The sequence below is a fragment of the Mandrillus leucophaeus genome, unplaced genomic scaffold, assembly GCF_000951045.1.
Source record: "Mandrillus leucophaeus isolate KB7577 unplaced genomic scaffold, Mleu.le_1.0 Scaffold16, whole genome shotgun sequence".
Taxonomy (NCBI): domain Eukaryota; kingdom Metazoa; phylum Chordata; class Mammalia; order Primates; family Cercopithecidae; genus Mandrillus; species Mandrillus leucophaeus.
Genome location: NW_012101587.1, coordinates 4878074 through 4950162, shown reverse-complemented (window position 1 = coordinate 4950162; position 72089 = coordinate 4878074). Strand labels below are relative to the sequence as shown.

The following is a 72089-nucleotide window of genomic DNA, read 5'->3' as shown; positions in this document are numbered from 1 at the left end:
AGAAGCATCAATTTATTGTGTGCAAAGGTACTGATTTGAAGAAGCTGGATTTATGATTCCTAATCAAAGACTTCACTCACTAATTCCTTCCTGCTAAAACTGCTAAGTTCCATCCCTGACATCGCTGATGAGTAAGTAGCAGAGGGCCAAGTTTTAATGTCAATTCAGGTGCCAGTCAGCTTTTCCGGGGCTTATAATAATTATTGATGAGTGATTGAATGACAGAGATTGGAAGTAATGGCTTGCTTTGCTTGGCTGGCAAGTACAGAGATAATAAAGAGATGGAAGCCTCCCCTGTCTGACTGCTGGTTTTCATTACATGAAATGTGAAGTGGTCAAGTCTTTCTCTTTGTCTATCTGCCTATTTACTGTTCCAATTGATTTGGTCAGTGTTGAGTGATAGGGAAGGAGATATTTTTTGTTCCCTGAGAGTAGATCAATTTCTTCATTATTGCATTCCTTAAACAAGTGGATGCTAACCTAAGTTCTAACATTTTTTTTCTGCTACAGTTTCTACATTTTCTCCCCTCTCTTTTGTTGATGGTGGGCTTCTGGTGTTTTTTGCAGAGCTCAAGGAGTTGGATGTGAATTGTAAGGTTTTGGCAAAGGCTCTGGGTCCAGCATCTCATCTTTCCTGTGTTTTGGAATGAGTCCAGTAATGACTGCACCAACGTGTCACTGTTGTTTCCCCAGACACTCTCTCTGGAGGCCTCTCTCAGTGGGATCAGTGGCCTTGATGATCCAAATATTTTCGGTCAAGTTCGAGGTCAGGACATTGCTGAAGGAGCTACTACAGTAATGGATAAAGAGGAATACATGAGGATTGCTTTCAGGTCAACGTGAATTTTGTCATATGACAAGTTTGTACTTGACTTTTTATTTTATTTTAGCAATTCTAGGTGGCCCAAGAGCCAGGAAATTGGATACAAGGTTGGGGATTTTCAGATCAATGTCAGTAGACATGCAAGTGGCTGAAGGGAGTTTAAGGTGGTAGAGGAGGCAGCTTTCAAGTAGGTAACCTCAATTTAGGGTCCAACAAAGTCATGAGGCTAATAGTCTGGTTGAGCTGGGAGGGGTTGAGTGATAGGTAAGGACAGAGTTTCTTCTTGTTGGTCAACGCTGGGGGCGAGGGAGAGAGAGAGAGAGGCAGGGTGTGAAAGAGAAAAAGGAAAGAGAGAGCGACACAGAAATATCATAAATTGAAGACAATAATTAAGTCACTTTTTGGTGTTCTCTTTTTTAGTCTAAATTATCCCAAGTGTCTTTTAACCTTTGTTCAAGGAATCTAGCTTCTTCTTAATCATTTTTGTCACTCTTTTCTGCATTCTCTCCAGGTTTCCCCATAAGTTCAGAAGTGTTATCTCATTTCTTTCCACAACATACCCATGAGGTAAGTAGGGTCATTGCCAAGCTCAAATTTACAGATTGGATGAAAGTAAGGCTCATGGTGAGTAGATGATTTACTCAAGGTCAAACTGCATGGAGGCGTCAGGGCCAGAATTAGACTGAGTCCCCAGATTCTGCTCCGTGGACCACGTCTCTCCTGCTCCTTTCTCCTGAGAGGCATAACAATTATTCAATTTCAAAACTCCTTCTAAAGGACTTTCCGTTGGTTTCATTCAGAATTTTGCTTCTAGAAAATAAAGAAAAATGTAAAAAGTGCTTTAGTATGGCTGCGTAATTCTGTTTCCTTTTCCACACACTTACTTAGGCTGTACTTACACACAGCATCACTTTTACACATGCACAAATGCTTTGTAACTCATGTCAGTCAAACGAATGGTTAATTTTAAAATTAGTAAATAGTTCCTGATGAGTTTTGATGGCCATGTGTTTTCACATTGGTTTGGGGGTGTTTAGGCAGTCCTAGAAAAGATACCAAGCCTGAGGTGGTGAGAGATTATGTCTAGTTTTAGACCTGAACCCAGTTCAGGCTAGGAGAACGTCCTGTTTCATTTCCATACTGGATCGTCCCTCCTTCCAAAATTCTTCCTTAAAGACTGCCAATCCAGGAGAAATGTCAATGCAGACACTAGCCAGAAAATTGTCCAGATTTTTTTCCTGTAATGAGATGTTGCTGTCTTGGAAACTGCATGGCAGGTAGCGAGTTGTCATGTCTGCCTCCCATGGGGTTTACAGCAGTGATGTGTTGTCAAAATGGGCTCTGCTAAAGCTAAGTGCCCATGTCCAATATAATCCCTTCTACACAGGTGATACTCAATGAACTGTTAAGAAATCTTTAGTTCACATTCATCTACCGTATTGGAATGGGCAGAAGCCACACACTTTGGAGGTGTTTGAGTGATTCTTTGCCTGTTCTTTCTTTGACTAGTTAATGAATTCACTCAGAGAAGAGAGTCCTCCTGTTTCACCCACCATTGCATCCCTGTCCTCAGTATCATGCCCTGGACATAGTAGAGTCTCAATAAATATTTGCTCAATGGGTTACGTGAGTGACACATTGAATGAGCTCACTCTCATCTTTCCCAGATTTTGAGAGGAAGGAAAACCTGATCTTGTCACATCTCTGCCTAAAATTCTTCAAAGAGGAGAAGAGGAAAATTGTTGCTCCCCTGCCTCAGGTCATGGTCTACAAGATGGGCCACCACCACCGAGTGACTCCTGGGTAAGGATGTAATGGTGCAGTGAGAGGAGAAGAGGAGGGTTCATCCAAAGGCTCACAACAGCAATGTTGCAGCCGGGTGTCGCAGTGAACCTTGAAGGCTGATGGGGCAGAGGAGCTCCGGTTATATTTTGAGAAGAGACCGCATTGTTGAAACATGTCCACATGCCTACTTGGAAGGAAGCAATGGTAACTTAGTGGTATGGCTCTTGGTATCTTTTTGAAAGAATTATGACATATTCAAAACAACTTATGACATTTTAGAGGAATAGAATTATTCCTTTAAACATTACCAATTCCAGTTGCATAAATCATAAATAAACAAAGATTCCAAAGTCAAATTTCAGAAGCCCACACTTTGTGAATGCAACGACAGATTTTCAAAACCTCCTGCAATAAACAATTGCATTTACTCACTAGAGATTGAATGTTAAGTTGTCACCTTCACCTGGTGACAAATGTGATTCCTGAGTGTGTGTGGGGCCATGTTGCATTTACCCAAGTGAAATAAAAGAAGGATGAGCAAGATAAGAAAATCATTTTACAGTCTCCTGTTATTAAAGTCGGCAGTTCCCAGTCTGGGTGATCCAGCCTTTGAAAAAGTGTTCATGCTTAACCTCAGTACCACAGGGTCACGCGTAAGACCCCAGCTGCCTCACAAAAACCCGTGGAGGAAGAGAGTGGCTGCAGGCGATGGGTGGGGGCATGTGCCCTCATCTCCCAGGCTAGGGCTTTTCTCTTCTCTCTCCTGCTCCTCTTTCTAGGAATGAATGATGTCAGAAGACTCCATTATTCCTTTGGCAAAAACTCTCCAGCACTAAAAGTAGAGAAACGAAGGTCTAACATTCAGACTTTGCATAGATTTCTGTGTTTGTTTTGAATGGTAGTTCCTGGGTCCATGCGTCAGGATATGGTATTTATCCTCTCGTCTCAATTTCTGTGATTGAAAATGGGATTGATAAATTTCCCTCTTAGCTCAAAGGGGACATTATACACATTAATGAGTAGAACAGGCTTAAATCTTCTTTATGTTCTATGGACAACTATGCAAATATGCAGAGTTTTTCTTTTCTTTTTTTCCTGTGGATTTCAGCCATATTTCTTCTTAAGGAAAAGAAAAATCCATTGTTAAAAATCACCGTTGCTCTAGATGCCTCCTGCTAATGTGCTTCTGGAGGAACAGTTTTCAAATGAGAAGTAACGGGAGCCGCTCTGATTGAAACAAACTGGTGTTGATTGCGGATCAGCCATCTGTAAAGGAGGCCACCTCGGGAAGGGTGTGAACTAATGAAAAGATGGGCCTGATTTGGGAGCGTGATGGGCTTCGTGCCACCGGCCCCTGTGAGTGGCATGAGATTATAGCAGTGCGAGGAGAGGTAGATTGAGAATAAGTAACTTCTGTCTTAAAGATTAAATGGCAAATTTGCTATTAAATGTGAAAGACATAAAATGGAATTATTGCTTTGAGGACATTAGCTGTGGCCGTACTCACTCACAGACAGTGCGATGACCTGTCCTCCTGTCAACAATGCACCCATCCCAGCATGCCGTTTACAGGCCTGGAGAACAGAGTGGTGAACCCTGGGAGTGGCCCACACAGCACCTTCTTTGCAAGGCACTTCCTATGGCCTCCCTTCATCCAGTGACCTTCCAGACTGGTGAATGTTATTGATGAAGTTGTTACGTAGCCCAGAAAGCCAATTGATAATTCTTAGGGATGTTGGTGATCAGAGGGTGGCCTGGGAGAGGACAATGAGAGGCTTCCACTGACTGCTGACCTGGAGAAGTGGTCCTGGAGTTCCAGGAATCCAGGCTTATGTGATTATAACAAAGGCAGAACCAGAGGTGAATTTTAACAATGCACCCAATTGCCAGGGCATTTGGAATCAGTGAAGCACGATCCCGGAAACAGACCGGCACGGTGGAAGGCGTTCACACTGCACCTCAGTGCCTGAGAGTAGGCACCCCACAAATATTCATTGAAAAAATAAAACTTCAATATACGGTCAAATGTAGGGTCTGTATTGCCCTGCCTGGCTCTCGACACAGCTTCTTCTCTTGCGTAGTCTGTTTGCATGCACCAGCTATAAATACACATTTTCTTTGGTCCCCGTGCCCTGTATTTGAGACTGTGAATGTTTGAACTTTTTGTCTGACTTACGTTCCTGATATCTGGTAATTTTCTCGGAAGTTAGAAAATCTAAAGAAGAAAATTCTAGCATTTCTCTGGTTCTACTTTTCAGCTCAATCTGGATGTAAACTCTAGTTGTTGGCTTGTGCTACATTGTTCGTTGCCGTAAGCCAAAGGATGGCTTATGCCACGGCCATAGGGTTCCCCACAGATTGTCAAAAAGCCCTGAGGCTTTTTGGGGTCACACTTGGACAGCCTGGTTTCTCTGTCTACCCTTCCAGCCACGATGGAGTTTGCATCCTTCCCTTCTGGTGTAATTGCTGCCTGCAGCCCACCTTGCTCAGACCTCATTGTCTTTATGGGGCTGTTGGAAGCTTAGTCTATTTGCATTGATTCCAGCCCACAGGAAACACCTGCTTAGCATATTGGAGTTCCATTGGTTTACTAGGAAATATTGATGAATGGGTGAATGAATGAATGAATATGAAAACTAGTAGCAGTCCCTTACGACCTGTCCTCGACCAGTCTTAAACCCCTCTTGGCACCAGAATTCTGCACTCAGGAAAGCTGTATGTGACTGCAGGGAATAGGGAAGGAGCTGCTAGATCTTTCAATCATCCCCGTGCTTGCATGAGCACATTTGCCAGTAGAGAGGCGATGGGCTGTGCGGCGTGGCACTTTATGGTGTAAAGGCTTATGTTCTGCTGTATTGCGTTATTTTATATGCTTATGTGACTTAAGATTATAGGGCACAATCAATGAAATGAAACACAAGTAGTGAAATAAAGGAGATAACACTGTCTTTTAGATTGGATATGCGTCATTAATTCCATTCTTTTTTTTTTTTTTTTCCTTTAAAATTGGCCGGTATGAATTTCCTGCATATGAACTCAGAGGGCTAAAGCCACTGGTTTGTGGCACTTGCATAGTGTGCAGGCCGCTTCCTGGAAATTCCCTTCCCTGCTAAAGCATGGCCTGGATCTGCCACCATGCCCCACAGCATTGGGTTGGAGACTCTCTTGACACGGCCTGGTGGCAATGCCAAATAATATGATAGTTTCGTGATGACGACAATGTCAACAGGGATCAGAGTGAGAGAACCAAGCTCATTTTCACTTTTGACCCAAGAAGGACTCATTCCCAGATTTTCAGATGTGAAACGCTCACGCACTAATTAGCACTGTCTCTTGCCCTCAGCATCAATTTTGAAAGTCACCAGTTCAAACTGAACACCAGAAACTTGGCAACATAATCCAAAGGATATCCAAACAGATTTTAAATTAATCAGCTTATAAATCCAATTTGCTAGCTATAATAAGACTTTATATTTACATGGCACTTTTTTTCTCTTATTGTTCTTACAGCTAATAATGCTGGAATAAATATTGATTAAATACAGTTCAGCATACAATGGACTTGCTATCTTACTAATCCTCAAAGCATTTCTTTTAGAAGGTCACTACGTGTGCTTGGGCTCACACCTTCTCTATCCACCAGTGCCCCTTGCACCACATGAAAAAATTCTTACCTTCCAAAGACTGGATCTGCTGCCCTGTCCCCAAGTTCCTCCCGTGGGTGTTGGTCTGGAGCTGTTCTGAGGATCCTCTTTTACTCACTCTTTTTTGGGTTCCATGATGTCTTTGCTGCCCTATCTCATCACAGTCCTTTATGAGTCACCACGTGTATGTGTGCCCCATTCTGGCCTCTCTGTGCACCCCTGACTTCTGTCTTGACTTTGTCCTGGCTCCCGACGGCATCCCACCTTTTTGCTGGCCGTCAGTCCAGTTTGGAGTCTAGCTCCAGGATTTCCGTCTGTCCTGTAGTTTCAGGTGCTGAGATCTTGGATAAGGTGCTCATCATCTACGGCCCCTGGAAACTTCTAGAGTCTTATAGCCCCTCTCTCTTAATCCATGCCCCAAAGAGCAAGGAGGCCAAACACTGGACTAATGATCCTCCTTCTACTCGGAGTGTTTTTCTGTGGTGGCAATTTTTACAGAGTGATTTGTGGTGATTGGTGAGAGATAAGTCCCCTTTCTACATCTTGCAGTATCTGACACATGGTAGACACTCAATACATATTTGCTAAGTGATGAATTTCCCAGTAACTGAAGGGGGAATGGTGCATATTAAATATTGCATTCATTCGTTCATCATTCTTTCAGCATGTTTACTGAGTATCTACTGTGTCTCAGTCACTGTTCCAGGCAATGATCCCTGCTCTGAAGGAGACTGCCTTCAAGGGAGGGGAAACAGACACTGAAAACAGAGTAACTCAGTGTATTAAGCAGCATAGGAGAAGGTGATAAATATAATGAAAAAGCAAAGGTGAACAGGGTCAGGTGAACGGGCTGTGCCAGGAAGGGCAGAGGGCTTGTCAGCATGTTGAAAAGAACATCCCGGTGGAGAAGTGGCCGTTGACCAACACAGGAAGGAGGAGTGCTGAGGGGACACCTGAAGGAAGGACTGTCCAGACAGGGCAGATAGATAAGAGCCCTGGATGTGGCTTCCCTGAGCTCCTGGGCCAGGGTGTGCAAAGGGAATGGAGCTGGAGGGGAGGTCGGGGAGTCAATGAGGCTGCATCATGGGGAACGAAGGACCCCGTGAGCTGCCACAAGGACTCCAGCTCTTCTTCTCAGTGAGGCCCGGAGCCTCTGAAGGTTTGGGCAGAACAGTGGTGTGACTTGACTGTAAGGGCTGAGTGGGTGCTGGGAGAGCTGGTGGAGGCCTCTGTGACAATGTAAGGGAGGGAAGAGATAGGTTCCAGCCAGGCTCGCAGTCATGGAGAGGGTTAAAGGCTCTGAGAAGTTCTGCAATAAAGAGTCTTGCTTTACCTTATCTCAGTGCTTTCCACCATTTTGGGCACAAATCCCTGTGTTTTGTATAACACACTCTGATGCCCCATGGCTCTCATGTTCTGCAGAACACAGTCTGGGAAACGCTGCTTTAGAGATGTGTGTGTGTGCCAGGTGCTGGGGGTCATCTGCAGCCTCCTCTGTCTCTAGAAATAGGTGTCAGGCTCCACCACTGTTCCCGAGGCCTGCTGTTGGCTTGAGAGGTGCTCTCTTGTGGAAAGGCCCTAGGTCTGAGCAGAGCTGGGTTTGAGTCTTAGGCAAGTAGCTTTTGATCTCGAGGCTCCTGCTGCCCATCTTTCTAATGATTATAAGAACAGCAACAACAATGGTAAAGGCTGCTTAGACCACCGTTGGGAGTGTATTTAAAGCACTTTGCCTTCATCTGGTGCATAGGAAGAGCTCAGATGCTGTCATAGCTACTGCCATCGTGTCAGATGCTATTCTGCCTGCTGAAATCTCAGAACCCTGCTCTCTGTGGGGTTCCCTATCAATGTCCCCTGCTCACAGTCCAGGGACCCTGTTCTTGGATGAGAACCCTTCTGGTCTGCCCCATAGTGGAGAGCGACGGTGTCCTCATTGCTCAGTTATAGGTTGTCCTACCCTCTGCCAGCAGAATGCACCTTCACCTCTGCACCTGGGATAGCCCCCTGGGTACCTGCTCCAGACCCATAGGGGAGCCCAGTTCTGAGTGGACTCCATCCTCTGACCTGGCCTGTGCTCAGCTAAGTGCCTAAATGTTATAGAAATAACACTGTATGTAAACGAAATCAAGTGTGACTTACAAGTGACCTCTGCATTGAGAACGCCAGACTCCCAGCCACTCCTCTTTTCTCGGGGGCATGGAGTCCCACTTCTTTCCACAGCACTCACTTTCTTCTCTGACTAACTTGTGGGCTTAGAAGCACACAGGGTCTTAGTTTTCTCTGGGGTTATTGATGGACCGGAATACTTTCCTGAGCACATAATTTAGTGTGATTCGAGTTTCGTGCTGGATTTCCTGGACGTCACTGCAGCTACCGTGCCAAGAGCCCTCCCTTCCTGTGGCAAAATCACCAGAGACAAGGTCCACAATGTTCCTACTTGGGGCCGCAAAGGGGGCTGTTACAAGAGGACAAGGAAGATGGAAAAATGTCCTCTGTAGCTGGGTGGCTCACGGAATTGCCCATCCTCTCTGATTCCAGTTGTGGAGCTGTTGGGGGTCGCTTTGAAAGCGAAGCTCTTGCATCACGGCTTGTGTACACCTCTCAGGTAGGGTGTTGCATTTGTGCGTTCAGCCGTTTGTCTTCTGGGACTCCGCTCGTTATTCCATAAAACCCATTGTCAGTCAACAGCCATCAATCACACAAAATTCACGCGCACCACGGATCTGTCAGGAAATCAAAAGGCTGTTAGGGTTGTTGTGATTACCCATTCATGAGCCATTTTGACTGGGAATTTCACAGACCTTCCCTCTTGCTACAAAGAAGGGGGAAGTTTAAATCAATCATTTAAACAATCTGCCAGTGAGGTCTCTTTTTGCCACTGAAAACCCCTTTCCCACCCTGTTGCCTGGTCTTTGGCTTCAGCAGTCTTTTGCCTTTTGTGCAGACTGACTGCATCCAGTCACCACCGGGTTTGTTTCCCGAGGTGGGGGATCCACAGCGATGCCTTCGTGTCATTTAGTGTCGTGAGTGTGAGGACGGGACCTACTCCCGTTCACCCTGGGTCCTCCTGTTCCTGCTCTGGGTTCATATTTCAGAGAAAGAGGGAGGAAGGCGTTTGGAGTGGGAGCAGGAGAGCAGGGCCGCCTGGGATGATTCCTGCTCCTGAAAGGGAAAAGTCCCTGGCTCTCCAGGTTGGCGTTTGGGGGTGGCTCCAGCTCTTTCATGGCTGTACACCTTGGAGTTTGCCTCTGAACAGGAGGGTCGCTGTGGGCTGGGCTCCCTCATAATGTGGGTGGGCATCTTCCCTTCATCTGTCTCCCTGCTTGTCCCAACGTGCCTTGCCATCACTGATAAATGAACTGTGGTCCAGCTGATAACCACTTTGCGTGTCGTTCTTTCTTGTCTTTGCGGCAAGCATGCTCACAGAAATCCTGGAACTGCCACATCGAACCTTCTGCGTTCAGGCTGACAAACGTCCCTGGGTTGGAGGAGCTGGCTGCCTGGCACTGCCTTGTGACCCTGTGCCATGCTGCCATACCCAAGGGGGCACAGGCGAGGCAGCCAGGTGCACAGGAGTTGTGATGCCATGTCAGACACTGGAAACGCAACCATTTCCCAACCACGAGCCTTCTTGGCAACTTGTCCAGCTCACCTTGCCTTGGATCTTCTCCTCAGAGAGGGGATCATGTAGAGAGAAAGAACAATTAAATAAATGCAAGCCCGTTAGCCAACCAACTGACCAATGGGCCCAGCTTTCCAAACAACCATGGGCAAAGATGAGATTAGAAAACAAAATATTGTTAGATCAAATGAGCTCAGAAAGAACGGAAGGTCTGACTGCATGAGATAGTTAAGAACTTTGGGAAGCCCCTGTGTCAACCACTAGCTTCTAATAACCCCACATGAATGTAAGACTCCCAGCGTCAAGGGAGGGATGCTCCCCCTGTGCAGCTGTATCCTAGCAATGCTCTCCCTCTCATGGCTGCACGGATATTGATGATAATGAAGCGTGCTGCACGCAGGTGCGCTGTGCTCGTATCTGCTGCCCCTGGACAGCTGCTGTGGTTACGTGATATCTCAGCCAGTGTGGCAGGTGAAGGCATGCACCCTTCCCTGGAGTGACAATGGCACCCTCCTTGCCCCTCCCCCAGCGTGGTCCCCCGTAGACCTCCCGTGACTACTGCAGCCGTTCCTGCTGAGCGCCGAGCATGCCTGCAGCTCTGCAGTGGCCGTGTGCCCGCGGGGGGCTCCAGCCTGCCATCCCATCCAACGATGACTCTCCAGGTGGGGGGAGGGGTCACCAAGGGCACTGCCGCAAATCCTGCGTCCTTGATATCATCTTGACCTACTGAGATGCTACTGCTGTTAGCTAGCTCCAGGATGCAACCCCTAGATACTTGCATGTATTTTAAACTGGAAAAAAACATCAGTCGGAAGGTGACAGCTTCCAGAATCTGGATCTTATGCAGTCACACCTGGAAGGAAGGGGTCTGAGGTCCATAGGACTGCATTCGCCTGCAGTCTGTGGCTGGTGCTTAAAGGAAGGGGCCAGAACTAGGGTTGGAAGGTGGAACATTTGAGGTCGCTCTTCACCCCGGTGATCTTTGCCAATCAACAGAGGCTTTGAGAAAGCAATCATTGCAAAAGCCATTCAGAAGGGAGGCAACTTAAACAAACAAAACAAATGAATTCCAAAGGCAAAGCAGCTAAATATGAGAAGAAAACAGCGTCGGCTAACGTTGGAGATGTATGAGCCTGAGATGTGGCTTGAATCTTACACGGGGTTATAAATACAGATCTTGATGAAAAGCAGAAGTACTTCCCTACGTCCATGTCCATGGTGTTCCTAAACACTTACCTCTGGAATCTGCTGGAATGTCTAAAGCTGCTAGTCACATGGATCTGGCTCAAAGTCGTGATTAGCAGATGCCCGTGAGCCACCTTTGCTAGTGTGAGGGTAAGTGCAAATAGCACCAGGGCCTTCTTTCTCTCTCTCTCTCTCTCTCTCTCTCCCCTTTGGAAATATTTGGGCTAGAAATGGTTTGGGTCTTGGTGCTATCTAATATTAACTGCATAATGCAGTTAATGCAACACAGGCTCTAATTGCTCACATCTGATATTCCATTTTGATACAACCATAGAAATGTCAAGTTTACCCGTGATAAAGAAACAGAACTGTCATTAGTAGTTTTCCAAATAATTTGTCCCTGTGATTTTTAGAAATAAATAACACAGACCTCTCTGTTGCAAAGCCATCCCACTTACCTGTTTTCTTCTCACTTCTCTTTTGTCAATTGTTTTATTTGGGCATTCTCATCCAGTGAATACATTCATCAGCCACTATTTTTGGGTTTCTGTATTGAAAAGCTCATGATTTCAGAGGAAGTGCATTGTGAATTAAAAAAATCTCAATTATTATAATTAAATAGCTGGTGGTGAGAGGCCCTCTTAATGAATGTGAGGAATTTGTAGGAAGGAAAGCTAAATACTCTCTCCTTCCCTGCATCAAAATAGGAAGAGGCTACTCAAGGAATCATGCTGAAGATTAATTTTCAGAGTGGATTGTGGGTAAAGCAGGTAGTGTCACATACTGAGATTGTTGTGGCCAGGCGCAGTGGCTCACCCCTGTAATCCCAGCACTTTGGGAGGCCGAGGCAGGCGGAACACGAGGTCAGGAGATTGAGACCATCCTGGTTAACACGGTGAAACCCCGTCGCTACTAAAAATACAAAAAATTAGCTGGGCGTGGTGGTGGGTGCCTGTAGTCCCAGCTATTCGGGAGGCTGAGGCAGGAGAATGGCGTGAACCCGGGAGGCAGAGCTTGCAGTGAGCGGAGATCACGCCACTGCACTCCAGCCTGGGTGACAGAGCGAGACTCCATCTCAAAAAAAAAAAAAAAAGATTGTTGCAATGTGACCAAGGCGATTGTATACTAATGGTTTCATGTTGAGATTCTTTGACGACGTCAACTACTGAGCAAACCTGAACTGGGGTGTGAGAGTGAGTTGGCACCTGTTGATTGCTTGGGTCAATTTGGCCAACCTGACTGCACTGGGAGCTTCCCTTCCCTGTCTTTCCACATGAGTATTAGCTGGCTCTTCTGAAGAACAACATCTTCTACAGGAGAGGATCAGAGGTGTGCTGGGGGCCAAACCCTCTCGAATATTTGAGCAGGCTCTCAAAATCCATTTGTGGAAGCAGTAAGGATGATCAAGGAATTTAATGAATCTTTAATTGGTCCAAGAGAATTTGTGATGGGACAAGATGAGATTTCCTGCCCTTCTAAATTGTGTTCAATTATCCTGGGAAGAACCTTTTAAATCATGTATAGATCACAAACTTTTCTTATTTAAGAAGGAGTGGAGTAAAACCCCTCTCACTCAGAAGAGAACAATGCCTCTCCAACCTTCACGTGCTCCTCAATTACATGATTAGTGGGTCCGGGGCTTCCTGTTTCAACCAACTCCCAGGCGATGCTACTGGTGCTGATCTGCAGACCACCTCTGAGTAGCAAGGTCTTACAGGAAACACAGGTTTGTTACCTTCGAGAGTATACCTTGAAGGAGGCTGCTGCCGTGTGACCTGGGGAGCCTTGCCTGTGCAGCGCTAAGATTTCACAGAGAATTCATTTGCTTGCTTTCCCTAATGCTCAATTTCAGAATTTGCTGCATGAAAAATCAGTATTTCTGAATGCTTAAAATAGTTTTAAAAAAAAATCTTAATTGACCGGGCACTGTGGCTCATGCCTGTAATCCCAGCACTTCTGGGAGGCCGAGGCAGGCAGATCACTTGAGGTCAGGAGTTCAAGACCAACCTGGTCAACATGGTGAAACCCTGTCTCTAGTAAATATGCAAAAATTAGCCAGACGTGGTGGAGTGCGCCTGTAATCCCAGCTACTCAGGAGGCTGAGGCAGGAATCCCTTGAACCTGGGAGGCGGAGGCTGCAGTGAGCGGAGAGTGTGTCACTGCACGCCAGCCTGGGTGACAGAGTGAGACTCCATCTCGAAAAAAACCCAAAAATCTTAATTAGTGAAACCCCCTTTAAATAAGTACTACTTATGCTGTTTATTTGGGTAGGAAATCCATTTTGCATAGATAATGCCGATGTAAACTCTATCCCAACCCAAAACAAACCTTTTAAAAAACCTGTATTTTTAAAAGACGCCATCTGCCATAGAGTGAGGTTTAAGACCACGTTTGAGTGTTCTGTGTTCCTGTTACCGATCTTTAGTTCCTGAAGGAGCAAACTCTTTCGGAGAGGACACATGCACCTCAGCAGTAATTGCCCTGGAGGGGCCTGAGGATAAGACATTTCTCAACCAGCGCAGAAGGCTCTCCCCTCTTCTCATGCAAGTTGTGAAGTGGAGGAAAAGAGGAATGCATTCTACTTGCACAGTAAAAGGAATGTTTTTCTTCTTGGATGAGTAGGTTCTGTATTTCCAAGGCTGTTTTAACTGAAATATCTCATGGTACTGTACTGGCATTTTCAAATACTGTATTTATTTTCGAAGAAAAAGGAGAAAAGCTAAAATTCTTTCTTTGGATGACTTTATCCCTCCATCAGCTACCAAAATACTTGTAAACACACTTCGAGTCAGTTATTCTTGGGCTACTCTGTCTTCATTGTACATTACATATTGGAGGATTGAATTGAAACCAGTAAAGGTGTTCTAGTGAGGCCAGATGTGATCAGTGATTCAGTTTGGAGAGAAGGCCAAGTTCGCTTCTCTTAACTCCCTCTTCCTTTGTTATTAGTAGTGAGTCTGGAAAGTACACAGAAATAACCACATTAGAGTATATGGGAATGAATACTTCTCTCAATATTTTGTGCTCCATAAACATTAAAACCAGTGATGGATGCTATTAGTCATTTGACCATCTATTTCCATTTATTTGTCTACTCAAGTGAAAAGTTCATCTATGTAGTTTGTGTGACCCTCACTCAGCGTGTGTGTGTGTGTGTGTGTGTGTGTGTGTGTGTCAAAAAACCTCCCTCTGTTTCAAAAGTAAACAACTTCTTGAGCATTTGACCAAGGTAGTTTTATCTGGAAGCTATTCGATATGGAAAGATGCATTCAGCAGTAATTTGAGTATCTACTATATCTTGAGAATGATATTGGGTGTTTCTCAGGATATAGTAGATACTCAATAAATTCCTACTGAATATATCTTTTCATGTCGAATAAGAGGACATGGGCCCATGAAATCATTTCCTAAATAACAAATCCTTCAGGGCATGAAATCTAGTGAGTGGGACAGACAAGTAAACAACTAGCTATATGAAAGGAAAGAATCAAGTAGATGCTGTAATAGAAATGGAGGCAATGTGTTGTGGGTGAGGGGAAGAGATGGAATGCCAATAGTAATAATAACAATACTGGAGAAAGCTTTGAAGAAGGAACTGGGGGACCAGAATTTTGTAAAAATATACTGTATATAAATTTTGGACAGATTGCTAGCAGGAGTTTGACCTATAATGGAAGGTCAAGGGCCTCAAATTCTGGGTTAGACAGTTTGGACTTTATTCTATAGGCAAATGGGAGCCATTGATGTTTGTTGAGAAGGAGAGTGCCTTCCTTTGTGTCTAGTGACAAATGGGAAGTCAGCAGCAAAGCAAAAATTACATACTTATTGTCAGTCTCAAACTGCTATTTCAGCTCCTTTTTGTTAGTAAAAGGAAGAACTGTTGGCCTAGATATTAGTGCATCAATTCCAAGTACCCTTCATTATATTTTCTTTCACAGCAAAATACTTGTGGGAAATCATTACCGCAGAACTAAGCTCACTGGGAAAGGACACAGATATTGGGACAATTCTTGCTGCACTAGTCTCTTCCTAGATTCTTCAGCCAGTGTGGCAGGAATTGTTCATTATTATTATTTTTTGACAATTTAAACTTACAGAAAAGTTGCAGGAATAGTACAAGCAACATCCCTGGACCCATTTCTCAGACACTCCTTCCAAATTTACCAACTGTCCCACTGATGCCCAATGGACCCAGGCCAGGGTCCCAGGCTGCACTCAGTCATCCTGTCTCTAGTGTCCTGCAATCTGTAATGGTTTCCTCAACGTTCATGCCTTTGATACTTTGGAACAGGATAGGCTGCTATTTTTGTAGGTTGTCCCTCAATTTGGATGTGTCTGATGTTTCCGTAGAAGCAGACCCAGGCTGTGCACCTTTGGCTGGAATGTCAGGGAAGGGGGTGCTGTGTCTTTGAGGGCATCCTCTCAGGTGGACAGGCTGCAGACTCGTCCCACTGCTGGTGAAGTCACATTTGCCACGTTCTTCCACTGAAAAGTAACATTGTCTTCCTCAAAAAATTGCCAAGCGTTTTGTGGGGAGATGCTTTGAGAGCATGCGAAAGCTTTTCTTCGACCAACCTCCATATCCCAGTTTTAGCATCCAGAATGGTTCTCACCTGAATTGATTATCATTGTGATGGCTGCCAAATGGCAATTTAAAAATTACATCATTATTACTACATTTATTAGTTGGTTTTTCATTACTAGGAAGAGATTTATCTCTTCTCCACTTATTCATTCATGTATTTATATCCTTATCAACACTATGATTACTATTTTATCCACTGGGTGACAGTCTGCTTACTATCATTATTTATTTTGACTCTCAAATTGTCCCAGCCTTGGCCAAGTAGTAACACTTCAAGCTTACTGCTACATCTTTTTGACATGTCCTTATCATTCTTTGGGCAATTTATTTCCTCCTTCCACAAAAATCAGTTCTAAGCTTATCTTATGTTTTCCTGCCCTGGTTTGATATTAGCCGTTGCTTCAAGGAATCTTTGTTGTTTTAGTGGAAAGTCATATTTAGAAACGAAGGACTGGGCAGCAGATGTACTCATTGGTACTTGTAGTGTTGCTGCTCAGACCTTTAAGGCTAGAAAATGTCTGTCTATAAGTATGAATAAATATGCGTATGTACAATATAGATGTATACATATTCACATTTATATTTCTTCCTATATCTACCTATATATCCTATATCTACCTATCCATCCATCCACCTGTCCCCTCCCTTCCTCTCTCTCTCTCTCTCCCCTCTCTTCATCCACCATTGGCCTATCTATCTATCTATCTATCTATCTATCTATCTATCTATCTATCTATCTATCATCTATCTATCTATTATCTATCTATCTATCTATCTATCTATCTATCTATCATGAATGTACATCAATAACTCTAATTTGAATCTAACAACACAGGTCTCTTATAGCTCTCTCTCTTTTCTTTTCATGTCTGCACCTTCTTTCTCCAACAGTCAGAACACAGGCTCCTATGATGTTTACACACACATGAAACGTTGACATCTGTACTTACTCTCCTGCATGGGGCCAGTCTCCCACCCTGTCTACTGCTTCTTCACCCCCTGCCATTCTCCCAGGGGGCATCCACTGCTGCTGGCCACTGCCTTCCATCTCCTGAGCCAGAAAGGCTCCTGTCTGAAAGTAAAGGAAGAGAGAGGTTGGAGTAGAGAGAGAGAGAAGAAAAGAAGAAAGTCAAGGAGGTAGGTGTCCTGAGAAATTTTAATCTCAATAGCCCCCATTTCCCAAATTAGCAATCAAGGTAAGTGAATATAGCCTCTTTTATGCTACTGTTATTTCTCTCTACTGTGGAAGAATCAGCTGTCTTGTGACAGGTGCTGAAATACTTAATTTCTAAAAGAAGGTTCTCAGTAGAAAGGTAGCCGGTGCTAAGCATAGTTGGTTTATTTGTGTCTGTGCCTGTGAGTGCCTGTGTGTGCCTTGAAACATGGAAGCAGCAGGTGTTTAGACACCACAGCATCACTCTTCACAGAACATATTTCTTTAAATCCAGATTAAATATACAATTTGAAGCCTGACCTTTCTGAGTAATTAAGGATTTCTACTTTATGGTTTTTAGAGACATGGTACGGTAGAGGCAAGATGAAGCTCTTTAATGATTAAGGTAGAGAGTGTGTGGAGCTTTCTTGCTGCCTGGATTTTAAAGGGGCAAACCCTGGGTAGAATTCCATTCCATCCCTTTTGCTGCTGCTGCTGCTGCAGTGATGGTTTTCGTGTCCATGGTCAGAGTGGACCCAGTACTCTCTCCTGCTTACAGGAAGGAGACCATGGAGAGGAGCTCTGAGCAGTGGCTGGATTATAGAGTAAGTGGGAAATAAAGATGATTTGAGGCTCATGCATGGCATCTTGTAATGCACATGAGGATGGAGCAAGGTGCCAGGCGGGGTGGGGGTAAGATGGAATCATCCTTTCCTGGTGGGCACGCTACAGCCCTGACGTGCTTTCCAAAGCTCACTGCCTCCTTGTCTCAGGATGAGTATGACAGGCAATAGTCTTCTCATTTTACCATTTGGAAAATGCCTGGGACTCGAGGCGTAGCAGCTTCGCTGGGGAGAGGATGCACGTTGAATGTTGCCTACAGAGCCAGACTGGGTAAGTGTCGGTGAGCGTGGCCCCAGCCACCTGTATTTCTCGCTCGGTAGCTTAGTTTTTGCATCAGTAAAATCCAATGGTTGGATGAGACCATTGTGAGGGCCTGTCTAGCTTTGACATTCTAGGATTTTAGGTGCTGATGTGGATTCATGCTGATCAGTAGATTCCATCCAGGAGGAGGACTTTGAAAGGGGAGAGATGCAGGTTTACCTCTAAGGTGGAAAGGGAGACGTTGGGAGTGAGCCAGCAGTGATTGTGTGTGTTGAGGTTGCACAAGCATCGACAGCCCCAATTCCTTCAACCCAGTTCTGTTCATCACAAGCCACCTGCCCTTGTCAGACACAGGCCACACTCATTTTTCTAGAAATATGGTGCTGTGCCTGTGCTTCCTGCCTGGGAAATCTGCCACGGTTGCTGCTACCCCCCTTTGGCAGCAACTCCTCATTGCAGAGCCATCAGGGTGCCCTCCACCTGCCACAGCTGTCCTGACAGCTGTCACCCTGGAGAAGGGGCAGCGAGGAGATCCCAGGCGCACAAAGCAGCATTTGAGCAGGTCAAGGTCCGCCCTTGGTGTGTCACTTTGGGCTTCTTTTGCTCTTGACCTATCGGGGGCTATTCTCTCCCTCTCCCATGTAGTGTTCAAATGTTTCTTCACCTCTTCCACACCAAACGAACACAACTCTCTCAGGCCCAGAAATCAATGGGTTGTCCAATCCTGTGACGTGGGGATTGATGTATTCCCTCCGCTATATGTATCTCCCTTTCACATCTGACTGTGGGCTGCAAGGTGAAGCAGTTTTTAAGGAACTAATATCACTGCCTGTACACTTACAAGGCATCCTTATGCTGACAGGAGGCATTTTTTAGGGATGGGGTGGCCCTAGTCGTCTTAGGAGAGACATGGGGACTATGTATCTAACTGTATTCCAAAGTCAGTGGGGATTTGTAGGGCACAAAGTCCAGGATGCTCTAAAGAAGCCACCAATGCTTCACTGGTTGAAACTCCCAACGGCCCCTACAACTCAGGTGGCCACATGATTCTAGAATTCCTTTAACTGGGGATTTCTTCCTCTTGGTGTTCATGAAAGGAGGACATCACATTCAAGGACCTCAGGTACCAAAGCTGGGGCTTAAGGCAGATGATTTAAAGCTGGCATCTGTTAGACCAAAGCCTGTGATTTCAGTGTTTATAATGACAAGGGCCACACTTGGAAAGGAAGCTGTGCATATGCTGGGGGAGACAAGCTCCACTGCCCTCAGCAACTCACAAAGTGCACCCAAGCCTAGTGAACCCATGAGCTCAGACTATGATCTTCATTTTGTATTTTGAATGGCTCTGTTTAAAGGTGAAGCTTAGTAACTCATCTTTCACAAGCTAATGTTCTTCGTAGGCCTAGCATTTCTTTGATCTGAGGATGAATGTACATTTTATCTTGATATTGCCTCCAAATCTCTTTTCTAGAACAGTCATTTAGGAAAACAAGATTTGGTATCTAATAGAAAAATACAGGTTGTAAATGAAGCAAATAAGAGATAGATAATTTAGGACATAGTTGATCTGCCTATAAACTGAAAGAAAAATGCTGAATCAAATGCCAGGTTGTCACAGTTTTGTTTTAAATTCAAATCACATTCTTGAAAAGAGAGATGGTGAAGGCTCCTGGGGTCCCATCTTGGGCTAAGTTGAGTTTCTACAGTTTCTCAAATTCCATTGTAGCATCTCAAGAACTTTTCACACTGAAAGGGATTGCCCTCAAGTCTCTCATGTTTGAATACATTGATCCCTTTTCTGTTGGTGACCCTATTTGGTAGCATATTATTTTAAATATCTATTACTATTAACATAAACTAACAGTTAATCACAAGAGAATTCCTACGGAAATGCATAAGAAAGTCATATGAATGCCAAATGAGTGCATTAATAATTGGTGTTATCACAATGAATACAAAATGATTTCATAATGACTGGGAAGGTAACATCTAATAAAAAAGGACTGCTTTTACTTTTATTCACTTGTCTCAGATTTAAAACTCATTCTTGGCCTCCATTCAGAAACCCGAGAGCTTTTCCCTGAAGGTTTCTCAGGAATCTATATCCTCAATCAAAACCTAAACAGTGTTACTCATGATCAAGTTAAACTTGAGGATAAATATCATTTGATTTCTCTTTACAAAGGGCCCTAGAAACACTAGCTTATTGTCTTTGATGAATTCAATTTTTTATTTATTCACCCAATCAGTCTGTAAACATTCATTGAACATCTATGATGCCCTTGGCATTGTGATAGGTACAAGGACTGCAAAGAGAATAAGAGAGAACCCTTGTCACTGAGAAAAGTCAAATGGAAGGCAATATGCAAAAATATAATTACAATGATATGTTTCATGTGCTATAATAAAGAGAAAAGATGAAGTGTTGGGGGAGGAGAGAAGTAGCTATTACACTGTCAGGGGTTTTGTGGGGAGATATCACAGAGAAGGAGACCTTTGAACTGGTCTTTAGTGCCCGGGTAGGATATTGGTAAGTTGATAATGGGTTGAGAGACGGGTCATTTCTAGTAGAAATCGCAGCAGAAGCAGAAGCAGAGAGGCATGAAATTATACAGCCATGCAACAGCCAAACTCCTGAAACATAAAGTTAAAGGGGAAATGTGGAAAGCATCCAGAGAAAAATGAGGCGTTACATACTGGGGAACAATGATCCGAATGGCAGCTGACTGTTCATTAGAAGCAAGGAGGTTAGAGGACAATAGAATGACTTCTTAACATTGGTAGAAAAAAAAATCTGCTAACCAGAATGGTATATCTAGCAAAGCTACCTGTCAAGATGAAGACGAAATGAAGATATTTCAGATAAATGAAAACTAAGAGAATTTGCTATCAACAGATTTGCATTACAAGGAAGATCATTCTTTATGCTAAAGTAAATGGCAAAAGATGAGAACTCAGATTTTCAGGAAGAAAGGAAGAGTGTAAGAAATGGTAAGTGTGGGTAAAATATATGCAATGCACATTTAAGATACATGTATATATATGTACACATATATGCTATATATACACATTTCTTAATTTCTGTAAGGCATATGGTACTTAAAGTAAAAATTCTACCATTGTATTGTGGTACTTACAATACGGATCGATGGATATTTGTGGAAACAATAGCACAAAGGATGAATAGGGCAATAAATGTAATTATATTGCTGTGAGCTTCCAATGTTTTACTTGCAGCAGTACAATGTCACCTCTACTTAGACGATGATAAGTTAAAGGTGCCCTTGTAATCCCTGGAGCAACCTCTAAAAAATAGTGCAAGAGGGGTAGCTAAAACACCCATGGAAAGATTAAAATGCAATACTACAAATATTTTATTAACCCAACACAAGGCAGAGAAGGAAGAACAGAGGCACCAGAAGAGATGGACAATAGAAATAATAAAACAGACAAAATGGTACATCTATGCTTAACCGTATGAGTAGGGTGGTGAGTCTTCTCGCTGTTACTATTTCGGATAATGGTACACCTATGCTTAACTGTATGAGTAGGGTGGTGAGTCTTCTCGCTGTTACTATTTCTGAATTGCTTCATCATCCCCCAAATGTCTTCCCAGTCCTTTACTCACCTTTGTAACCAATTCGTTGCATTAAATTTCCTATGTTTTAAATAGTAGAGTGGTTTTATTTTTTTTCTGTTTTGAACCTCACTGATATATATCAAATGCTAAGGGATTGTTTAACTGAATAATACTATGATTAGAAAATGGTACATCATGTATCCAGTAAAACTGATGTAGGACAATACAAAATTATCTGAAAAAGCATCCTAGGAACACTATAGCTAACAAAACTGTGTGCTTGTTTGACAGTAACTTCTAGTATTTACCTACATATTAATATTAGTTAATTCTGAAGATTATAAGAAATTTTTGCTCTCATCTTTGAAATTTCTATGTATTGATTTTTTTTATTGAAAATGAATTATGTTTGCAGTTACAAAAATGGAATGAAAAGAAGAAATTGGTAAGGATTGTGATCTAAGACAATTGTAGTAGGGGTGAAGGAGAAATGGTGAGGGTTGTGAGACATTTCCAAAGTAGAATTGAGGTGACTTGTGATCAACTAATCACAAAGACAGAGCACCATGGAATTAAGGGAAATCCAAGGCTTGGAAACAGGATGACACATTCTCAGAGAGGAGGAGGAACAGGAGCTTGAAAAGCAGTGTCAGGTTTTGGCTCATGCTAGCTCCAAACTCAGTGCAGGCCTTCAGAGGCAACCGGACCTAAGGTTCTGACACTTTGAAATGAAGTCAGAACCAGAGACACATATTTCAAAGTTATTAAAATCTAGAAACAGTAATTAAAGCCAAAGGAATTAATGTGTCAACACAAGGAAAGGATGTGGCTTCAGAACAAAAGACCAGAATAGAACCCCTTTATTTCATGGTAAAACGCCAAGATTTGAGGAGTGGGTGGACGAGGAGAATCCATCCCCAAGATATTAAAGTGAAATATTCAGAAAAACCGGAAGAAAGTCAGGAGATACTGATATCCTGGAAGCTAAGGGAAAAATGTTTCAAGAAGTAAGGGATTGTTAGCAATATCAAATGCAATAAAGAGATTGTTTAGTGTGTATATCCTTGGATTTGGCAACTAGGGAATTACTGATTATTTAGTAGAGAGCTATCTCAGCAGTGGTGTTAGCAGAAATTGACTTGTGATGGGGCAAATGAGTTTCCATTTCTTTGCATATAGTTTTCTTTCTACAAGTGAGAAATAAAGGTGGTCCTTATCCTGAGAGAGAGTTGGAGAAGTAGTTTTATGATTGGGTCACTTATGTTTTATTTTTGAGAAGAGTTTTGAGCATGTTTACAGATGGGAGGGAAGGAGACAAATGAAACGGAAAGATTAAAGATATATGTGTGTGTCTATGTGTGTGCATGTGTGGGAAAAGGTTGTGGGGAGAGAGACTGAAAGAGTCAAAAGTAGCCTGGTCAGATTTGGAGAAGTAGAGGCATATCTTTTTCTCTAACAGAAGTGCAAAGATAGGTTGGGTGGGGATAGGGAAATTCTACAAACTCCTTATCTGGTAGTCTGTATTACTTTGTGGAAAGTGGGGAATTATAGCTTCTACTAAGAATGATAGGTGATGTGAGGTAGGATTTAGGAAGTGTCTTTGAAGGGCCATCAAATTTGGAGCTTATAAAGGGGAGATGATCCCTTATTAGCCAAATTTTGTGGTTTCTCTCAAATCATCGGGATCCTAGCGAGATGCTTCCGGCGTTGCCTCTTTTTCTTTTCATCATAAACTGTCAGGACCTTAACAGGAAGACGTGTGCACTTGTATTCACTTTAGTTGTCTCAGTTTTGCCTTCCTGGCGGGTGATTAACAGAGTCACACATGGTAGGTAAGGTGTAGAGGTGGAGGGTTGGGAGTAAAGGAGGAGTGACAACTTATGAGGGGAATGACCTTGGTTGGGCTGGCCATTGGTCATGTTAGCCTTGGAAAATCCACCCTTTTTACTCACCCACTTGTTATTTCTTCATCTACTCACCAAATATTTGTTGCGAATCTCAGTTTCAGGCACTAGAAATAAAATTCTGAACATAAATGGCAAAGTCACTATTCTTGTGAAGTTTAAAATCTCATGGGGGAAGACAGACAAGCATCAACTAACCTCCAAGTACAGACCAACAGCGACATCAGCTACCTGCTGTGAATGGGAAGGCCGGGTGCTCTGCGGAGCACGTGGCCTTTTTTTAGCTCTCAAAAAGAGGGTTTCAGATGTTGCCCAGGACACAGCATCTTTTGGAGTTGCCCGGCTGTGTGTGGATGAAGGAAGGCCTCTGAGGACCTTAGGGGAGGCCCCTATGGCCCCCAGGGATTTTCAGATGACAAGTCTTTCATGTGTCAGGGCACATCCCCAAATCTGCAGAGCACTGAGCCCTTCTGCTCATTCGGCTGGTGGGAAGGCCAGCCTGAACCCTACCTGGTTGATTTCTTTTGAACACTGGGCAGTTGATCTATACTTTCACGCTTTGGCTGTTTCCGGGAAGGAGGAGTTTTAAACATATCCCCAGGATGGGCTTGTGGGTACACCATTGTTTCCTCCAAGAACACTCGGCGGGGTAGGAAAGGGAGGAAAGGGAGAGGTGGGAAATGTACCTAGGCCGTAAGCAGAAAAGGCAGAATATTCATTTCCAAGTTTGGTATAAAGCTCGTGGTTGACAACTTTCAAGAGGTATCATACCGTATGCTGTGCTGTTTTTGAAATGGGACTGAGAAGACTGAAAAGCAATCCTACAAAATGTTACCGTGTTTATCTCAAGGGTGGGATCATCAGGGAGTTTCAGTTTCGTTGTTCTTAATTTCTTGCAAATACTCTATTTTCCTATACTACTGTGGCAAATAGAAGATAAACAGCAGAAGTGATCTCTTCCAGGTGGTGTCTGTTTGGGAGCAGACACGCCCTAAGGAGGTGTTTCCCTGCTGGTAGCTTCTTTGAGGCCAGTTAGTGTGAATCTCAACCACGAAGCCGAGCTCGGAGTGCGGGGACAGCAGCCTCCCTCAGTGAGAGCAGCAGGCGGCAGGGATGGAGAAGGTGCCTGTGTCAGGAGATTCGAGGGGCTTCAGGGAACATCCGAGGGAGAAGGTAGTGAGGCTGAGCCCTGCACACTCTGAAGCCTCCACGTGTGTGGGGTGGCTGCGGGTGGGGGGCAGGCCTTCCAAAACGACACTTTTGTTTTCAATTAAACATTATCTGCACTGTCCATGGGGCAGAGCTGTGATGTCCAGTGTGTGGATGGGGCTTGACTGTGAGAGGCTCAGACACCAAGCCTGCAGATTCCTGACGAAGCTCTGGTTCAAAATTACCAAGGCCTTCCGAGTCAGGCTCCGGAAGTCAGTCAGGCTGCGGAAGTCAAGTTTCGGAAGTCAGTAAGGCCTTGGAAGTCAAGTCCTGAAAATTGTCCTTGAAGTCGTTAGGTGGAGATATTGTGTGTTCTGTGCTCAGATTTGTCATCCTCCTTAAATTCAAAGGAGATAGAAGCTGCAAATACTTGTCAGAGTTTAGGTGTGATCGGAAAGGAATTTTAAGAAACGGTTATTATGTTTCAGACAGCAGCAGCCTCCCTCATGATGCAGGAAGGCAATGTGGGAGGGAAACCCTCTGGGGGCCTAATTCAGCTTGGCAAGTGTGAGAGAGCGCCCGATGAACTCCTCGCAGGTATCTAGAAAAGAGCAGACCCAAACCCAGACAGAATCTTCTTTTCAGGTTGGTGGATGGGGGTGGGGAGGAGTGGGCACATGTGTCCAGTCACAGGCATTCCAGAGATTAAAAATGCAGGAGCAGAGGAGGAAAATTGGAGAGATTTTAAACATCAGGAAATGTCTGCATGGGCTGTTATATAGTCTTTGGAGGAGGTGGAGAGAGTCCCCGCGCGACTCCCTCACAGCTACAAGCCAGCCTCATCATAAAGGGACTTGAGAGTAGCCAAGGGGAGGAGTATTTGCAGGTCCTGCATTGGTCGAGAGAGGCCAGGCGAGCAGGATGCGGCTTGCTTTCTGGGCCTTGCATTTCACAGTGAGGATTTTAACACTAATCCTGGTAAAGCCTGCATATCAGCGGGGAGTCAGGGTAAAACAATCTAAAATGTGGCCCTTCCCATTGAATACCCTGTGACCTTATAGCAATTGAACTATTGGCTGCCATCACTGTAAGTTAATAACCTATTTTATAGAATGGAGCCTACAGACTGTGTTTTAAATAGCTTTGCTTTTTTTTTTTCTCTTTTTTTTTTGAACAACATTCCTGCAGAATTCCCTGGAGTGAGACTCAGGACAATATTAAATCCAATGAATCACGCAGCTTTCAGGAGGGCAGGGCAGCGCGCTGCAGAGGAGCACTGAATGATGGCTCGGCCTGGCGTCCCTGGCGGCAGCAGTGGCCGCACCAGGCCCCGTGTTCTCATTCAACAAAGACTCAGGTTAGTGAGGAAGACGCCTGTGCCAAATCTCTCTTCACTCTTTATCAAGTTTCCGGATGTTGTGTAATTCTTTTTTGCAGCCCTCAGTTCTGCAAGGAGCCTAGTGAATGCTTCCATCAGTGGACTATGCAAGGCATCTGGACAAGCAGTTGCCTCATGGTCTGTATACAATTCGTTGATTTGAAAATTACTCCCCGTGACTGTACCTTGCTCTCAGGTCAGGCTCAACTAACTCCAGGGAGTCTTACGGTCAGCACAGGGTACACAGGCGTGGATGGGTTTATTTTGTGTTGTGCTTGCCTGGGCCTGATCAAAACCTACCCTCCAGCCCCTGGGGAATTCTGCTCTGCTCCTTACCACCTATTGGCTTGCTTATGTGAGAGCCCCGAAGGCCATGCTCCCAAAAGTAGGCCTTGAAGACTGGACTGGCCAAAGGGCCTGGTGCTCCAGAAACTTACTAGAGCACTCGGCTCCATCTGCCTCCTTTGGAGTGGTAAGTTGCTCACAGGACTTATGATTGTGCTGATAGGATGTAGTTAGAATGTCTAGTATGTCTACCTAACTGGATGAGGACCCTGGGGGAAGGAACAGAAGCTTTAAGGCCTTGATGCTCCCAGGATAGTTCAAAGACAGGCAAGGCCAATGGCATTGTCGCGGATTTGTTAGAATTGCACAATCTCTGGCCTCACCCAGAACTATGAATCAGAATCTGCATTTAACTAGGTGATTTCTGAGAAGTGCTGCTTTTTAAAAGTCATCTGAAGTTGGACAGAGTTAAGCATCCCTGCCCCTGATTTGTAGGGTGTGGCTGTAGTGGGGGCATCCTTGCCTCACCCTGGTTTGCCAACTTCCTGTGGAGGGGATACAGCCTACACAGCCCGTTTCTCAAATGCCCATTTCTCCAAACAGTCTCCCAGCTGTGACTCATTTGTGTGTCAGGTCTTCGAGTGATGACTCAGTACTGAGAAGCCCCTTCATGAAGTGTGTCCTTGTGGTCTGATGCTGCCACATGCAGTGCTGGCGGACTGATTTATCAGTGATGTGGGGAGATTAATCCCACTCAACCCTTTGTGGGAAGCACTCAAGCTGGCTTCACAGAGCTTTGTGTTGACAGAGCTGAGTCTCTCCTCTCCAAATGCCTGTCGGGAAGTGCAGGTAGTGCAGATGCAGCCTGGGCGTGTCCTCCTGTGCTTCCATGTCATTGGGGGCCAGTGTGCCCCTTAGTACACTGGCAGTGTAGGAGCCTGGCAGTGAAGGAGCCTGCCATGTTTTGGTTTGTTGCCTTGCCACCTCTGCATGTGTGAAGAGAAGAATAATACAGTGACAAATGAGATGAAAAATGGCTTCCAAGAACTTAATTCAAAGAATGGTAACAGGTCCCCTTCCATAGGCTGGTTTCTTTGTGAACACCATCCATTCATTGTTGACCTCACTGGCTCCATGTGTGATGCAGGGCAATGGGATCTGGACATGACTGTGGGGAGATGAAAGACAAAGGCAGACTGTTCCATTGGTGACAAGAACTCGGGGTGTGTGTGTGTGTGTGTGTGTGTGTGTGTGTGTGTCTGTGTCTGTGTAAGAATAGTCTCCATTGTAGTATTTTTCTCTGCAACACACAGATGGAGGTTGTGGAACGAGTTACACCTCTGTCATTCCTCCACTTTGTTCCAGGGAGCCCAGCCATCTGCACTCCGGTCCTCAGGTGGATTTGCCCTTCGGTTGCTGGGCTGCGCTGTGAGTTCTGAATCCCTGGCTCCCCAGCCGGACTCTTCAGTGCACAGCTGCCACAGGCAACCTGGACGAATCCAGCCAGGCGGGCAGAGCAGGGCTCACCTCGTCAAGGACTTTGCAGCCGCCTTAACTTTGAGTCTCCTTGCTTCTGTCAGGAGGTGCCACAACCTTAGACGTAGCTCTTGTTGGTGTTAATTATTTCCTTTTCATTTCCAGCTGGCACAGAGCTTTAGCACCTCAAGTTGCTCAATTTGATCTCTGCACTCAGGAACAAGGTAATTAAGTCAGCCACAATATAAGAAAACTCATCTGCCTCAACTTGTTGCCCGTCTTCAGACAGTGCTCCATCCTAAATCATTTGATAATGTAAGAGGCTTGGTGCAGTTTTCTACTTGACTGAGGGTTAGTTCATTAGGTCACAATCAGTAATTGATTCTCAGTGTGTCTCTGCTGGTTTTATTACAGTAATGAGGACTGTCGTTTTTTTCATCTCCTCTAATACGTTACCCAAACCATCAGCTTCTCAGTTTGGTGTCAGGATGACTTTGACAGGTTGTTAGCAACTATATAATGTACAGAACATCACAGAAATATCTCAAACTGTGTTGCTGTGTACCACACAGAGCCTTAGGTGGTCCCGAAATAAGTGAAAGCACTTGCAAGGCAAAAGTTCCAGCAGCAATTGAAAATATGACTACAGGCTTGATGTCCTAATGAAGAAGTTCTTTGCACGGCTGGATCTGTTTTGACTCGCAGGGCAGATTTCTCAGGGTTGGGTGGCATCTGCAACTCTCCTCCGGAATATTCCTGAGCAGAAAAAGGAAGAATGCCTCTCAAGAGCAAAGCAGACATTATCATTGCAAAAAGTTGCACGTTCTTCATTCTGTCTGTGGAGCTCCTTTTAAAAAGTGAGCCATAATCTGCTATCTTTAAGCAATCTGATTTCCTCTTAATTTCTTTTTATCCTGAGAATGGGAAATCCATGGTATGAAGGCCATGAGAGAGAAACCTGGTGTCATTTATTGTGTTTCTGCTGTGTTCCTGGATGGCTTCAAATGGAGAAAGCTACAAGAGACAAAGGAGGGAAAAGCATTTTCTTTGTTTTGATGGATATAATCAAAATATTACAATAAAGTCGACCATTTGTTTTTATCCAATGAACACACTTTAAATTTTAATTTTTTCTCCAAGATTTTGGAGTGTTTTGAGGCTGAGGATTCTACTCACCGGAGCAAGTACTGTTTGATGGCAACAGGAATTTTGAGTTCAGAATAGCTAGGAACCCTGGAATAATTCTCTGAGAATGAGACACCAAAGGCCACAAGCACAGTAATGTAGGATGCACTGACTTCTCAAAGCCCTTACTAGCCTTTTATAAAGGATGATAGATAGAAGTTGCATATATGTGAACTCTGAAATAAACTCTATTTGTGAACCTTTTCAAAAAGAAGCAGCACCAAAATAGTAGACCGGTCATAATGTTCTCCTAAAATCCAGAAGCCATGAGACCATTGGGCAACGAACAAAGAGCTCAGGGGTTTGGCCTGACAGCCTCAGGAATGTTTTTTGTTACATGGTGGACACAGCTAAACTTTTTGCTGTCTAACTCACAAATGATGATCCTTGGAAAATGAGACTGTGAGATGTGTCCAAAGTTAGATTCACACGCATTGAGAAAAACATTTCTCCTACCCTGAGATTGCAGAGGAGGGACAGAGGCCTGGAGACAGCTCGGGGTGGCTTGGCCTCACTGACATTGTGGGTGACATCGTTAGCCAGCTCCAGCGCACTGGCATGGCATTCAGAACTGCCAATTCAGCCCATGTTTGCAGCCTGAGATTATGAAAAGCTTTTATCAACACTAAAAATAATATTTAGCAAGCCTCATCGATCCTTCTTTAAATAAAGCACCTATTTTAGGTGAGGTTAGCAATTTTATTCATAGGATTAATTTCATCCCACAAACTGCTGTGCAATGTCTGACAAAAGATCTTTTTATAAATTCAACGTTGGAAAATAAGTCATAATCCCATCTGCTCCCTTCATTTCTCTCTACTCTGTAGAAGGCATGCAGCAATACAAGGTCTCCTGCAGGCTGAGACAGGTAGAACAGATATTAATAAATCACCAGCAAATTTATAGATGAAGGTGACAGTGGCTATAAGAGATCAAATCATTACACTTGTTCTGCTGCTACACACTGAGAGACTAGTTCTTGGCATAGAACATGGACCCCAGAATATCTAAACTTCCAAATGTCCCCCAAAACTTCCTGAGCTTCCAGGATCAACACTGTTCTGACCTCTGGCCTTCAACAGATGAAGCCCAAATTCTCCAAGAGAGGGCAAGTACATGTGAAAACAAACAAGGTTTAGAAAGGTTCTTAATCTCTGTATTCTGAATTTTCACAATAGTTGAGTGTGGGCAACTTTGTTAAAAATAAAGAAAGAAGGAAAGAAAGGAAGGAAGAAAATACTGGTGAATTTAAAGCAGACCCTTAAATAAAACAATCAATTGCTATATAAAACCTAAGCTGAGCAAGATTTCTATTTGCCAGTCCTTAATTAGGTTTTGAAAGAAAGGGAATCCCTCCACCAAGTACTAAGAATATTTTGCTGCCTGCTGCTTTTTCTGGAAGAATCTTCCTGGTTTGCGGAAAGAGTGCTATTCTGACGTTGGATGCTGCTGAGAATCGGGCAACAGTCTTAGTGAGGTGACCATCATCTGGGGAGGTATGAGGTTTGGAAGCATCACTGGGCACTGGGCACACAGGCTTCCATGTCGCTCTGACATGAAACGTTGACCAAATGTCTTGGCCTCCCTGTCCCTTGAGTCACAGTAAAGCTAGTCTCCTGATGACAGTGATGGTTTGCATGTGGGTCCCAGAGGCCAGGTTCTGAGTGCCAAGTCTCGGGAAGACTACCCGTAGGTTTAAAGAACCCCCACTCCTAGGAAAAGACTGGATAGATTTCTCTGATCAGTATCAGTTTTTCGTTCTCCTCGCCTCCCCCAGTCTCGCTGCTGTTCGTTGTACCTTGAATGTCCCTTTGCCTGTATTTTCATTCAAATCTGAACTCTTATTTGAATCCACTGCAATCTTACCTTTCGGTCTCTATATAGCCTTTTGTCTGTGAACTTTTTGGTACAAATGCATCCTCTCCTCTTCTTGGACTTCCTGTGTTCTGATTATAAGACACTCAAAAACATACTGGCAATTGCTGAAGTCCAGGCTCCAGGCCTCCACACTGATGCTCCTGGGCCCCTCTACCTGGGTGTCCCTTGGTCATCCTAAGGATGCTTCCTGAAGAAAGTCTAAGGTGGAATCCAACAGTCCTCCCCCGAGAGATGCTTCCTTTACTCCCCATTTGAGCCTCCAGAGTCCTAGCCTGTGCCAGATGCTCACCTGCCAACCTTTCTGTCTCCACACTAAACCCAGTCCATCTCCAGGCCTTCCCACTGTGAATTCTAAATGTCTTTGATTTTGTCTACTTTTAGTTTCTTCTGACCATCTCCTGTGAAATTACCTACCTGAACCAGCAGTCTCTGGCTTGTGTCTGGAGAAGACACGTAATTATCATCCTGCCTCTAATCTTGCCTCCTTCAGTGATCTCCCATTTTACTGCTGAACTGTTCTTTCCAGAGCAGAGATCCAAAGCCTGTACTTAAACCCTTTAATGATTCCCATTGCTGTCAGGATAAACAGGACACATAAGGCCATCCGTGGTCTGGTATGATCTGCCTCCCTCCAGATCAATTTCTCAGCATCCCCTGCCTCTCTTCTCTACTTCCCCCACCTTGCAATTTTCATTCCAGCCAGACCAAACAGGTTCTATGTCCCAGTCTCTAGAATACGACTGGTCCCTCTTGTCTCAAGATCTCTGTATAAGGGCCATCCTTGCTTGACTTAGGATGTCTTCCTTCTCCTAAGTCTCATGAGTGCAAACACCTTGTCTACTTCAACACGTGATCTGCGTTGCCTAGAACAGGGATGAATAAATTGTAGACACCTCAAATATGTTTAATAAATTAATCAAATAAATGACATGTAGGCTTTCAAATGAGTGCTGTGCCCTTCATAGTATTTACCTTAGAAAACAATATCAAAAACAGAAAACAAAGAACAACTATTTATTTTGCAAAGAAACAAACTCCTGATTTGTACTTGCTTAGGATGATGATGCCCTCTCTCTCTCTCTCTCATACACACAGACACACACACACACACACACACACACACAGAGTCATTATCTAGCATGGCTATCCATGTTGTTTCCCAAGATGAGTTCCAAGTTACTATTGATTATAGAAATAAAATTGATTATCAAAGGAGAAAAATACAATTTTTTTTGTCCCTGAGGACATGTAAAGAATGTGCCTTGGTCACAAAAAATGTTTTCATGTAAATGCAAAGTTACTCCTCTATTTATTGGGCACCTACTACATGCCAGGCACTGTGCTAGGGACTGGAGCTGCCTAAAGAATAAAAAATAACCCCTGCCCCATTGACTGCTGAAGAGATGCCTCAACGTGCCTGCCGGGTTCCTACTTGAGAGGAACCCACTCCACACATCAGAAGAGGAAGGAAGAGGGAGGAGCACTGGGGGAGGGGAAAGATGGGTCAAGGAGAAGAGAGCCCTGCATTACCACTGAGGCCCAGGGGCTTTCTGGAGAACTACAGTGGCTGAGGAGAATGTATTCAGTTGCCTTCCATGTGTTAGGAATGGAAAACCTCCTCCAGCTCATCCACATCATCCAAATCCTCAGCTCTCAGTTAGAATGGAGGATGTTTCTTACTGTTGTTTTGTGTCTGTTTTTGAAGAGAGAATAAGAGGATCGGGGAGATTGGGCATCTGGCGAACACAAACGTGGTGGCCTGATGCTTCACCCTGGGTGGTTTTGGACCCTTTGAACGTACCACATAATTGGCTTTGGTATTTTGTGTTCCTCACTCAGGGATGAGTGACACCAGCAAAAAAAAGGGGGGAAAGTTCATCTTGAATTTTGAATTCTGAGAGCCTAGAATTCAGAGAACACAAAATATTCAGTTTATAAAATGTGTTTGTAAGAATGGCTGACCATCAACAGTCATGCACCCAGTCCTGACAAGATCCAGATTCCCTGGGACTTTCAGACGGGAAAGAGGAGTGCACAGATACTCCCTCTTCTGCTAGTGGATCCTTAACGGAAGAGGCACCGAGCTTTGTCGTCCTTCTCCTGCACCATGAACACCTCGTACGGAGCTAACAAAACACCAGAAAGGATTGGGGAATCTGGGCATAGAGAGACCGCTCTCCCAGGTAAGGCTCCATGGAAGCACCAAGAGCCCACAGTGACAGTGGATGTGGGGATCTCAGGGCAGAGGGGACTTCACAGCTGCCCAGAGCTTCCCATAGCCAAGCAGTGGTCAGCAGTGGTAGAACGATTCTCTGTGTTCTCTGTGTGGAGAGGGGTGAGAGCTTGCAGAGCAGGAGTGGGGCTGACAGGTCCCTGATCCAGTGACTGGCTTCCCAGCCAGAGGGAGAGGTCTCTGCTGCTGGGAGTCTCTGCTGATGCCAGAATGGACAGCCCTGACATGTGACAACATCTGCGGTCCTGGGGAAGATGAGCATCCCGACTTGCCTGGGAGTGTGCTCACACCAACAGGCGGAATGAGCATGTGAGATGATAGTGAAGCTCCTAGCCACACACAAAACAAACGTCCTTACTCACAGAGATCACCGCCACTGAAGACTCTGAGGGTCCTTTCCTTCCGTAGATACACACAGACTGAACTAAAAGTTATATAGGATGCATCTAATCATCCATCAATCATCTGATTATTCATCTATGGTATCTATCATTTGTCTACAGCATTATTCACTTGAGATAGCAAAGACATCTTTTCATCTATGTACAGCTCTGTCTCATTCTCTTTAGTAGCTACGGAACATTCAACTTAATGGCGGCACTACAATTTATTTAACCATTCCCCTATTGATGGAAATTTGGTTGTTTGCAGATTTTAATGAGAAGATGGCATTCCATTTTATGAACTTATCATAATTCATGAAAGCATCTCTTACTGGTAGATATTAGGCTGCAGGCAATGTTTACTGTTACAGTACTCAATCAAAATTCCTGTACACATACCTTTATAATGTTTTTATTTGATTTTTTGTTAGATCCATAAAAGTGAAATGGCATGGCCAAAGGATATGCAAATATATTTTATTAGATAATTCCAAATTGCCCCCAAAATGTTTGTAGCGGTTGGTTGTTCCTGCCAACAATTATGAAACTGCCTATTTTTTCACAGCCTCGACAGCAATCAATGTTAACAATATATGACATGTTAACAGTCAGATTTGGCAGGAACTATTTTGTTGTTATCTACTTCCTTATTCCTTTAATCAATACTGAGGTTGAGCATCTTTTCACAGATTTATTTGCCATGCGCACTTCTTTTTTGCTTATACGTATTCTTTATCCCTTTAGGGTACTGTCTGTCGTTGTCTTTCAATGAGTTGGATTTCTCTGAATATGGGATATTAACAGTCAATTGTAAATGTTTTCCCTCCCTTGTTTGTCACTTATGTTTTAATTTTGTTTAGTCTGATTTTTACTGGGAAAAAGTTTATAAAATTTGGTAACCAAATATGTCATGTTGTCCCCTCTTTCATTTTGTTCACTCTCACTGCAAGGCTACGGCAATGTTCCTCCATATTTTCTTCCTGTGTTCTTTTGGTTTTTATTTTTACATTTAGGTCTTTGATTTAACATATATTTATTTCTGTTGATGATATAAGGTAGGGATCTTCATTTTACTTTTTCCAATGCGTAATCAGTTGTTCTCATTCAACATATTTAAGAAACCATTCTTTTCACTAATTTTAAATGCTGATTTTATCATACGTTAGAGACCCTTGTGTACTTAACTTGGTTTCTGTGCTGCTTTTTTTTGTTCCATTGGTGGATTTGTCTGGTGCCGAACTCTTATATTTTCATCATCCTTGCTGTAAGTTGGGCGGCTTTTCAACCCCTGGAGTTTGTGGGAGGCAGAAACGACATGTTGGTGCTTCTGTTGCACAGAGGACAGAGCACGCCGCTGAACACAGAGCTTCCTTTAGGAGAAAATTTGGATTTTCACACATTCGGGAAGAAATTATTAAACTAATTAGCTAAGACCCAAGGTAATAAAATCACTGCTAATGGGCAGGAAGGCCTCCCCAGAATTTAAATTCTTCCTGGTGCTCCTCCTGTGCATTTACGTGCAGACAGCATCCTCCCAGGGCGGGGAGAAGCAACTCTAGGAGAGCCTTAGTTTACCTTCCAGCTCCTGGGGTACACGGCCTTTCCAGTTACCCTCTCAAGCGAGGGAGCACCTGCCTCAGGAAGGGCAGCTCCCGTTAAATCTTCAGATGTTAAAGGGCAGTGGGAAACGTCACAGTCTCCCAGCAAGAGAGCAGAGAGAACGGGTGGGTGTAAATCTCAGGCAGCTGATCGTTGGAATCCATAAGCCCAACCTTGTAAATAATTCACTTCGGTGCAGGAAATCTGCATATGAGCATGAAATGTCATTTATAACTCATAGGATATTGGCTTGGCTGGGAACAGCTTTCCAGTCGACTCATTAAGTGCTGCTAAGGAAGACAGAACATAGCTGATGTAGAATACACTCCCTCCAGTAAGCCTGTGACTGTACAGACTAGTTAGCAGTACTCATACTGATAATAAAACTCAAGACTATGCCTGCGTAATCACTCAACTCTCCGCAAGCTCAGCGGCTCTCCGGGGTTAGCTTGGCTCTACCTCGTTTCCCAAGGTGCTTCCAGGCCTGCCCTTCGCTGAAACCCAGAGCAGACCAGGAGAAATGTTGGCCGCGGTGCTTTCTCATGAAGTGATGCGTGCTTACTGGCTGCAAAGAGAATATATAATGTTCCAATTAAGAACTTATCGCCCTGAAATTCTGGAATCTCACATAGATGACTTGTGGAGAAACAAGATGGTCTTTGTAATGAGCTCCTTTTCTCTCTTTATTAAATATTGATTGACTATGGAAGAAATTCAATTTCCAAATAGAGTTTAAGTCTTGTTCCTAGGGTATTTGGTAGTGAGATTTTATTTTTTTTTGTTTGCTTGTTTGTTTCAGTTTTTATTTGAGGACTGCGAACATCTCCAGAACAGGAGACATTTGGAAGAGCCCGTGCCTACTGGTATCTGAAACTTGGCTGCTCATGTGAGTGGGTGCTTTATTTTTATTTTTATTTTTCCAAGTGAGGCTGGGTATGTTGAAAACACAAAAAGCCTACAGTGGGAGAAAGAAGGAGTTTTTTACCTGTGGAAAGAAAAATAAAATTAACATGCCTTCCAGTTTAAATATAAGCCTCTGAAAACGTTTCCAGCCAATTGTACACCTATCTGTTGATACATAGAAACATTAGCGAAGCACAACTGGAATCACTCTAGAAATAAACTCAAAGAAGGGCTGAGATTTCTTGGCCTTCTTCCCAAGGGAGTTATTTACTAAAAGAGCAGGAGGGACTCATTATGAAATGGCTTACCTATCACAAGGTCCCATGTCACTGGCTCTCAGAGGCGATTAGAGATTTGCAGGCTCTCGCTGACGAAGTGCTCATCCTGTCTCATGGAGCGACCTCAGATAGAAGGAGGTCGCTGCAGTATACATGGTTCACTCAGTCTATCTATGTGGCTCCGTGCTCTATCATGGATGGATTTTAATTTCCTCTGGCCTAATTTCCTTTTTACAAAGTAATTTGATAGCTACCCAGCATGCATACTCTCCTAGGTGGCTACAGATTGATTGCTTGATGAATGTGCCAGTATTTTTTTTTAACTGCTAAGGTTATCGTTTACCCACTTTCGAAATATGTAGTATTTTTTGATGGCTAAGGTTATTGTTTACCTACTTTTAAAATACGCTGTTTGCCTTTTTCCAGTCTTCAGAAACCCCTTGTATCCTGCGGATTCCTCAGCAACACTGTCACATGGAAGAGAACCAGCAATGTGAACAAACATGAATATGATGTTCATTTTCAGACTGAAAGAGGAAATAATTACAGCTACTATTTACAGTGTCTGGCTTTTCAGGCTTCATGCTACAAGCAGCTAACTCTTTGTCAAAGAATTAATTTTGTTTAAGATAAATAAGTTTATATATTTAAGGTCATGTTTCAGAAGTAAAACCAGAACTATGGTTTTTATCGAGTTATAAAATTAGTTGGGGAAAAGGTAATGAATCTAAAACAACTCTTGAGATCTGCCATGTAGAATTTGAAGTATCAATGTAAATTAAAAGCAGATTCACAGAGAATTCTATGAAACCGAGTTCCCTGTTAACTTGAGGGTGCCAGATTGGATCATTTCTCAGGTTTCTCATGGCTTTTAAATACATAAGTAAAAGCCCAGTGAGTTATCAAAGAGATCTGTGACCAGTGTGACTTCAGTGTTCCACTGTGATTTGAGCATGTACATCACTGACTGGTTTTTTTTTTTTTTTTTGAGACAGAGTCTCGCTTTGTTGCCCAGACTGGAGTGCAGTGGCCGGATCTCAGCTCACTGCGAGCTCCGCCTCCCGGGTTCACGCCATTCTCCTGCCTCAGCCTCCCGAGTAGCTGGGACTACAGACGCCCGCCACCTCGCCCAGCTAGGTTTTTGTATTTTTAGTAGAGACGGGGTTTCACCGTGTTAGCCAGGACGGTCTCAATCTCCTGACCTTGTGATCCGCCCGTCTCGGCCTCCCAAAGTGCTGGGATTACAGGCTTGAGCCACCGCGCCCGGCCCTGACTGGTTTTTTTTAGTGGTCAAAAATACATTTGACAATGTGCCAACAAAATTTTTCTCAAATCATGCCATATATCATTGGTTTATCAGAGGTTACAGTTCATAGCAATAAGTTTTGTGCCTTTTATTCTGAATTTCACAGTCTTTTATGAAAGCATCTTGACTGATAATTGGCTGAAAGACCATAAACAAAATCAATGAAAATAAATCTAGTCAAGGTGATGGCCATTGGAATAACAGGAGCCCTGAAGTTGAGTTTTATTTAGCATTCTTCTTCTTTCTCAGAAAGAAAAAAAAAAATAAACACATAGCAAATTAAATATGTGATCCCCAAACCAACTATATCCAAAAATTCTTGGCTAAAAACCTGTAGATACACTTTCAAGAAGTGGAAAAATGGAAGAAAATGATTTCCTTAAGCTAACAAATGAGAAAATAGTTAATATGGGGCCTCGTCCTTTCTGTGGCTGGTGGCTCTCTCTGGTTGTAGATTGTGTGCACAGGGAAGGACAATGCCTCTTTCATGTTATGAGGGGGCATGAGCCACCGTGGGAAGGAGAGAACTCAGTGTTACCTGCTGTTAACTAGATGAAGCAAAAGTTGTTTTAATTAGATTGGTTCTTCCAGCTCCCTTCCCCCAATCCCAGCATCCACGTACTGGTAAAATAGGGCTAGGCACCATTGAAGAATGTAGAATGGAGCTTCCCAAAAGCTGAAAGTAGTCAAGCTTAGGGTCAGGGTTTGACTGTTGATGGGAGAAACTGGACTAGCCTTGCTGCTGGAGTATTGCATTGAAAGAGAGCAGGTACTTAGCCACCCTTCTGTTTCAAAGCTGGAGCTGCTTGGGTTGTATCATATTTGCATTCTAATAGTCTGCCAGCTAATAGGCCTCTAGCCTTGAAGAAGTCAAGAAGGAAAAGGAGAAAGATAGGACTTCTTAATGCTGCTACAGTCTTTATTCCACTTATAAAGAGGTGGAATTGGTGGATTTAATTATTGTTGAAATATATGTCGTTGCATCTTCACTACGAAATCAGGGTCTCTGTCTCTCTTTTTTTAGATTCAAAGTGGTCTTCAACATACAACATCATTAGAGAGCTACTCTGTGCATCATTTGGAGATAGTAAGGATTTTTAAATAATTAGGTTTGAATAAAATATACTTAGATCTGTACTGCTTGATTAAATGATGTTTTAATGTTGCAAAAGGGCCATCAGGAGGCATTTGCTTGGGTGGAAACCTGGGTGCTTCCTCACTGGGCTGAGGAGTAAGTGACTAAAGAAAGTCACTGGAGTACTGGGTCTCCATTCTTTACTTCTATGCTTGTCCTATGTTTGAAGCCAAGGAGTTGTTTGGGGCTGTTATCCAGGCATTAACACAATAAAACTGAGTTGGAAATGATGGAGCAGAAAGAAATATTGGGAGCTTTCCTGGGCCCTTATTCCAGGAGCCTCCAGTTTGAAGATCCTCGGGCCCTGCCTGGAGATCCGCTGGCCTGCGGATCCACAGGTATTTGTGATATTCCACAAATGCCACCACTGCTAGTAGCGAGAGAGAAGTGCTTCCACAGGAAAATTAGAAGCCAGTGAGCCATTCTTCACGGGAATCCTAAGAGCATGAACAATATTCTCCTAATTAGGATTTCATAATGTGTGAAGTGCATGGAAGCACCTGGACTTCTCTAGAGTCTGAATTTGGAGATTATTTTGTTCTATTTGGGTTGATCATGAAGCAGTTTTCCTGTAAATGTGACTAACTTAAGTAAAACAAATACAAAACCAAAACCAGCTTTAGGTCCCATGAGGAACTTCCAGAAATATCTAAAGTCTGTAGTCACTAAGGAACAAGTGTAATTCCTAATGGCAATGCTTTCTACAGCATTCTGCATAAACCTGGAACCCCAAGACATTAACAGGTTATTTTTAAGAAAGGAGGTTGTATGAATTTGGGAAACACTTGATAAACAAAGTGCACAGTGATGGTATTTGGGGGGCACTGAAACCAAATCTTCACCTCTGTGATTCTGAGCTGCAGGCTCCCCTATGGCTCCTACCATGAGATATGGGTCCGGCTGGCAGGACCTCTGCAGTGGCCATAAGTCAGGAGTGGAGGGAGTGGAGGAGGTGGCGTGTGCAAGGTCTCTGTGATCAGGGAGGGTCAGAAAAGTGAAAGATCTCATCCTAGTGTTTCTCCCACGTGGAGCTCCGTGGGGTCAGGGTGGGGAACATGACAGGAATGTCAGAATAATGTAAGATACCCAGTAACTTTGGGACTAACTGCACAACTTCCATGTGTAGCTTGGGGGAGGCTGCAGGCCTGTGGGAGAAGCCTTTGTTCAGCTCAACTCCATGTCCAGAAGAAAGTAAAATTGTGAGACGAGTGGGACTATTTCACATTTTTACAAACCTCTATAATGCCCAGCTTAATAGAAGGCAACGGGGTTTTCTTATCTGCTTCTGCACTGAGTCTTTCGAAATACCTAACCTCATGCAGGCTCTGGAAAACCCCACTGCACATAATACTAGTGTCTTAGTATTATCATACAAGTAATTTTGAGCCTTAGATCCCTGAAAACACCTCAGGGACTCCCAGATTACACTTTGAAAACCAATATGATGGTGATTGGGGTTGAGACAAAGAGACAACAGAGCCTTCACAACTGGACAGCCAGAGTCTGGACTCCTTGGGGGACCAGCTTGACCCCCAACAGTCCAGACAAAGCCACCCACCCAGCAGGGCCACCAGCCCAGAAGTCAGCATAACAACTGTGTAAGAGAGGCCAGTGGGCATTCATAGGGTGCTTTGGGAGGCTGAGACCCCTTATTCCTGAGACAGGGGGGCATCCTGGAGAGGGATATGGGGAAGCAGGGAGACAGGAATTTGACTCAATGAGCACCTCAAAGACTGTGTCATCTGAGTCACTGAACATCTTTGGCAGGGCTTTGCATCGACTGAATATTTAATCTCCAGTTTGTTTTTGTTTTTTCTTTTTTAATCAAAAGAAACTGAGCTGGCACACTTTGAAAAAGACTGACAGCTCTTCAAATATTAAATAGGGTTATCATACAACATAGCCATTCTGCTCACAGAGATATACCCAAGAGAAGTAAAAACATATGTCCACGAAAACACTTGTACACAAATGTTCAGAGCAACATTACTCTTAATAGTCAAAAGGTGGAAATGACCTGAAAGTTCACCAAGTGATGAATAGATAATCAAAATTTGATAAATCCAGAGAGTGGAATATTAGTCAGCCACAAAAAGGAGTGAAGGCAGACACATGCTGCAACAAAGATGAACTGGAAAACATTATACTTAATGAGAGCCAGTCACAAAAGACCACATGTTGTATGATTCAATTTACCTGACATTTCCAGAATAGGTAAAGTCATAGAAACAGGATGGTGGTTGTCAGGGTCTATAGGGATGGGGAGGAAGGAGTGACTGCTGATGGGCATGAGGTTTCTTTATGGGGTTATCAAAATATTCTAAAATTAGTTATGGTAATGGTTTCACAATTCTGTGAGTATATTAAAAACCACTGAATTGGACACTTAAGGCTACATTTTACAGTATGTAAATTATATCTCTATATGTTATTTAGAAACATTTTGTCCTTAGTTTATCAAAATAGGACTTGAGAATTCAGTAAAAGACTTGAGTTCTCACTAATTGAGCTCAGTAAGTTTTACTGTGAGATCAGATCAGTTATGAAAATTAAAATGCTGTACTAAAAATAATGCTATACTTTTCTTGCAAATCCCCTCCCCCCCCACAAATTAATCAATCTTTTTTCCTACAGGACTTCCCAGAGGTTTTACACGTATGTCATTGTGTCCGGTGAGGGTTCAGTGTTGAAGTGTTTCCAAAACCAGCTGCTCCCTGCACCTCTGCAGTCTCAGAGCATTTGGTGTGGCTCTCTTAGTGTCCTAGAGAAATCAGTTAGAGAGGTTGTCCTTTTCACTTTAAGAGTCAAAAGAGGCTTTACAGATTTATATGGAAGGAGAAACACCTTGGAAATAGAGTTAGGAGATGAATGTGTTTCTATAGAACAGAAACATTTAATTTAAAGGGACCTAAAGAGGGAGGCAACCCCAGTGACCCTTCCTGGGGTGAGGGCTGTGCCAGGTGCGATCACACCACACCCCTCATCTTTCCAGCCAGGCTGTGAGGCCAGCGGGATGTCCTGTGTAGCATAAAGAGGTTTGGAGAAGTCACTTTGCTTATGGGCAAACAGCAAGAAGGTGATGGGATGGGGCTCTGGCCTCAGGGTCGTCTCGTGGTTCTTGTGCCCTTTTCTTTAAACTTTGCAACCAGAAAATATGGAGCCAATAGCACTGTCTCAAGCCCATTTTAGGAAAGAACAGTGAATTAATAAATTACTTGTGCTGTGTACACCTCTGTTTTGATTGGCTCGAGTATTTCTACTGTGATAAGTGAAATTCACCCATCACCTGTAAATTTCAAGTGTACAAGAGACTTAAGTCCAATTTTTTTTTTCTTTTCTTTTTTTTTTTTTTAACTAATGGCCTTAATCAGCAAAGACACTGCCATTTTAGTGACATGTTTTTGGAATGGAGGTAGAACACAGTCAGTCTGTTAGTTGTCATCTGTAGCTGCTTTATCCTTTAGTTCTCAAATCTACCACTCAGGTTAAACTGTTCTTTGCAACGCATTACTTCAAGAAGGTTTGACCATTTTGTCTCTTCTTCATTCAAAAGTACAAAAGAGAAGACCACCCATAGCTGTAATCTGACACTTCTAGCTATTCGGTTATGACTTCTCTGAATGTACAGGTATCATTTCTGATCAACCAAGAAAAACCATGTTATAGTATTAATCCACTGACACTTAAAAACAAGTAGCAAATACAATCAACAAGATTCTTATTAGTGACTACATTTTATTAGGGGTGTCCATGTCAGGACTAAAAATGGAATATTTACTTTTCTTTCCTTGACCTGAAACTTTATGAATTATTTTATGATTACACGTACAATTAGGAGCAATATTATATAGAAATCTGATGAATAACATACGGTTTATTTAATTAATTCAGAGGAGGGAGGATTTCTTTCCTCAGTATATTAACAGTATATTAAGGGGGTGTGTTTAGGATACAGCACTTGGGAGTTTCACACTAATAATGTTCTTGCATGGGGTGGAGGATCAGTCTTCCTTCAATTGAAAGGACTGTTGAAATCCCTAAAAACTTCAGAAGCATCCCAGTGCACTTGTTTTCCTGTCTGCCTGATGCCCGTATCACTCCAAGTCCTGTACATAGTAATGGATTTTTAAAATCATTGTGACAAGGGATGAAATGCATGTCCCTTGTCCTAGTGCCCATATCACGTTGTAGTAGGTGTGTTGTAGTGACAACCACCCCCCAATCTCAGCGGTTTATAACAACGAACATTTCTTTCTTGTTTAAAATATCTCACTACTGTGACACTGTGTGTCTTTTCATTCCAGGACTCAGGCTAAGGAGCAGAGATCTGGGGGAGTAGGCTCTTTTCATGGAAGATGAGAAGTACAAGGGGAAGAACCAAACCACACAATTGCTTTTAAAGCTTCTGCTCAGATATGCTGCACATCACACTGCTCACACTGTTGTGGGAAAAGCAAGCCACAGGCCAAGCCTGGTGGTGGATCAGCTCCCCCAAGTCGCATGGCGATAGGCAAGTGTATCTGCTGTTACTGAGAAAAGAGAGGGGTAAATAGTTGTGACAGATGATACAAATGTGCATACCTCGCCTAACACAACTCTAGTGGAACAGGCTATCTGTTGTGCTGGAACCCACGTGAGCTTTCGGATTTTCATCCTCTGTGCATGAGACAGATTCCACTGGACACCAAGCTTATCCACGCATCCGTCCAGAGATATCTGGACTCACTGAACACCCAGTCACTGTCTGCAAACAGGAGACACTGAGTTTCCAGTAAATAAGAACTCCCAGACGCATGAATACCTAAGAAGAAATTAAATGTGAAGATCTGATCAGAAACATAGTGGAACCAGTGAACACTGGCCAAAATGAAAAAAAAAGTCCCATTTCACTGCCTGGACAATAGTAGGAAGGAATTCCTTACAGTTTCACGCCCTGTATTGACTTTAGAGTCATTAATGAACAGTATCTATGTTGTGTGATCCATGAAGTAGTGAGAATTATTCACACCTGAAACCATTTTCCTACTGGCTACAGAAACGTTACCATGATATGATTTATTATTAAGTGTTGTTTTCCTTGTCAACATTTTATGGTTTAACAGCCCACCTAAGTGTGAATTAGTTATCAACTGGCTTTCTTATTGAAAAGACAGATGAGGCTGCATGAAAATGCTTAGCACATGGGTAGGAAGCAGTGGATGAAAACAGCAGAAGTAGGACCCAGAGGATGAACTCTTTTACTTTCGATTATTCAGATTATATGTAAGTTCCCATGCTGTTGAAATCTCTTCAGCAGCAAGTTAACCTCCAACCTGCGAAAGATGGAAGAAATCAAGACTTGAGGATGGAGGGGACAGGGACGGTCTCTGTATCCATGTGCTCCCTGAGGTGAGGGCCCCTGCCTCTCCCATCTTTGCACTCCTCATGCCTACTGTGTACCTGGTGTAGACCAGCTGCCCTGAGATGTTTGAGGTGCTGTGTTACCATTGCCTCTCCTGAATTCCCACCGAGTGCCTCCTGAGTCATGTCACGTACCCCATCGCAGCCTTCACCCAAGGCCTGGAGACAAACCCAGCACACACAGGTCTAGTATTAATTCATAACCATCATGATGTACCTAAGATTCTACCTACCTGGATGTTGATTGATGAAATTTATGAAGTATTATAAGGACTTCAAATCCACTTATAACTATGACATACAAAATGCACAAAACCAACTTTTAAAGCCTTCTATGATTTGTTTAAGACTGAAGAACTTTAAGACCATTACTTTTTAAAATGTTAAAAAAAAAAAAACAGAAAGAAATGGAAAAAGGAAAAGGAAATAAAGAAGCAGAGGTGGACATCAAGACAGAGGAAGGAGGAGATGCTACCTGCCTGCTCCCATCCATCTCCTCTTCACAGTCAGAACCACTAAGAGGAAACCTGTGCTACAGGAGAAGATGTTGCAGAAATTTTGTCTTAGGACTTTAACCTTTCTGATACATGACTGGGTCATAAACTTTCTTTTCAGAAGCTATCGATCACCCCATCACCTCTGCAAATGGGGTGTCTATCAACGGCATCTGTTGCTGGCACATTGGAAAATGGTTCATGAGTGGTGAAATTTGTTGCAACTTTTGCTTCTGTCCTGTAATGAAGGAAAATAAACTTTCTTCTAGGAGTGCAGTATTGAATTTGCCTGGGTATGTTGAGTTTGTAGCTGTTGCAGGTGCACCTAGGCGTAAAGCATTTGGAGGCATCCTTGCATCTGTGTTAAGAGGCTCTCTGTGTAGGGGAGAGATCATTGACTCATTGGCCTGTATACTGATGTAATGCCCAAGAGGAGGGCCCAGTACCTTTTCTGAAAGGGGCAGCTCTTCCTCAGATTGGGAACTGGAATTGAGAGGTTGTCTTGGTCAGAACTGAGAAAGAATGAGCTCTGGATTGACGTCTCATCTTAAACTCCATAGAATCTGGGTTTGAGAGACAGCACACTCACAGGAGATTGGGGCAAAAGAGTGCTTTGTAGGGCCATAGCTCTGCAGTGATACTTCTCTCTTGGACCCAAAGTTAAAGACCCATAAACTCACGGTGGTAGGTGCTTCCTTCTGCAGCAAATTCCCCTTGAGTGTCCCTCCCTTTTCTGCAGAGTTTTGTTTAAATGTTCCCAGTTATGCTATGGGGAATCGGGGAGGAGCTGTGGACACACACTGGTCCATGTAGGGGCCGCAGCAGTGACCAGTGAGAGGGCTCCTTGAGGACGGCGACTCTGAGGACACAGAGCTTGTGCTGTGAGACCTAGAAACTAAGTTCCCAAGGAGCTTTTCTCTTCTTTGCCAACCTTGAAGATCCAGGTATTATTTTATAAAGCCGGATGGAATCTTCCTGCACATAGAGTTCTCAGGTCCAGGTAGTATTTTATGAAGCCGGATGGAATCTTCCCACACAGAAACCTAGAGTTCTCAGGTTTCTCAGGTTGCTCTCCGGCTCAGTGATGCTGCGTGAGAATGACCATATCTCCACGGCACAAGCTTTGGATCTGATGTCAAGAAGCTTTTGTGAATCCTAAAAACGAACTGCATCTCCCTGAATCGAAATAAATACTACTATATGCACTTGAATGGAAACAAAAACTGGGATTCTTTTTGGGCCCTAAGCAAAATGTAGAAACTCATTTTCCCATCAGACTTTTCCGTAACTTTCCTTTAACCTAATGAGACACTCCATAGGAGTCTAACATTTCTTCACTGAATTCCAAGTGTAGGTTTCCTGGGTTGTCCATTTAATTGTTAAAGTGAGAGAGACTCTGCTGGAAGACAAGCACCACAGAACAGCAAGGGGAAAGCTGAAGGGAGGTTACTTGGGAGTCACCCCAGGAAGAAGCCCTGTGCAGACTGCCATCACCGGCTGGAGAGTGGCCATGAGACATGTGCGGTGGCCTCTGGATGCTTCTGCGCTGCCTCATGGGAATTTTCACAGGTCTTCCTCTGTTTGTAAATGGTGTTCAGTGAGGGGAAAATTAAGTGGTACTTACTACACACACGTTCACCAGATACTTGCTGCGTTATCCCCATACTGTGGATGGCTTTTGACGAGGTGCCTGATGAAGAGAGATGCACAGAGTTGTGAGTCCTGGCCTACAGAAACTCATGATGGGTGCTCCCCAGTGCTGGTGTTGAGTAAATGCCCAGGACAGTATGCACTGTGCTTGACACACAGTATGACTCATAAGATATCTGTTATTATGTGAACAGTGAACATATGCACAGCATACAAATCAGTAACCGAGTGCTGTTCTGATGGTCTTGTCCTGAGCAGTTTTTCCCATCAATTGGAGACAAGACTCATTCTCTAGAAAGAAGAGCAAACAATGGCGGGTCCCACCAAGGCCGTGGACAAGGGAAAGGCAGAAACATGCAGAGGGAGCAGAGACAGAGGAGGCTTGAGACCTGCATGGAGGGACAGGAAGGGAGCTCAGAAGCCCATTTTCTAGCAGATCCCAAGTTGTGAAAGTTGATATGGTGGAGCGCACACGCACAGAGTAACACCTAGAATTCTCAGAGTTGGTGATTTAAAGAAAAAAAAAACACAGACTAAAAATTAATCCTCAGTTTCCCACAGGCCTCAAACTTCCAGCTGCTAAAAGACAGTGGGGTATGGGGGGTGGAAAGAGACCACATCTCGGAGGGACAGCTTTGTCTGTGACAGTTGAGACGGGTGCCAAGGAAGGATGAAGTTTCTCTCTGCCAACTAGACTTAGAGGGGGAAAAACAACCATAATCATGTTTATTTTCCTGATAATCATATGCAAATCAGGTTACAACAATCTATACACATGGTAATTCCTCTTTATGGATAAGTACAACTTAAAAGTTGTGAACAAGAGCAAAAGGATGTAATTTTCTAGTTTTCTAATGAGCTCAGAGTTTATGCCCAGTTACAGTTGAGCTCTGGAATGGTTTTTCTAGCTCTTCCTGTGCTGTAGTTCTGGTAGAGAAGCTATGAGGACCAGAGACAGAGCCAAGGTGGTTTAAATTCTGGCTGCACCAACTGCCCTCCACATGATCTAGCGCAATTGACCCAACCTTTGTAGGCCCCAGTTTCCTTTCCTACAAAATAGGCAGGATAACCAGGAGGTCAAAGTGAAGTGACAAGATGTGAACCTGCTCTGTAAGATGATAAGCACTATTTGCTGGCAAGGGATTGCGGCTTCTTAGCTGTCCTTTAAGTGTGGTTGGGGTTGTCTGTGGATTAAGGAAGGAAAATTGGGTTTTAATTCTAAACAGCCCTATGAATCAGCTGGGGCTGAAGACCTGGGTGAAGGTAATCTATAGTCAGTAGATTTTAGATAGTTAACTTCAAATAATTAGGAACAACACTGAAATATTTGACCATATTTAGTGCATCTGCTGAAAATGTTTTTGAAAATTTAAACCCTGTAGTAGGTTAAACCAGCCTTGGGCTACAGCCTGAAGCATGCGCCAGCGCAACGTGGGCCTGCTAAGACCAGGGGAAGTACCAGGTGATAGAAAACAAAATGAATTAGGTGAGTCTTACCTTCCCCACTCCTCCCTCCTTTTCCTCCCTTCCCTCATCCCAAGTTTAGATGTCCTGTTTCCTATAAACTCTCACATGCCCTGGGTTTTGACTGAAGCGTTTGTGATTAGACGAGGACTTGGATAACTAATGAGAAGCCTCGTGACCCACGCAGCAGAGGAGCAATGGAGAGATCACTCCTGAGTGTGCGTGCTGTGCTCAGCATAGCCGCGCGGCATCCTAACCGTGTGTGGGTGTTTAACAATGCCACTTGGTGATTTTTAGGATGTCATGCCACAGTCTTCTTATGTCAGTTGGGCTCCTCCCACACCTATTATGAGAATGAAAGATCCCGCAGTTTATGGGTTGAGTCGCAGTGGATGATTTGTAGGATTAAGATTAATCAGTGGCCTCTGATTAAAGTCTTAGTAAAATGGACCTGTTCCCTCCATGGGCCTTCGGTATTTAGAGACTTGGTCCAGGTTATCCCGTTAACCCGCTTTATTAGAGAATCTTATTGCTTTATTTATGGGATTGTGAGAGTCCAAAGGTTTTTACTTTCAGCTGCCGCTGCTATTTTGCCCCTAAAAATAGAGTGTAAGCCCTATTTTTTTTTCCCCCGATGGAAGAAAATTTTTTCTTTAATCTGTCATAGAAAAGGAGACTTTTCAAGCCCATAGAAGTGATTTCAACTTCGGACTTGTGAAGAGAGCTGTCAGCATACACCGCATCTGGAATGAAAAGGCAGGATTCCTTCCCTCTGAGGGGTCTGCGGTGTCCCAGTCAGTGCAGAGGACTTCAGGACGTCGGTTCGACACCTCTGAAGGAACAGCCAGCATCATCCCTGGAAATGGAGATTGTTGGTTGGTAGAGGTTATTGCTAAATTCGAAGAGTGTGCATCAGACAGTAAAGCTGGTCCTTTCATGAACCGGGGTTTGGAGACTGCACGTTGCCAGAAAGAACCTGGCTTGCATCCCTTCCCTCTCCGTCACTCCCTGGCTTTCGGAGCCTCTTCATTAGGCTTGCTCATGAAGCGCATTCCTGCCCTCGTGTTCTCTTTCTGGATCTCAGTCCTCCTTGGATTGTCTGGTCCTTACTGTGAGCTTCACGCCTGACTCCGTTTTCTGAGTTCTGCTACCTAGTTCCAGCTCCAAGTCTCAAGTTCCCATGCAGGCCGCAGGCACACACAGACACATGTTCACTGTTGGGAGGACTCTGCCCTGCCTCTGTGGCAGCCGTGCTGTGAGGCTGTTAAGAAGCCATGCACTATGTCAGTAGCATTCTGTTCCCCCAGACTCTCAGACCCTGTGCGCCCCTGTCTGCACCGTGACCCTGTCTGTGGGACCCCGCTTCCGCTGTTTTGTGTCATTGTTCTCTGCTTTTCCTCTTGAACAATGAACTCCCCTGCATCTGTTCTTGACTGTCGTATGATGTCTTCTACGTTCCCTTTCGTGTTTTATTCACTACCTTCAGATTCGTGATCATCTGCCTGCAGACCGCGCGTAGAGCTTCTCCTACCTAGGCAGCCTCAGAGCCGCTGGCACCCCCAGGCGCTCCATTTGCCCGGCAAACCTCCACCTCCACCTTTTTGTGATTTCCCTGCTCCTGTGAACGGTGTCACCAGCCATCTAGTTAGCCGCTGTCATTGTTAGCCATCCCCTTCCTCCCACCCCTGCTGGTTCTGGCTTCATGTACCCTTCCCACCCTGCTTTAATACCCCAGAGTTCTGCGCTAATCTGGACCCTCATGCTGCTGGAGGGCACACATGGGCTGTGATGGTCACTCAGCGGCCCAGCTATCTCCATAGCATGGCCTAACGCCCATGTCTAAATCATGTTACTCTCACGCTCAGCCAACCTCTACCTTCAAGGGGTGCTCGCAGGTTACAAAAGGAAGCCCAAACATATCAAAGTATTGGCTAGGCCCCATATTCCCCGTCCTAATCTACTTGTAGCGCCAAACGTTTCACCTTATACAGCCTCCCTCTGGTCCTGGGGACTGTCCCTTAATGTTTCCCCTTTTGTGTCCTTTGCTTATATGAGTCCTTCTCTCTGGGACAGTCAATTCTCCTGAGCAAATCCCAGCTCAAACACAGTCTCCTTCAAGAAGCCTTTCTTGGTGTCTGAGGAAACTCCTTTTCCTCCAGGCTTCGCCAGCCTGCCCGCTGAGTGGAGTGTCCTGGAGGTACTTGCTGCAGCCTCTAGCTGCCCAGGAGTGATTTGTCTTCTTAGAAACCTCATCTTCCTTTCAACTCTAAGCCCATTGAGTCAAGAACCTTGTCTTCTTAATGTATGTATCTTTCACTTACTGTATGAACTTGCTTTGCTATGGTGAGCCCTGAAAAATGATTGATTTCATCTTGTTGGAAAAAAGACTGCTTGGCTTCCATGAGGGGAGTTTTATATGTATTACATACTCTACAAAAATCCTTATTAAGAGTTTGCTCCTATTTTTAATCAGACTTCAATTTGTGGATTAAAATTCGGAGGTGACATGAAAGAATTTACAAAACATCATTCTTCTTTGGTCATAATTTTTTTGAGTGATATTTTTTCTTAATTCCATGTACATCTATCTCTTTTGGTGTTTTAAGACCTCAAACTGGGGCAAGCCCTTGATAATTTCTTTAAGGAGAAAAGAAAAACACATACATTTGAAAATTCTAGTAGCTAAAATGCTTCCAAAAGTTAAGCTAATAGAATTAGCTCAAGAGAAATTATAATAACCTAAGTCTTCTCCAGTTAAGCATAATTTGCATAATCCCAGAATGGAATATGTCTGAACTTTCAGGAAAAAACGAATAAGATCAGCATTTATTGTTTTATTTTTTCATTGCTTCTGAAAAATTGTATTGGTATTGCTTTGTATGAATAGGTCTCCATGAGTAAATTATGATCAAAATTCAAAGCCATCATAAATTAAATGTGTTTTTTTTTTTTTTTTCCTGCTTTGGTATACAAGACTTTCCATTAAGCTAGCCTCATATAATATACCTTGGATGTGTTCAAGAAAGCCCTGTAAATTATAGTAAGTATTTAAAATGGTAAGTAGACATTGGAAAATGCCACATTAGGATTAATGAATGAAGGGGTTGATACTGAAAATGCACTTGTAAATAAATAACATAAAAAGTAAAGATGACACGTTGTTAGGTTAGAGTTACAAGTAGAGTATGACACTAAATTGCAGGGCGGCAACAGAGTGTTCATGGAACTTCAGTTTCTTTGTAGGAGCGTTTCTAATTTCTGTCTAGCAAAATCTTCCGGGTTTCATCCAGTCTGGGTTCCATCCTGAGGCTTTTCCTGTGCCTTCCTTTCAGATATGGGAAGTGCCTGAGGTTTCCTTCCTTAGCAGTCAGTCCCCTTCCTACCAGCATTTGGAGGACTATTCGCCCAACAGTAGGGGACCAACAGAAGGTGGAGCTGGCTTTGTCGTAGAGATTGCATTTTCTCCCAGTAGCCCAGGACTAAATGCTCTGGGGAAGGAAGAGGACGCAGGAGTCATGTTACTTGTGACAAAATGGAAGCACTAAGCAAGAAATGCACACACAGGGTGGGGTACGCTTTCGATGCATGCACTCATCTGCCTCCAGGAAGGGTTGGGGCAGTGAACTGCGCTTTGAGGAAAACGTAAAAAGAGGACAGTGCATATTTGGACTGTTATTTAAAAATTTGTGTGGCTTTGACAGAATAGAGTGGAGACACTTGGAAAAGTATCTCGGGTATATTTAAAGTTTTGGCACAAAGTTCAGTTAACACTCTCCTTAGGCATATAGACTTGCAGCTATATAAACTCAGCTTTCCTAAATTATCTATACATATATATGAATATGCATATGTTATATGATGAGCGAGATTTCCTTCTGAGATGTTCATTTTTTCTAACACCCAAGTTTGCATAGCCCCAATTATGTGATTTGCAATACCTGTTAGATTTCCCATTTGCTAAAGAAGGTGACTTCAGCTTGAACCACTGGAAATATGCTTTTAGAATTTAGGCAGAGATGCTACGCTCAGGTAAGTGGTAAGAAGAAATTCAAGAATAAAGGCTGGATTCTGTATCATAGAAAGAATAATAATGTAGATGGAAAGTTTACAGTGTCATGTAAAATACTGACAGGAAGCCTGAAGCTCTAAGAAACCATGAGAATTTCTAGATTTAAAAAGATGATTAGAGAGGCTCTGCTTCTGATAATAGTGGAGAAGCTTGCCCCAGAATAACCTTCCCACAGATAACAATTACAAAGTCTGGACAAGATATAAAAACCAACTGTTCAAAAGCATTGGAGAATGATGAAAGGGAGGCAGCAACTGGGGAGGCAACCCTTGAAAGATGGGAATTCACTGGGTACCATTTGCATTTCTTCTCCTTTTTCTCTTGCCTTAAGGTACTCCCAAAACTTCTTGGGTTCTACCATGCTGTGCACCTTATCTGCCAGAGAAGTCACCGGGCATAGTTTGAAGCTGATAGCAGCTCAAAAGTGGAGGGGGAGTTCCAGAATTCAAGAGTACAGAAAGGATAGCAATGAAATCTGTGCAGGCACTTTTTCCTGCCTCTGGGTAACCACCGGCCTGCATGTGCATGGGGAAGCCCCCACATTTCCCTGCGAAAAGAACAGCTGTGAGGCTAGAGACTCAGCAGTGTCCCCTCCTACCCACTGCAGGGAGGACGGTTTGGAGTTTTTCAGTCAAGTTAAATGGCTGCTAGAGCAAAAACTAATATGCTTTAGAAGAACATAACAGAATCCAAAGTCTCTAGAGTATGCATCCACAGTGTGTAGTCTAGTAAGAAATGATTACACATGCACAGGAACCAGAAGATTTTACCCAGAGCCAAGAGAAATGGACATTGATTTGATCTAGATGTTGGATTTAGCAGTCAAGGACTTTTAAAACAACATTTATAAGTATGTTCAAGGACTTAAGGGAAAACGTGGTTATTCTAAGTGGACAGACCAGGAATCTCAGCAGAGAAATAGAAGTTGTAAAAATAAATGGAAATTCTAAAATGGAAAAGTGCAGTGTTGAAATACAAATGATTTCTGGATGGATCAAAGCAGTGATGGAATGAGAAAATTAGCAATAGATCCTAAAAGCAGTGGGTGAGAGTTAAACGAGGAATAGGTCTCAAGTTATGTCCCCGTAAATTACTTGTTAATTACAAACTGAAAAGTAGAACCTTACAGTTCAGAAACCTGGTGAATTTCATTTTAAATAAGTGATCCAAGTTAACATTACTAATATTGGGACAGTGACATCCTGGGCCTCCTCATGTGCTGCAATGGGAAGGATGCGTTTCTGTGTAATTCCTGCCATAGTGCAGAACAGGAATCTAGTCAGGAGGAAACCTCAGCAACCCCCAGTGAAGAGACATCTACAGAGTAAGTGGCCTGTACTTTTCAAAATGTTAAGATGAATAAAGACAGAGGCTGAGCAACAGTTCCAGATGCAAGGAGACGAAGTAGACATGACAAGCAGATGCATGTGGGATCTGGCCTGTTCCTGGGCTGGAGGGGGCAGTTTTAAGGACATCACTGGGGCAGTTGACACAATTTGCATCTAGGCTGTGGATTAGATAATCATATTGTTTCTATGTTAAAATGTTCTGCTGTGGATAGTTGTACCTTGGTCACATAAGAGAAAACCCTTGTTCTTGTTGAATGCACACTCAGGTATTTAGGGGTAAAGGAACCCAATGTTGTCAAATTACTTTCATTTCCATTTCTTTCCCTTTCTGTCTCTGTCTCTCCCTGTCTCTTTCTTTCAACTGATAAAGCAAATGTATAGTAAAATCTAAACTGGTGAATCTGGGTAAATAACAATGAATGGGCTGGGCGCGGTGGCTAACGCCTATAATCCCAGCACTTTGGGAGGCCAGGGCAGGTGGATCACGAGGTCAGGAGTTCAAGACCAGCCTGGTCAATATGGTGAAACCCTGTCTCTACTAAAAATACAAAAGTTAGCCGGGTGTGGTGGTGGGCACCTGTAATCTCAGCTACTCGGGAGGCTGAGGCAGGAGAATCACTTGAACATGGGAGGTGTAGGTTGCAGTGAGTGGAGATTATGCCACTGCACTCCATCCTGGGTGACAGAGAAAGACTCCATCTAAAATAAATAAATAAATAATAACATTGAATGTTTCTTGTGTTGTTGCAAATTTTCTATTAATTTGCATTCATATTAAAATTAAAATGTTATAAATAGGCATAAATAATTGATTTTATTTGAGCTCCTTCATTGCTAAAACCAATGACTTCTGTGTTTGTCTTCTTCTCACCTGCTATTTTGACACAATGAAGTCCTTTCTTGACAATTTGTCTCACTTCAGCTTAGGAATCACCTTATCTTTCAAAATTGTTCTCACATTGTTTGAAAAAAATATCTTTTATTCTTTTGTCGTGTGGATCCTCTCTTAGTCCCCTCCCATCTAGTTAATTTAGAAAATTAACTAGAATGTCCTAAAAAATTTGCGAATGCATGAATTTTGAAGTACCTAAAAATTAATCACAATTTGCTCTGAACCATTCAAAATAAAAATGTTTACATACAAAATTTTTAAAAAGTGAGACATCCATATCATGAATGCTAAATTCTTTCTCTTTGCACTTTCATCTTCCTCCGTTTTTCCCCTTCCATACTTGATTGGCATGTGACTATCTCACTTCTACCAACTGCATCAGGTATTAAGTGGCATTAATTTATTTGAAGAGTGTAAAGTCATTCTGCTAATAAGTAACAAGTACCTCTAGTAGTTGGCACAAATGGTACCAGTAATGAAGATGAACAGTTTGCATCAAAGCTGTTCGCAGACCTTCCTTGACACTGGTGAGCACCTGAGGCTCTGCTGTCCTTTTCTGGATGCTCCTCTGGCCCTGGATCATCGAGGCCACAAGATGAAAGGTATTCACACAGTGAATATGCATTCTGTGTCCTCTTACACATGCTAGGCTCCAGGGATTCAGCAGAGAACACAACGGAAAAATACCTTCATCCTTATGGAATTTCTATTTAATGAGAGAGCCGAACAATAAAAAAAATAAAGAATAGGTTAGCTGGTCCACTATGGGGAACAGTTTGGAGATTCTTTGAAAAACTAAAAATAGAGCTACCATATGATCCAGTGATCCCACTGCTAGGGATCCACCCAAAAGAAAGGAAATCAGTATATTGAAGAGATATCTGCACTCCCATGTTTATTGCAGCACTATTCACAAAAGCCAAGATTTGGAAGTAACCTCAGTGTCCATCAACAGATGAATAAATAAAGATCATGTGGTACATATACACAGTGGAGTACTATTCAGCCATGAAAAAGAATGAGACTCAGTCATTTGCAACAGCATGGATGAAACTGGATGTCATTATGTTAAGTGGAATCAGCCAGGCACAGAAAGACACGCGTCACGAGTCCTCACTTATTTGTGGGAGCTCAAAATCAAAACAAATGAATTCAAGGAGATAGACAGTAGAAGGATGGTTACCGGAGGCTGGAAAGGGTAATAGGGGAGGGGAAGGGGGGAGATGGGGATGGTTAATGGGTACAAAAATATTAGAAAGAATGAGTAAGACATACTATTCAACAGCACAACAGGGTGACTATAGTCAACAATAATGTAATAGTACATTTAAAAATTACTTTAAAAGTATAACTGGATTGTTTGTAACACAAAGGATAAATGCTTGAGGGCATGGATACCCCTGCTTCCATGATGTGATTATTATGCATTGCATGCCAGTATCAGAACATCTCTTGTGCCCCATAAACATGTACACCTCGTATGTACCCACAAAAATTAAACGTTGACTAGGTTAGAGGGTGATGGGTACTCAGGAGAAAAACAAGACCGGAAAGGAGCATAAAAAAACATTGGCAAGGAAGTTGGGTCCATTTGAGAGTGGTCAGGGGAGTGTGACTTTGAAGTTAAAAGTATGAAGGTGAAGAGAAAGGGGCCACATGGAAGGCCAGGTAAGAAACAGAAAGAGCAGAGGTCCCCGAGCAGGAGGCTGCCTGACTTGGTCAAAACCAGCCAGGAGGTGGGTGTGGGGTGGGGTGGAGAGGCGATTGGGGAGACGTGAGTGGAGTAGTGAGCCCTCGAGGGTCATAGAGGTACTCAGTATTTTCTCTGGATGAGATAGGAAGCCAGCGGAGGCGTCTGGAGCAGAGGAATGGCGTGATCTGACACAGGAGAGTAAACGAGAGAGATTCGCGGGAGGAAGCAGGGAGAATGCCACGAAGCCACTGCCAGAATCTGAGCCACAATGTTGGTGGCTTGGACCAGGGTAGGAGAGATCTAAGTGGCGAGAAGTGGTCAGGCTTTGTGTGTACTTTGAAGGAAGAGTAAACAAGATCTGTGGATTGACTCAATGCACGTTGGGAGTGAAAGAGAGGAGCCAATGAGGATAATAAGGTGCTTGGCCTGCCTGAGTAACTGCAAGCCCGAAGTTGGCATTTGCTGCGATAGGGAAGGCTGTGAGGGAGGATACCAGGAGCTCAGCTGGGGAAATGTGAAGCTTGAGAGCCTATTAAATATCCCCATGAGATATCAAGGCCATAGTTTGATTTTTAAGCCTGGAGTTTAGAGTAGGGAATCAGGCTGAAGATACGTGCATGTAAACACTACTTAAAGATACGGGACTGTAGGAGGGTTGAGAGGGCAGGTCTCGCTAGAAAGGAGAAGACTCAGAGATTGAGGTCTGAGCAGGCCAATGGTGGCCATGATGCCCACTTACCAGCAGTGTTCATGGGGACATCCAGGCCAAAGAGTGGGGAGAGCCACAGGGAAAAGGGAGCAGACTTGAATCACTGCCTCTGGCTGAGACAGACTCCAACCTAATTGCAGGCACCTGGAGCTGACTTTTCAAGACTGCTCCTATCACAAAGACTGGAGTCAAAAAACACTGGAATCAAGAATGTTAAATTGATCCCTGGGCACCACACTTGTATTTCTAGATAGAGGTGCCCCCCGAGCAGGTGAAAGCATTAGAGGGAGATGGGAGGGCATTTGAGTTGTCAACAGGGAAGTCCCTGAATCACCTACAGTTCCCAAATAGAGCCTCTCTAGGGGGTTGCCCAGGCAACGCCAGCTGCCAGAGGTGATCCCCTCAGTCACTGAGTCACCCAGTTCAGGGTCCTGCTGAGGGCTCACCCACGTTGAGAGTAATTCAAGAGTTTGCCAGTTTTTCCACATTCTTTTCTTGGGAGTCTGGATGTTGGCTCACAATTTTGGCATGTGAATGTCTGTCTGCAGATGTTCATGTGTCTCCCTTAACCTTCACAGTGAAACAAATACACACGGATGCAAGATGCAATGTGAAGTACTGAACAGGTTAAGCTGAAAATGCTCCCTGACACTCTGGAGGCACAAACACTAACCGTATTTTTCCATCTAAGCAGGTATCTGTGCTGAATTGCTGGGACAAATGCACTGAACATTGCCTTCACCTTCAACGTTGCCTTCATTCTGCCCCTGTTGAACTAGGCTAGCATTAGTCTCACCAGGGAACTGGGAAAATAAGTAACCGGGCAAGAAGGGAAAGTGAAATCCAGGGTTGAACATCCTCGTTTTATTGATGGCATGCATCCCCAAGTGTCCTATTATCCCCTGAGCAGCCTTGTGTACATGTTAAACAGAAGTGACTGTCCTGGGGGTAATGGATGGTCCCCTGGGGCTTTCTCCAGAAGAAAACTGCCCTTATATGGGCATCAGCTTCTCTCAAGAGGGAGGGGACTTTATTCATGTCCCACTGTCAGAAGCCTGGGCTCAAATGAGAACCCAGCTACCCATCCTGGAAAAAAAAAAAATCATGTTTTTTTTTTTTTTTTTGCTTTGCATTTTAGGAATCTCTCCTTGAGCAAAGACCTTGATCAATTCAGAGGCTGGTGAGTTTTCTTGGTTCTTGCTGATGAGGCTAACTCCATTCAGTTCTAAGGCCGGTTAGCTTGGGTCTGTTCTAAGGATGCTGTCAACATTCTTATCCTGTGCGAACACTTTGAACCTTGTGGGTTGTTGGTCACGAATGGTGGCAACCGTTCTTTATGCCGCTTCATGTCACAGGGGAAAATGCGTGTGTCTTGGACTCCAAGGGTGGCAGCATCCCCCCCCAAAGAAAGCAGCCCATTTGTTTTGATGGACGCTCCTCAGGGCTTCCAGGAACGTGTTCTGCTGGAGGAGTAACGGGGATGGTGGCTCTGCTAACACTGACACAGGTCTCACGCCAGGGTCATTTCTAAGGAGCTTACTCACTCTTTCAGATAGGTTATTGCAGATTTGTCTGTCATGAAACCTTTCTACATATTCCTTCCATTTATCCGGAAGATTTATCCATCCAAGAGGCACATCCCTCCATAGTTCTGTGCCTTCTTAGTAATTCAAAAATCAGCCTTGGTAAACGATTTAGTTTGAAATCACCATTCTCCAGAACCTTTAGGGATCTCAGGGTAGGATGAGCCAATGAGTGATAGAACTGATTAGGTAAAAACTGGACTTCCACAGCTCATTACCTGCAAGGAAATGATTGGATACAGGGTGGGAGACTGGTAGGGTGGAGTCCTGCTGAATCCTAGAAGGCTCCCGTAGCTTGCAGCAATCATCTTTTCTCATTTGTTTGTGTCTAATCTCAGGATATGTTCTGGTCTCTGGCTTCTTCATAACCATTGGTCTAAATTCCTTAAAATACAATCTTTTGTCTTCCTTTGGTGTTCAAAAGTGTGAAGCAGATAGCTCTAAAGGAATTCAAGTCACCACCATAAATCTTGAGTGATTTTAGAAAGATATATAATACTCCTAAATGATGACATATTTCCAGAAGATCAGTAAAACATTTCTGAGTGATAAATGGTTGGACAGTTGTGTCTCTGCAGCGAACCTAAGGGGGAACATCAAGCAAGCACAGTATTTTATGAGTATTATTGGTCATATCTTTTGTTTTTAATCTGCCAGAAATGCAACTAAAGAGGTTGGCCACACAGAAAATGGGTCCACTTTATGCCAGGTCTGGCTGGGAAAAGCTCTGGGATTTTTGATTTGCCATCAGAACAAAAGGTTGGTGTGGGACCAGGGTGGCAGGTGTGGCGAGGGAGGGATGGAGGGTTGCAGGGGGGAGTTCAGTGTCTGGAGAGTAGATGACAGCCTTGGTCCCAGCATTTAAAAGCAATTACAGAGCCGTGTGTGTGTGTGTGTGTGTGTGTGTGTGTAGATTTATTCACAAAGTCTGTGCTGTACATTAACTAAATTTGCAGTTTTAATCACGGATAGAAGAAACAAAACATACGCACACGGAGCCACGAAATACCCAAAGCGGCAGGTCATTTTCTGTCAATCCCCAGAGACCTTCGTCTTTGAGTGCTGGTGTGGGGAGGAGGCGGCAGGAGACCGCTGCAGCTGTTAACAAAAGTCAGCCACAATAGAAACACCGTTCTGATAGGTGAGCTGGGAAATGCAATTAGAGCTAGTTAGAATTATGCATTTATTTGGCTTCCTGGGCAGAGTATCAAAAGGCTAGGATAGGAGGGAGACTGCATTGGCTACACTGATGGAACTGAGAAGGAAGGAAGGTTTTCTCCCCTCCGCTGGGATCGAATGGGACGCGCGTGGCTCACTCTTAGCTGGAGGCTGCACCAGCGCATAGCACGTCTGGCAGAGCTATTTTGAGGCATGTGATGCTGCTTTCCACCTTATGTGGACCTTTGGTAACAGCGTCTGAAAATGAGGAGCATTGCAGCCGACGTGCACTCTTTTGAAAGGGCCCGAGGAGTTGCAGAAGCCACCAGAATTAAGAATTGTGTCTGCAAAACCACATTTGTGTGGAATGTTCCTACATTTTCTTTCAGAGAGTTATCTGCTTTTGCAATTCAGTCACCAGCTCTCCCACTGCCGCGATGGCCTCTGCACAAACAAGCCTCACCCTATGAAAAAGTGATCAAAAATAAACCCACAGGGAAGTCGTTGGAAGTAGAACCATATTATACCAAAAATGGAAAAATGATTTTCCTTGAAAACCACATAGGAAAAGCTTCATAAATCATAAAGGTCTAGCAATACACCTCCTGGATTTAAGTATCAGTGCAATTACATTTTGCTGCATGCAACTTTGCTACTCACTTGTTATTTTACACACTCCAACAGAATAATTTCCCGTGGAGAAAACTGAGTCATTGAAATATTCTGCTTTCCCAGAGTGCCAAGGAACACATTAGTGCATGTTTTCAGACATATTCCACAGGAGCCAGTTTGGGGGGCTTCATGTTGGACCCCACAGTAGGGCAATCAATGTGTGGCATGTGTCTTGGTGTATGCAGTGGGTGGGGACGGACCCAGGAGGCTGGCAAGGACGAGTTTCTGAGGATACACATTTAAAATGTCTCAGGAGTCCTAATTTAATATTGTTCAATAACAAATGACCTATTAAGATCTTCCCTGTGAATTCAAAATAACCAACCACCAGGATTTTTCTGCCGCTTCACTCCCATGACTGGTCTCCCACATTTTCCAGTGCCAACTTCAAGTCATCATCTGGCCACTTCAAGGCCCAGAGACCAGCAGAGATCTGGTCATGCGGGTTCTGTTTCGAACTAGCTCCTACTTTCCCAAAGTTAATTTGCTTTAGTTAGATATTAAGAATAATTGAACGGGCACTGTCCCTTTCATGGGAATCGAGGGAACTGGTCTCAAGGCAGAGTTTTTTTTCCAGTGTCCAGTTTCAAGGAAGCTATATCCAGCATGGTGAAGTTTGCTGGATTTATTAAGGAGAATTGTCCTATTCCTGCTTGGGCTGGCTGAGCTGTTATATTGTCTGTTTGAGGTCAAGGGCTGGTTTGCCGTCTAATGTGAATTATGCATTTGCTCCTGATTTCAAAGGTGTAGGAAGAAGGAAGGTCATCCCACATTCCATATCCTACCCTTCAGTGAACTGCAGGAATAGCTCTTACTGTAGAAATTAATAATTGCAGAATTAAACGTGGTTCCCAGGAAAACTAAACCCCACATGCATCAAAGGCTCAGAGGAGTTTTCCTGCAATTTAGTCCAATAGCATACAGGTTTTCTGAGTCTCCATTCAGCTGCTTTGAAACGCTGGTTTTAAAAGTCCCCTGAGTCCTATATCGCACCCGTGATTATAAAAATATTTAAAGCCACAGAAAGAATATATAGCTGTTCAGACACATGTGCTGATTTATTGTATACCACGGTTTGATACAAACTGGAAGGCAAGCTTTCAGGCTGACAAGAGAATCAGAGTAGCAGGATTCAATTCCTATATTACGGTACCAGCCCCAGAACAGGAGCAGCCTAGAGCAAGCCCGTAATAGAGGGTTTCTGAAACCTCCCCCACACAGCCAGGAGACAACATAAAAAGTTACATGACTATTTATGTGACATGGAGTCGTATTGGTAGTGATGTGCCCACATAAATAGTATTGAGAATTTTTGGAATATGGAAATTAAAGAAAAATATTTCAAACCTAAACTGTGTATTATGAAAAATAACAAATCTTCCCAAATGCCATAAAAAAAATAGAGGTGGAAGGAAAGACAAAGGGCTAGAGGTCTAGGAGTGTTCTTTCTGACAAAAATTTAATTTTCTAAAAAATCTCATAATCGTATAAATAGTAAATAAACATTTTATGAAAGGAAGATATCTGGGTTTCTTTTTGTTGTTGTTTTTGTGAATGTCACCCACAATTTTAGTGGTCATGTTGAAATGTTAAACTACAAAGTCTGCATGCTTGTCTCTTAAAGCATTTCCCTACTGCTTCCCTGTGTGGAATCTCGGTCTGTAAAGCTCTCCATGTTCCCGTAGGGTCTGTTTCTTCAGCTCCCCTCATGCCCCTCTGCCTTTGCTCCCAGTCCTTTGGGAGGTTAAAGTGGGCAGATTGCTAGAGCCCAGGAGTTTGAGACCAGCCTGGGCAACATCGTGAAACCTCATCTGCACAAAATACATAAAAGTTAGCCCGGCATGGTGGCAGGCACTTGTAGTCCCAGCTACTCTGGAGGCTGAGGTGGGAGGATCGCTTGAGCCCAGGGAGGTCAAAGCTGCACATCTAGCCTGGGCTTTGTTCTGCTTCTGAAACTTGTCAAGCCTGTTGCAGCTGCAGTCTTGGTGCTTCCTGTCTCTGTCTGGATGTCCTGACCTCAGATTTCCTCATGTCTTTCTTCTTTTCTCCTCCAAACAGCCTCCCCACCCTAGTGCAGTGCCCCAGCCCTTTCCTATTTCACCTTTGGACTTTCCTCATATTAAGAGGTAACCAGCAGGTTCCCTTTTCCACATGACCCCAAATATAATGCCAGTTGCCTTTTACAAATGAGTTTCCTCCCAATAGGAAGACACTGAAGTACACAAGGACAGAGAGAAGGCATGGAGAATTCCTATGGTATTTGAATTATTTTAACAATAACCCAAAGAACAGTGCCAGATACATAGAAAATGTATGATCCATTCATGGATTATGAGTTAATAAATGAATGACATTATACAGTGAATGAATAAACACGTCTACTGCTAGGAATACAAGGCTGTATTATGAGGAGTCCCTAGAAGCTTATTCTAATAATAAGTTTAATAAAAATCAATCATAAATAGCTGCAATTGAATACACAGAGTAGAAAATGACTGTTTCATAAACAATGTAACTGTATCGCGAATGTTCCTGTCGCTATACGTGAAACCTTCAGAAAGCTTGAATTTGTTGACAGTGATCACAAATTGATGTTAAATATATTTATGGGAAGTGTTCAAGTGTAGCAGTTTAATTACTGACACATTATACAGAGTTGGATATTTCCATCAGTAGTATGGTACCTGCTTGGGCAGGAGTGAGAGCAGTATGAAATGAATCCATTGTTAACTACTTAGGAACTGGTACACTTAAATATTTGAATGTCTGGCTACTTTATATAAAGGCTGAGAAGTGATTTTAAAACGTTACAAATAAGTTTCTGGCTGGGCGTGGTGGCTCACTACTGTAACCCCAGCACTTTGGGAGACCAAGGTGAGTGGATCTCTTGAGCCCAAGAGTTTGAGAAAAGCTTGGGCAACGTGGTGAAAACCCATCTATAAACATTATCCAGGTGTGATGGCGTGTGCTTATAATCCTAGCTACTCTGGAGGCTGATGTGGGAGGATCACTTGAGCCCAGGCAGGTCGAGGCTGCAATGAGCCATGACTGAACTCTAGCTTGCATGACAGAGTAAGACCCTGTCTAAACAAACAAAAACAAATAAACACACACACACAAAAAAAAAAGAAAAAGAAAAACAAGTTTCTATTTCAAAAAGCCATCAGCAGATTGTTTTGGAGATGAGGTTATAAAAGTATATTTTAAGCAGTTATGCCACTTATCCTTTTTATCATAATTAGGTTATATAATAAAATACCATATGAATCAAATAAAGTTATTGTTTTTATGAAAAGTAAGTTGAATTCTTTGAAAAGACTTAATAAAGTCAAGTTGATAAATTGCTGATGACTTAATTGTGAACAAGAAAGCTAGTAATGTTTGGGGGGAAAAGCCTGAAAAGTCTAGGATTCTGCACTTAAATTGCTTCCCAATTCCTTTCTTCCTCTTTCTGCTTTAAAAGAATATATAGAAGAAAACACAGTGGATGAACAAGGGATATGGTTTATACAAAAAAAAAAAGAAAATCATTGATGGATCCAGCCTCAAAAAGAAGCGTTCGTCTTTGTTGGTTAAAGAGTATGAATATATATTTATAAGTTTTGATTAAACTTTTAAGCTTTAAAGATGTTTAGGTTACATAGTATTGTAGTAGTTTTCCTCTTTACCCAACTTTCTCTAATGATCTCGTTGTATCTGATAACAAGATTTCTACTGTGTTTTGATAGAGGAACAGACTTGATAAAAAAAATTTTGAGCATGTCTTTTGAGTAAAAATATTTTGTTAACTAGAGCAAAAAACAAAAAAGAGCCAGATTATTTATGTTTTATGCCATTTAGTTATTAAGGCTAATCATTTAAGTTGGCTTGCTTTGACAAGGCCTCCAATGGCAAAGAATAAAATATAATGAATTGGAACAAGTTTTTGTTTTTTTTGGAAAAAAAAAAAAACACTCAAATTGATGTATAATTTCCTAATTAGCATGACTGGATACTAAGTGCTGAGGACAATATCTTCAAAATTGTGAGGAAAGAAAATTGAACTTAAAATATCATACAAGTAAAAACAGTAATTAAGAATGAGAGTATAAAACACCTTCCAATTATAAAAGACTCAAAAAGTTTATTTTATCTTCAAAAGTTACTCCAATAATATTCCCCCCAAAATTGAAAGTGGAGGGGATAGAGAACAGGTGGAAGCTTGGTGAATACATTGAATTCCTCATCTTTCATTACAGGAGTGACTTGATAACTCTAAAATGGACAAATGAGCATTTTATACACTTTTGTATTAGGCATTGCAACCACACCTATGCATTATTTCTATAATGAAATTTAATATGATAAGGAACGTGTTTTAAAGTGCAGCAATATCTTAAAGTTATATGGTGACTTATAGTTTAGAAAGAAATTATACCTACACTATAAAAGTTACTTCCAGCTTTTTCTAACCCATAATTCCAAAAGCTGAATAAAGCAGAAGAGAGAATAAGATTGCTCACAAAAGAACTGAAAACTGTAGAATCTGATTTTAAGATGTTTGCTTTTGTAAATGTTAATATTGGAAAGTGTATCTAATAAGATGTTATTAACAGTTCTTCAAATTTACCTTTCAGCTTACTAACAATTTTAAAGCCAACTTTAAGAAAAAAAAAACCCACAGAATTATGAAAGTTTAGGCACCAAACGTGAATCTTTATTTAAAAAGAATAGACATCACAAAAATTACAATTTTATAACATTTGTGAGACTTGAGGATTATAATTTTGAGTCTCATTTTAAGGTAAGGGAAATACATTTATGGATACAAAATTAAGTAAGAGACCTGGAAAAGGACTCGTGAAAATGAAAATGAGGGCCTCAAAACTTATGCTTCATGAACTTCATGGTTCATGGACCTTGCTCGCATATCCAGGTCATAATTATGGGTGCTGGGCCTGCATCAACGGAGGCAAGTAATGTATCCCTAGAAGCCAATGAACATTCAGAGAGTTAGCAGTAACTTATGCCTGGAAGTGACTGTGAACTACATAAATATATTCCATTAATCCTAAACTAAATAGACCCTCAATTCAAATTCCCTCTGGTTAGATTTCCAAAATGCCTGTGACCACTCAATCACCTGAGAAGCTTGCCACCTGATATGAGGAGGAGAATGTGTCAGAGAGTTCAATATACTTAGTGTTTATTCACCATCCCCCAACCCAATAATTCATATGTTGAAATCCTAATAGCCAAGGTGGTGTTTTAGGAGGTGGAGCCTTTGGGATGTGCTTAGATCATGAAGGTGGGGCCCTCATGAATTGGATTAGTGCCTATGTTAGAGTTCTCCAGAGAAATAGAGCCAATAGGATATATATAGGATATATATCTATATAGAAAGATGAGAGGGGGTTTATTACGGCAATTGTCTCATGTGACTATGGAGGTTGAGAAGCACCATGATAGGCTGTCTGCACGCTCAACAGTCAGGGAAGCCTGTGATCTGGCTCAGTCCAAGTCCTGAAGCCTGAAAACTGGGGAAGCAGACACTGTAACTCTCAGTCTGCAGCCAAAGTCCTGAGAACCTGGGGGCTGCTGGCATAATTTCGAGAGTCCAAAGGCCAGAAAACCTGGAGTTCTGATGTTTAATGGTGGTAGAAGAAGGGTATCTTAGATAGAACTTGCCTTTGTAGACATACCTGGAAATAATGTTTTACCAGTGATCTAGGTATTCCTTAATCTAGTCAAGTTGACACCTGAAATTAACCTTACAGGTATCCTTTTAAAAGATACCCCAAAGAGATATTTCTACCCTTTCACCATTTGAGGTAAGAAGATAGCTGTCTGTGAGGAAGCAAGCCCCCAGCAGGCACCAAATCTGCTAGAGCTTTGATCTTGGACTTTGCAGCCTCCAGAACTGAGAAATAAATGTGTGTGTGTGTTTGAGTGTGTTTAATGGCATTTTTGTAATAGGAAGTAAGACGAACTAAGACAGAGATAAAGTAAAAATAGAAAGAAAAAACGGTCTTAACTGATTGTACTTGGAACAGATCTGTTTTTGGTTATTGTTGCAAGTTTTGCAAATGCGACCTTAAGTGCACATGCGTAGGGCTCCTCCCAAGTCTTAGAAAGATTTGTGCAAGTGAGGCACCCAGAAACTTGTGTCATTAGTTTCACCATAAATCTGCTTTCATAGAAGAAATTAATAAGACATTTACAAATTATTATAAGGGTCTATTTTTATTGTCTATTTTTTCTTGGTTCTGTTTCTAGTATGTCTACTAAATTTTGATTGAATGTTAGACATTATATATAAAAGATTATTGAGGCTGTGGATAATGTCATTTTCCTTCAGAGAGCATTCACTCTATCTTTTTTGGTGGGTAGAGAGTTGGGGAAGTTTATCTTAATCTAATCAGGAACTGAATCAAATGGTGGCAGAAATACCTCCAGAGATAGGAATGGAAATCTTGGGATTTTTCATTAGGGATATTTCTTCCTGGCAGGCTCTGAATTTCAGTTGCTATCTTCTCAGAATCATGAAACTGCTCTACATTCCCCTTTTCCATTCAGCAGTTTTCTGCTTAGCTTCTCAGATCTTTGCCTTACGAAGTTTAAGAATTCAGCAAATGATTAGAAATGAGGAGGAAGTTGCTTGTCTCTAGATGTACATTTTTGCATAGTTTTGACTCTTAGAACCATACTAATGTTTTACATATTCCCCAAATAAATGAGTGAGTGAACATATCAAATTAATCAGAATATAGGAGGAACTCAAAATAGAATACAAACAGTAACATATGGACCCAACTGTACTGTAAATGAGTAAGTAAACAACACTGAAATTAACGGTGAAGAAAATAAACTAACATTAGTAAATTTGGAAAATAGTATTTTTCCTTTATGATATAAAGCTAAAGATAAAAAACTTTACAAAAATACCATTGTTAGTAAATCTTTTTTTTCCACAGGGTATAGGTTAGAAATTCTGTAACTACTTTATGTGCATATTAGGTTTGAACAAATAAGTATATATATTGTAGATGGGGAGAACCAGGCTTATCACAGTGAGGGGGAAAAGGTACAAATAAAGAAATGGGGAGGACTAAAATAAAATGTGTGGTTTTTGATTATGAACTTACGATTTTAAATATTTATACAGGTAGATATAATGTAGTTGTATATATATCATCTACATATATATGTACATATATAATATGTATACATATATTTCGTAGCTCTGTCTGCTAAGAGGAGAAGAAATTACAGCTCAATAGCACTGAGCACACAGAGTCTAGATCTTGCTTTCTAAACACCATCTCCAATAAAAACTACCATGGCTTCTTGGAAAAGTGATTGATTTCAGAAGTGAAGCAGAGGCGTCATGTAAGCCTGGAACACCTTACGGACCAAGAAAATAAGGAAGAGCTTGAAAAATGGTGGAAACATGTCAAAAGGGGCACAGAACTCGTCTGTCAAAGCTCTCAATGGTTAACACTGGAATAATTTGAGCAACAAAATAAAAAATGATATATTAAATTACAATCCACAAAATAAAATAAATATTAATGAGTCTATGCTGATGCAAAAATGAATAATTAATAAGTTGGAGAGAAGTGACAACTGTTCCTTACAGAAGAGTTAAAATTAATACATGTAGAAGTGAGGGAAATAAAAATTACCCTTAGGCAAACCTCAAAGTAATAATTAATGCAGGGAATAACCATTGATGGATACTGAACACTTGGGCAAAAGCTGGAAGAGAAACAGAATATTTGTATATACTCAAAAACTCTTTCCCAAGGTATTCATCAACTACCAAGAGATAAACTATAATCTTGCAGTTGAGAAATATGGCAGACAACACCTTAACCAAGTGGTCAAATCAACACCATCAGTAATGAGAGATATTGACACTATGGCTGGGCGTGGTGGCTCGAGCCTGTAATCCCAGCACTTTGGGAGGCCGTAGTGGAGGGACTGCTTGAGCTTGGGAGTTTGAGGTCAGCCTGGGCAACATGGTGAAACCCCATATCAACAAAACATACAAAAATTAGTCAGAAGCTTGGGAGTTTGAGGTCAGCCTGGGCAACATGGTGAAACCCCATATCAACAAAACATACAAAAATTAGTCAGGCATGGTGGCACACATCTGTGTTCCCAGCTACTTGGCAGGCTGAGGTTGGAGGATGGCTTGAACCTGGGAGGCAGACGTTGCAGTGAGCAGAGACTGCACCACTGCACTCCAGTGAGACCCCATCTCAAAATAAACAAATAAATGAGAGAGAGAGAGAGAGAGAGAAATTGACATTATATATCTCCTGATACAGCATACTGGAAAGAGCACACCACTTCTGTTGAATTCTTGCCAGAAATGTATAACCCCAATCTAATCATAAGCAAACTTTAGATGAATAAAATCAGGAGAGATTCAACAAATTAACTGACTGGGTCTCATCAAATAACTCAAGGTCTTGAAAGATGAGGAAAGACTGAGGAACCATCATAGAGTGGCGCTGTTCAGGGAGTCACAACTCAGTGCAATGTGAATTTCTGGGTGGGTCCAGGAGCAGAAAATGGACATCGGGGAAATTTGTACAAGGTCAGCATTTTAGTTAATTATATTATACCAATGCTAACGTCCTGGTTTTAATAAGAGCACTATGTTCATATAAGTTGTTAATGACAGGGCAATGGTTTTTCAACCAAGAGTAATTTTGCCTTCCAGGGGACATCTGGCAATGAGTGCAGACATTCTGATCTTCATGACTGGGGAGGGTGCTACTAACATCTAGGAAATAGAAGCCAGAGATGCTGCTGGGGGAAGCTGAGTGAAAGGTATATTGAACTATCTGCACTATTTTTGAAACTTTCTGTGAGTCTAAATTATTTCAAAATTAGAAGTTAATACATAAAAATAGAGTTCAGCAAATGCCTTGAGTGGGAATCCTCTGCATTTTGAGCATTTTTCTCTGAGCTTTTATTATTTCAATATCTTGACCTTTTAAGATCCACTTGTGTTAGACGTTCCAAAGTCAATTTTTTCTCTCCAGCATGGTGAAGTGACAACCAAATTCTCTACTGAATGATATGAACCTCAGCTGTAGCCTTCTGCTTGGGTTCTCAGTCTCTTGCTTGGCATCAAGAATTGGCAAATGCAGCCTTCACTTCTTTCGCTGAGTTTCTCTTCTCCCCAAGGTCATGGCTCCTTGAGTCCTGGCAAGTCCAACAAGCATTTTAAAAAAATTAATCGAGATTTCCTATTTGTGTGCAGTGAGACCACTGATCTTCCACAAACTATGCAATCATGACTGAAAGTAGAGTCTCATTGCCATTTTATATAACAGCTTTATTGGTGCATAATTTACATAACATAAAGTTTGCTTGTTTAAGTATACAATTCAATAATTTTTTAGTATATTTACCGAATTATGCAACCATAACTATGATCCAGTTTTAGAACATTTTCTTCACCCCCATGCATTTTAATGCCCTTTTACAGTTAATCTTTGTTTCTGTCATAGCCTCACACAACCACTTACTTATTAATACTTTTTCTGTCTCTAGAGATTTGCCCTTTCTAGACTTTTCATATAAATGCAGTCATACCATATGTGGTCTGTTGTGACTGGGTTCTTTCCCTTAGTATATTTTTGAGGTTCATCTACTTAATAGCATGTGTCAATACTTTTGTTTCTTTTTGTTGCCAAATAGTCTTTATTGTATGGATATACAATATTTTGTTTATGCATTCATCAACTGATAGACATTTGGATTGATTCCACGTTTTGGCTGTGGAGAATGCTGCTATGAACATTGGTGCACAAGTAAGTATTTGTGTGAACATATCTTCTCATTTTCGTTGAGTGAATACCTAGGAGTAGAATTGCTGGATCATAAGAAATCTACTTTTAACTTTTTCAGAAAATGCTAAACTCTTTTGCAAAGTGGCTGAACCATGTTGCATTCCCACCAACAATGTGCAAAAGTATCAATTTCTCCATATTCTCACCCAAACATGGTATTATCTGACTTTTCAATCATAGTGATCTTAGACGGCATGAAATGGTACCTCACTATAGTTTTAATTTATATTGACCTAATGATTAATAATATTGAGCCTCTCTTCATGTGTTTATTGACCATTTTGTTATCTTTTGGGGGGTAAATTTCTACTTGAATATTTTAGCTTTTTTTTTTTTTTTTTTGACAGGACCTCACTTTGTGGCCCAGGCTGGAGTGCAGTGGTGCAATCATAGCTCGCTGCAGTCTTGATCTCCTGGACTCAAGAGATGCCCCCACCTCAGCCTCCAGATTAGCTGAGACTACAAGCAGGCAGTAGCATGCTTGGCTAATTTTTCAAATTTTTTGTAGAGACAAAGTCTCACTATGTTGCCCAGCCTCATCTAGGACTCCTGGGATCAAGCGACCCTTCTGCCTTGATCTCTTAAAGTCTAGGATTAGAAGGCATGAGCCACTGTGCCTAGCCCTTTTGCCTAGTTTTAATTGAACTATTTATCTTCTTAGTAGTAAGTTATGAGATTTTTATATGCTTTTAGATACTCTGGATACAAATCTTTTTTAGAATATATGATTTGCAAATATTTACTCCCAGTCTGTGGCTTGTCTTTTTACTCTATTAATGGTACACATTTGGAAGTGAAAAGATTTTAGTTTTGACTAAGTTCAATTTATCAACTTTTTCCTTTATCACTTGTGCTTTTGTTGTTTATCTAATAAATCTTTGCTTAAACAAGGTCACAAAGATTTACTCCTATGTTTCTTTAAGGAGTTTAAGAGCCTTAGCTCTTACATTTTGAATTAATTTTTGTGTGTGGTGTGAGGCAAGGGTCTACCAAAATCCACCATTTTCCATATAGGTATCCAATTGTTTCAGCATCATTTGTTGAAAATCTTTCCCAATTAGATTGTCCCTGCTTGATTTTTTAAAGTAGGATTTTCACTTCCATTTTATTTTCTAATTTGTTGTCCTGGCATAAAACAGACACCCATTGATATATTATTTTAATTTTTATTTAACCACTTTATTAGATCATCTTAACTTGATTTTTTTATACAGTAAAAATAATCTCCAACTAATGATAATTTCATATATTCCTTTCTAATAATTGTATTCTGCATATATTGTTATCTTATTTCATTGATTTGGGATTCCAGAGTGATACTGGAAAAAACAAACAGATTAATTTGGTCATTCTATCTTATTCTTGACTTCACTGGAGTATCTTTAGTATTTCACCATTTAGCATAAAATATTTGGTGTGAGTTTTGGAAGATATTCCCTGAACTGTTTAGGAAATTTCTTACTAGCCTAATTTGCTATATATTATTAAAAACAGGAAAAGCTATTAAATTCTATTTAGTGCTCTTCCTTTTTTTGCATCTGATGAAATTCTTATGTGAATTTTCTCTTTTTAACACTCAGTATAATAAATCATGTTAACAGACATCCTAGATTTGATTTATTTAGTGTGGAATAAACTCACTTTTTCAGAGTATTGTCTCCTTTCTTTACTTTGTCAGATTCAATATATTAATACTTAGAATTTCTTTAACCGATGTTAATAAGTGAGGTAAAACTATACTTTTCAGTTTTTCCTACATTTATCCGGCTTTGTTTTTAGTACTATGTTTGCTTCACACATTTATTTGGAAGGTTTCCCATATTTTTCTACACTATAAGAGTTAAAATGACAGAAGAAACTATGTATTTTTTTAAGTTGATAAATAATCTGGGCCTGAAGGCTTTTTGTGATAGACATTTGATATGCTTTTAAATTTCTTTTAAAATGATTGATATAATAGGTTTTTCATTGTCTCCGACTTTTTGGAGATAAGTTTGGTAAAGATGCTTCCTAAAAGTCTTTTATTTCATTTGGTTTGTATGTTCTAATGATTGGCATGATACTACGCATGTTATTTGTTAGGATTCTAACATTTTTATGGTTACCTGTTTATTATCCTATTTTCCTATTTTGTTGTTGTAATGTATAGTTATATTCTTTCCCTCAGATTAGTTTATTGTCTATTTTATTAGTCATTCCAAGGAACTTCTGTTTTGCTGTTCATTAATTTCTGGTACTTATTAACTTTTACATCTTCATATTGCTACTCTTTAGCACGTAACACTTGCTTAAAAGAAGTTTGTTGAATGAATAAATGAAATCAAAACACCTTTTCCTTGGGGAATATAGGAACTCAAGAAGGATGTTTTTAAAATGGAGAAAATGGTAGAAGTAGAGAAGCAGAAAAAGTTATGTGTAAGCAATTCTAAATCTCCAGACATCAACCCCCAAGTTAGCTTCATATCTAAACTTTTAATAAACTTTAATAAATAAAATAAATAAACTTTTAATAAATCTTTCCTTTTGCAGAACGGTGCACATTTTTTACCATATAAGAATCAAATGTTGCATCTATTTCGATGTTTACATTGCTCTTGTTTTGAAAAATACCCAATCAAATCATCATTTATAAGTAGCGTTACTTGAAAAGCATTCAAACTTTTGGAGAAATTCCCAAGGAATTTGGAAACAATAAATATTCTGCCGCGGGTAAGGCACATTTGAAATGGAATCAAGCATGATAATGCAACGAAGCTG

General features: G+C 42.3%; 1 protein-coding gene and 1 long non-coding RNA gene across 2 annotated transcripts; both read right to left on the bottom strand.

Annotated features, from left to right (window-relative positions):
- Positions 1-35406: 35406 nt before the first annotated feature.
- Positions 35407-45054, bottom strand: SMIM21 (small integral membrane protein 21). Its single transcript, XM_011975881.1, is given in 5 exon segments — positions 35407-35714; positions 36307-36363; positions 36365-36411; positions 36414-36437; positions 44926-45054. Coding segments are annotated over 4 exon segments (255 nt in total). The 3' UTR covers positions 35407-35714; positions 36307-36308.
- A 5130-nt stretch (positions 45055-50184) lies between these two features.
- On the bottom strand, positions 50185-54374 carry LOC105536498. The gene is made up of 2 exons (XR_001005600.1): positions 54280-54374; positions 50185-50847 (listed from the first exon to the last, which is right to left on the bottom strand). It is a non-coding gene; the product is annotated as an uncharacterized LOC105536498 (long non-coding RNA).
- Positions 54375-72089: the final 17715 nt, after the last annotated feature.